General features: G+C 39.7%; 1 protein-coding gene across 5 annotated transcripts; it reads left to right on the forward strand.

The window, feature by feature from the left end:
• Nucleotides 1-24,539: 24,539 nt before the first annotated feature.
• Nucleotides 24,540-56,501, forward strand: SLC38A4 (solute carrier family 38 member 4). Of its 5 annotated transcripts, none has more exons than XM_042467242.1 (16): nucleotides 24,540-24,692; nucleotides 32,817-33,072; nucleotides 33,663-33,753; nucleotides 33,844-33,959; nucleotides 35,874-35,947; nucleotides 36,885-36,977; nucleotides 39,203-39,284; nucleotides 39,406-39,488; nucleotides 39,585-39,643; nucleotides 40,680-40,958; nucleotides 42,375-42,454; nucleotides 43,412-43,512; nucleotides 46,327-46,451; nucleotides 50,665-50,809; nucleotides 53,476-53,573; nucleotides 53,673-56,501. In XM_042467242.1, the coding sequence occupies exons 2-16, from the start codon at nucleotides 32,945-32,947 to the stop codon at nucleotides 53,772-53,774; spliced, it is 1,656 nt and encodes a 551-aa protein (XP_042323176.1). In that variant the 5' UTR covers nucleotides 24,540-24,692; nucleotides 32,817-32,944; the 3' UTR covers nucleotides 53,775-56,501. The 5 variants fall into 5 exon arrangements, with proteins under 5 accessions (XP_042323176.1, XP_042323180.1, XP_042323179.1 ...); XM_042467245.1 differs by lacking the exon at nucleotides 24,540-24,692 and adding an exon at nucleotides 28,999-29,045; XM_042467243.1 differs by lacking the exon at nucleotides 24,540-24,692 and adding an exon at nucleotides 29,303-29,483.
• Nucleotides 56,502-72,089: the final 15,588 nt, after the last annotated feature.

The raw sequence follows: 72,089 nt of genomic DNA on the forward strand, positions 1-72,089 counted from the left end.
ATATCTGAGACCCATGAAAACAACTTTCTTTCTTATAGTTACATTGGTTTAGCAATAGCAATAGCAAGTACATTTCTATAGCACTCATCAGTGAACTAGCACTCCCCTAAGCAGTTTACAAACGATGTGTAAGCCAGTTGCCCCCAACAAGCTTGATACTCATTTTACTGACCTATGAAAGGATGGAAGGCTGAATGGATCTTGGAGCCCTCCTCTAGGATCAAACTTACAACGTTTGGCTGCAGTATCAGCATTAAACACTGCACCACCAGGGCTATATTTATTATCATTAGATTTGAAAGGACACTGTACTGCTCTGGTGCTTAAAAGGGTTATAGCTAACAAAGCCAATCAGCAAATGGAAGGAATCTTTTTTAAATGCTCAAAGCACCTAAAGGTATAAGAATCTAAAAATTAGATTGATTTAATTGGTAACTGGGGACAGACAGTGGTTGCTAAATGTTTTCTTTCCTGTGTTGTTGAGTGCACAAATAACCCATATTTTGTATTTTTATATAAAATATTTTTATTTTTAAAATTAAACATATTTTTATATGGAATAGATTTTTATGTTTTTTAAATCTTTATATATTTTTCTATAAAATCCTTTTAAACTACATGCACAAATTCATGGATATTGTCCTTTTTTAAAATGAGTTGACAGAGTACTTGGATTTACAATAATTCTTTCCCACTGATTTAGGTCCAAAACACACTGCAGAAATAATCCAGTTTGAGACCGTTTTAACTTCCCTGACTCAGTGCTAGGGAATTCTGGGAATTGTAGTTTATTGTGGCACCAGAGCTCTCTGACAGAGAAGGTTAAATGTTTCACAAAACCACAGTTCCCAGAATTCCCTAGCACTGAGCCAGGGCAGTTAAAGCAGTCTCAGACAGGATTATTTCCACAGTGTGTTTTGGGCCTTTGTTATTTAGCTTCGCTATTCTGGCTCAAAATAGTAACTAAGACTCGAACAGTAATTACCCTTTCTTATTGCTCAGTGTGAACTAAAACAGATAATTTTAGCTATTTTTTTAAAGTAAAGAATACAAAGTTACAAGCTACTGGACTGTAGTATATAGCAGTGGTACAATATGTACCATACAATACATAATGGTATATCATAGTGAGCCATACACACACATTCATGCACACACACTCTAAATATGAAAGTAATTCAAAGAGTTACAAGTTAAAATTATGGAATAAAAGCAATAAAATTGAGTTATAATCTAGTTAAGCCTTAGTTACTGAGAAAATAACTAACTGCAAGCAACTCAGTGCTTCCAGCATGGTATTTTCAGCATGTTTGGGTAACTGTTATCTCACCTTTCAAAAAGTTTAAGGCAAGTAACAAAGAAATAGAAGTACAGTATAGATAACAGATAGATGATAGAGTAACAGATATTACAATTGAAATTCAATAAAGTACAAATCATGATCAGAAGAAAAAACAACAGAAAAATGTATTACAAAAATACTATTATGAATAAGAACAAAAAAAATCAAAGTTCACTAAGGCTAAAAAATGTATACCCACTTACCTTGGAGAAAGCACTATTGAACAGGTTTAAATTATAGAATTTTAAAAATCTAAATAATAAACATGCAATATTATTATTTATCATTTGAGTTGCATTGAAAACATTATTTAAAAAGAAACTATAGTTTTGGCAATATGTGTGTCCATTTTCTATTTGCTTGCTTTAAAATGCAGAAAAGCTGGGGGGGGGCGGTACCAGGGATTTGATATGTTGTATATTTTTAACTTGTTAGCCACCCCGATTGTTCTCAGAGGGGCAGAATACAAATAAATTTTATTATTATTATTTATTATTAATGGTGTCATAAACCTGGGAGATTTTTGGAAAAATACAAATAAAAGACCAATAAAAATTTGGAACATTTCCAATGCAGACAATGTTCTGTCTATGCAGAGGAATAAAAACAAACACAAACAGCTTAGATAGATAGATAGATAGATAGATAGATAGATAGATAGATAGATAGACAGATAGATAGATGAGGGAGTATAATGTTGTGATTTTTAGTTTGACAGTTGATGGAACAGAATATATTTTTAAAAGAAAGAGGAGAAAGTTAAACTGAACTAAAATGAGCACTTTATAACAATTATACTGAAACTGGCTAGGAAAAAAACAGAACCTGCTTTCCACACAGGACAAGAGCCATAAAGCAAATTAATGCTGCAAAACTTCCAAAGGAATTTAGACTTCCACAATGGTTTCAGTTTAAACATCTAAACAAACCTCTGCAAACAAAAATGAATTAGATGCAGGCTTGGGCAACCCCCAGCTTCCTGACACAGAGGCTGTGAGCAGTGAATCATTCTGTTCAATTACCAAGTGGGATTCCAGTGTGAGGTGGAAAAAAAACAAGGGCTGGATTGCTCTTGGACAAGCAGAAACTCAGAGGGGAAGGGAGAAATAGCAAGGAGTTCATATGGATACAGGCTTACATGCACTAAAATGGGTATTTTTCCCCATGTGGCATCAACTTCATGTAATATAGCTCCTGATGATTGTCAGTGGGGGAGACTGCTAAAATTGAGGAGCTGTCAAACCATTTTGCACAAGCAGAAGTAATTTTCCGAAGGAATATATGAGAATTTGTGTCAAGCAGAGTGACTGAAGGATAATGTTTACTGACTAGGAATTGAGATAAGTAGGAATCCCACACACAACTGATTATTACAGTGTTTGCTCCACAATAAATACCGGAAAGGACTAACTGAAATCTAATTAATTGTCCCCATTGTTCAAATTCATCATTTATCTACCATGTGTTAGAGATGGAATAATATTCAGAAATATTTTTAAATGACAAAAAAACAGATTCTTTGAGTGTTGAAAAACTCTCATAAAGATAATTCTAGACAACTTTAAAATTTTGCAGTTTAGAACTTGAACTGTGTGAAAAATGCACAATTTGTGTGCAGAAATCAGCATTTTCTGTGTTGAAAATCATATTAACATTTCTGGGCAAAATAACAATTCTGCACAAGAATATGTTTCCTGCACAGAAAGCAACATTTTCTGCCCATAGAATAGCTTTTCTGTGCAGCAAATGCTATTTTCTGTATTGGAAACTCATTTTCTGCAACTGTACTTTGTGTGTGTGTGTGTGTGCACATAACAAGTCCACAATGGCAAATAATCTTCAAAAACTCTACAGATTTAATTACTTCCTTGCACTGAAGAGAAATATTGAAAAAATTATTCATTCTTTCCTTGAAGAATGAAAAACATGAAAACATACATCCCAACTTTCCAGCTACTTATTCTTACAAGCAACGGTCACAATACATTAACCCAATTGCTCTTCATACTCTCCTGATAATACACAAAATAAGACTGCCCATTCACAAGTTCCATTTCTGTTGGGTTAACAGGCAGCCAGTAGTTTTCCTCATAATGCTGAGGCTACTGCCATGACCTGCTACATAAATGAAGATTTCTCAATCATGAGCATGTGAGATTCTATTTGGGGGGATTTCAGGGGAATGTTTGGTGAAAACAAAAAAACAACCATATGATTTTAACCAGTTTCAGAAACTTTGAGAATGGCTGGAGGTTCATTCTCAGTGACTGTATTCACTGGAGATGTACTCACTTCAAATATCAGCACATCATCAAGAATGGAAGAAACCTGGGAAAGAAAGCATAAAGCAGGGATCTTCAATACAGATGGTTGCAACTGCAAAACAGTTAGATCATCAGGGCAAGTATAAGTGGACTTGCATCTAAACTGTGTTCATAAAACAAAACAAAAATAATCTCATAGCTTTTACATAGAAGCATTTCAGATCTACTGGCTTCACACAGAACTAAAACTTGGAACTGCATGGAACTGAAACTTGGGTTTCATATGGTGGGAAGCTGCAACCAGCAAAATACTTCTGTTTCGACAACAAATGTCATGTTCTCCACCATCATTTCATGTTCACTCAGGTCTCAGCTTTAACAACTCCCCCTTTTCCATTCTAACAGGAAGACCACAATTATGCAGTATTCCAAAGATGGAAGGTTCTTAAGACTGTAGATGAGAACACCCTACACTGCTTGGTGGCATACTCTCCAAATGTCCCAGTTTTGCAGTGACAATCCCAAATAATCCTCTGCAAAGGGACCTTGTAGCACCTTCAAGACTAACTGAAAGAAAGAAGCTAGTAACATGAGTTTTCATAGACTTGAGATGAATGTTTCTGAGGAAGTAGGCTCAAGCCTATGAAAACTCATGCTACCAACTTCTTTCTTTCAATTAGTCTGAAAAGTACTACAAGATCACTTTGCATACTGGTTTTCCGGACTAACATGGCTATGTCTTTGAATTAATCTTCTGTCATCCCACTTTTTCTGTTGCATTTAAAATATCCCAGTTTCTTTCTCCACCTCTCACATTCCCCCTTCCTCCTCAGATTACTTCAATTGTTCCAAACTGAATTCAAAGTGTAAAAGTAGTTTGCACTCAATTAAGCAGGGGGTGAGGAGAGAAAGGACTGAATCTTTCCCTTCCCAGTTGGCTCAGGCAAATGCAAACTGCTGCAGCTTCTTCTAGCTTGTATGCTCTTCCTCAATAACTTTTGCTATCTTAACCACACTCTGATACTGCTTGGCCATACATATCCCAGTTTCCATCTATTTCAAAAGCTGCAGGGTATGCACCCTACAACCTGCAGGGGTTGGTATTATGAGACTGGTTGTGGTCTCTTTCTCTCCAGATATACAGATATAACCGTGTTAATCTGTAGGATCAGTATGCAGAGATCTTGTAGCACTTTTGAGACTAATTGAAAGAAAGAAGTTGGCAGCATGAGCTTTTATAGACACAAATGTATCTGAGGAAGTAGACTTTAGTCCAGAAAAGCTCATGCTGTCAACTTCTTTCTTTCAGTTAGTTTCAAAGGTGCTCTAGAAGATCTCTCTCCAGCTTGAAGCAGTAACAGCCAGCAAGTAGTTGTCTCAGTATTGTGCAGTAGATTAATTGTCAAAGAAACAAAGCAAAAGTTCTAGGGATGACAGTATGAACATGAAGCGATGATGAAGAGAAAAGGAATACTTTTCATGCCAAAGTGGGCTCATATTCCCTCTTCCTTCCGTAGATGTAGTCATGTATGCAACAGATAGCCATACAGTTGTTTTGGCATAGGGTCCCATTAGACCCTGGAAAGTTGAATAAGTTTGTTCTAGGAAGAGGAGGAAATGTTAGTAATACCATTTTACTTTTGTTTGACCGAGGAATGGATTTGTTCTTGCCTTCATTGTCTCATAGAATTGTTTTGCACTGTAAAACCATTCTGGTGGGCAAAGAGATAGAGACCTAGAAAGACAAGGCACAGGTAGAAAGAAAAGTGGTAATTATGATGTTCAAAAAATGTTTCAGCAACAGTGAATGCTATAGAAATAAAGGAATACTACCAGGCAGTATTTGGAGGGAATATATATAAACATCTGCTTACCATGTGAATCAAGAGCCAGTGTATTATAGGGGTTTTATGTTGGACTATGACTCTGGAAATCAGGGTTTGATTCTCAGCTTGGGCATCAAAACCCATGGGTGACCTTGGGTGAGTCACACACTCTCAGCCCCAGAAAACCCAGTGATAGGATCGCCATATGGCACAGATGACTTGAAGGCCCACAAGAAACCAATGTGAATCAGACTAGCATGCTTTTGTGAGGCCCTGGTGGGCAGAACAGTGATTAATACGTTGTTATGTGCCTTCAAGTCATTTCAGACATATGGCAACCCTAAAGCCCATCACAGAATTTTCTGGAGCTGAAAGTGTGTGAGTCGTCCAAGCTCATCCAATGGGTTTCCATGGTCAAGTGGGGAATCCAACCCTGATCTCCAGAGCCCTAGTCCTAGTCCAAAGCTCAAAGCAGTACACCACACAGACTCTCTGAGGAATAATACTTCTATAATGCATCCCACTGGGTGACCCTGGGCAAATCACACTCTCTCAGCCTCAGAGGCTGGCCATGGCAAACCTCCTCAGAAGAAACTTGCCAAGAAAACCCTGTAATAGGGTCACCCTAAGTTGGAAACTTGAAGGCACACAGCAACCACCAGGAATGATTCTAGCCATTTAGAACTTGAAAATCAAAACAACCACCCTCTCAACCTGTACATTCACCCTCAAGTGAGCCCCCAACCTGGGACAGGAGGAAGGCCTCGCCTTTTCTCTTTTCTTTCTTTCCTTTTCTCTCTCTCCTTTTATCCTTTGTTTGTTTACCTCCTAAATTGTGTCCCCCCCCCTTCAGAATGACCAGAGGCTCTCCTTTTCCAGGACACATCCTCCATTTCAGCCTTGTGTCTAGGAGGAATTCCAAAACATCTTCCATTTGGTTGTTTACCTCCTAAATTGGCCTTTTTCCCCCTCAGAGTGACCATAGGCCCTCCTTTTCCAGGACAGGTCCTCCATTTCAACCTTCTCTCCAGGAGGAATTCTAAAACCTCCTCCATTTTGAGCAGTCCTAAGCAACACGAATGTATCTTTTGAGCGAGGAGTTCAGGAGTTTATCCCATGAATATCCCTGGAAAAAATCGCGTACATATGCAAAACAATTTCACATCATGCGACGTCGCGCAAAACCCGCCATTAAAGTGTTCACAAAAGAAGCGTTAATGCACCCCTTTTTACGTCCAGGGTTTCGGCGACAACGCATTTCCAATCTCGCTTTATTTGCCCGATTGCGTGCGATAACCATTTGTGAAATTGCTCGCCATTTTTCATTTGCGGGATGCTTTAAACTGTGCTTTAATCTTTCTTTAATGCCGAAATGAGCCCCAGTGTGATAAACTTTGGAGCATTTGTTGGGCCACAGGCTTTTCCCTGGGAGGTCCTCCATTTTGAGGTGCCTGGTCCTCCTTTGCAGTCAGGGCCTCTGGTCACCCCCAGAGACCTTTGCCACTGGTGGAGGTTCCCTTGTTATATTTTATAACATAAGGGAAGTCTTGGTCAGGGAAAAGAGAGAGAGAGAGAGGAGGCTGGGGATGCTTCCCCCAGTCACATGATGGAAATTTCCACTCTTTCTTTCTTTCTTTCTTTTCCCTGCCCCTGAAAGGAGGAAAGGGAAGAGAGGAGGCAGAGGCAGTGGGCCCACACTTTCTCAGCTTTTCGCCAGAGCCACATCGAGCGCCTCATGTCTCGCCGCCAAGGCAGGAGCCCCAGCAGCAGCGCAAGGTGGGTAGCTGGGCACTTGGCGCCCTTTTGATTGGGCTCCCCTTCAGCTCTCTCCATTGGAGCACTGCTTCCCAAAGGAGGACTGCTGCTGACTCTCTGCCTCTTTCCACCTCTTTTCTTTTCGTGGCTCAGGTAAGGATGGGGCTTGGCTTTGATGGACAGGAGGAGAGGCCCAGAGAGAGAGAGAGGGACTCCCTCCCCAAAGAAGCCCCGCCGGACGCCCTCCTCTTCTTTCCTTAGCAGAGGATGCTTGGCTCAAGGGTTTGGGAGGCTTCTTTTTCTTTGGCTTTTAGGGAGAGAGCAGGTTGCAGAGCATGGTTTGTGCTGGCAAGGAAATGGGCACAAGGCAATGCAGTGGGCAGGCTGTTATACCCTTGGTATCCGCTGGGGTTTGGTTCCAGGACCTTCCCCCCCGTGGATACCAAAATCCGTGGATGCTCAAGCCCCATGAAATAATACAATGGCACAGCAAAACGGTGTCTCTTATAAAAAAAGGGCAATATCAACAGCATTTAAACTGTAAACAGCATTGGTTGCTATTATAATAGAAAGGTGGGATACAAGTAAAAGTTTTATTATTTATTTATCAAGGTTTGCCTTTGGGGATGTGTATATTGTTAAAGAATTTTCAAGCCGTGGATGCTGGAATCCATGGATAAAAAAACTGTGGATAAGGAGGGCTGGCTGTATATAACCGCAAAGGAGGACAAGGCAGTGCAAAAAACAGGGGGAAGGAATGTAGGGCCTGACAGAATATAAAGCTTAAAATATATAATTAAAAAATCCTCCTATAAAATCTAAATCCAGGCTTCTCAGGCCTGCTCAAAATGGAGGACATTCAGGGAAACAAGGGAGGAGATGGCCAAATACAGAACTAAAAATCCTTCATAAAAAATGTAAAATCCAGTCTTCTTTGCCCTGCTCAAAGTGGAGGACATTCAGGAAAACAAGGAAGCCAAATGGCCCAGCTGCAAAGGAGGACCAAGCACCTCAGGATGGAGGACATTTGGGGGAAAGTGAGGACATGGCTAAATACAAATTTAGAACCCTCATATACAGTGCAAAAGCCAGGCTTCTTCGTCCTGCTCCAAATGGAGGACTTTTTGGACATTCCTCCTGGGCGGAAGGTTGGAATAGAGGATACATCAGTGGAAAGGAGGGCACCTGGTCCTCTCTGTGTGGGGAGGAATACTTGGAAGACTGAATGTGGAAAAGGTTGGCCTCCTCATAAATGTATCTGAAAAGGCTGTGAGAGAGCCCTAGAGGACACCCATGGGCTGGAATGTTTAAATAAAAACTTGTCCATGGAGCTTATAACTTTTTGGACTGCAGTTCCTAGCATCCCCAGCCAGCTTGGTGCTAAAAAGTTCTTCTCACAGGGGTGAGGCTTGAGAGTAATCCTTCATACTCCTGAGGAGAACCCCTTAGCACCATGCTGGCTGGGGAGCTGTCAAAAGGCCTTTCCCTCTGAGCCCCAAACCCAACTTGTCCCCTTGGTTGCTGCTGGATACAAACCAGATCTATTTCAAAGCATAAGAACATCCTAAATCCACAAAACAGCGGATACCTTTGTTGGGGTAACCATAATGCACAACAGACATGTAGCCTGTGCCTTTTGATTGGCCTCCATAAGGGTATCGCTGTGCTGCAGACTTGGGATGTTTTTGTACTTTGCTGTATGGCCAGTGAGAGCCAATGTGGCTCAAACCAGTCCAGGATTCCATTCCCAGCTTGGATATGGAACCCACTATGGCTATGGGTGATTTGGGTCAAGTCACATGCTCTCAGCCTCAGAAGAAGGCAATGGCAAACCTCCTCTGAATAAGTCTTGCCAAGAAAACCCCATGATAGGTAACCTAGGCTGTATCAAGGGCACACAACAACAATACTGTGTCATGGATTTTGGATGGTATTGTACTTAGCTATATGTGAGAGACAGTGTGGTGTAGTGGTTTTATGGTTTGACTAAGACATGGAGACTAGGGTCCAATTCCCTGCCCAGCCATGAAAACCACTGGGTGACTTTTAAGATAAATATATATAATTTTAATATATAATTGTATACAGGCTTTTAATAAATATATAATTGTGTCAGGGGAGCTTTGATGTGGGCCGTGTGCTTCAGTTACATTTTTCACGTTTGTAATGTTCATATAATTTTATACTGTTTCTAGCTGGTTGGTTTTAAATTCACACACACACACACACACACATTTATAATTTTGATTGTAAAGTTTTTAAACGGTTTTATTTGTGAGCCACTTTGGGTCCCTGTCTGGGAGAAAGGCAGCATAGAAATAAAATAAATAAGGCAAGTCAGATGCTGTCAGCCTCAAGTGAAGACTCTGGCAAACCTCCTCTGAACAAATCTTGCCAAGAAAACCCTGTCATAGGTTCACCTTGGGGAGTCACCATAAATCAGAAATGACATGAAGGCACACAACAACAACAAATATGGCCAATGTTGCTACCCCTCAATATGTTTTCCAGCTCTATTTCAAGTGAACCCTGCTAGGCTGGCGGATTCATCCAGGTCAACCTTGGGTTGCCTCTTGCCCTGGTTTCATCATTAGCCTGACACCCAACATATGGAGGCTGGCAACTAGGACCAAGCAGCAGAAGGTGGTGGGTGCTTTCCTTGCAGCAGGTGGCCAAAAGGAAGAAAGGCCCTCTGACCCCTTTCCATTGTTTCCACTGGGGAGGCACTTGTGGGGAACAGCAAATGTGGCATTAATGAGTGGGTTTTTTAATCATGCTCAAAATGGAGGACGTTTTGGAAAGTTGATAGATAGAATGTTGAAATATAGGATGTGTCCTGGAAAAGGAGGACATCTGCTCACCTTGGCTGCTGGAAAAGCCAAGGAAAAAGATGTGTGGTGCACCTCCAAGTCTAATGCATTTGTTTCTAGCAGTAACGTTTCTTGCCTCTATAATCAGTTTCATCTATTGAGCTCCTCATGTGTTGCTTAATTAGTTGCTGTTAGCGCTGTTCACCTTATTCTGTGTGAGCAGTGAAGAGGATTGAGGAGATATTTCTGACTCACTTAGGTTCAATGGCTTTGGGATATTGAGGCTGTTGCCACACTTCAGAAACATTGCAGTTTGACACTGCTTTAACTGTCATGGCTCCATCCTATGGAATCCTGGGATTTGTACTTTGTTGTGGCACCCAAGCTCTCTGATTATCACTTGGAAGTGCATGCATTTGCATTCAATGAGATGTATTCTTATACATATGGAATAACTGCAATTTTCCTCTGCTTTTTCTGGAAATCCACTGGAAGTGGCGTTCACACCTTCTGCATGTGTCATGTTTCAGTAGGATTTCTGTTGGAATACTTTGCCTGGTTAACAGGAGGATTTTCTGTCTTCCTCTCCATCTTGTAAACAGAGGCATCCTGCATAGAAGTACACAGGAAGTTGTTATATACTGAGTCACACTATTGGCCAGTCTAGTATTGTATTGTCTGCTCTCCAATGGCTTTCCAGGTTTCAGACAGGAGTCTTTCTCATCTCAGCCCATTGACCTTTCCTTGGTCCATGGACGTGCAAAGCATGTGCTTTGCCCTTCAACCCAAACTCAATGAAGTGGTCACATTTAATTGGGCGATTGTGGAAGTTATGGTGCAAAACAATAACCTTTCTGAGTTCTGTACAGAGCTATGGATCTTCCTCCTTACAAGGGGCCTGTCCATTCCTTAATTTCTAGAATATGAGAAGCCAGGGATTTGTCAGGAAACAACAGTCTCTATTTGACAAGCCTTACCCTAAATTCTGATTTATGTTGACTCTGCAGCAAAGCTTCAGAGAAGTTAGAGCAAAAGGAGGGTGAAAAAGGAGCTTGTACTCAAGTTATTACTGTGTTCTTTTTTTAAAATCTTAAAAATACAGAAAGTGGCCCCATTTCCCCTAGATGGGTAACCCCTCTGAAAACATTTTTAAGTAATGAGTAAAAAAAGAACCCTAGCACTGCTGGTAATAGTTGTGTTATTAAGAAAACAAAAATAATGACCACAGAAGATTTACATAACTTTAACATAGGTGATAAAGACATCAGAATTGCTAAATATTTTCTATACATTGTCTCAGTCATAAACTAAAACAGAGACTATAGTCAAGTAGTCAAAAGAAGATGAAGACTTTGAAGCATAGCTATAAAAGAACTATATAAGAGTCTTGTGTGTAAGGCTATACCATTAAATAGTAAAGTCAGAATCATCTATGCCATAGTATTTATGAATTCTCTACATGATTGTGAAAGCTAGACAATGAAGAAAGCTAACAGAATAAACACAGTACTGGAGGAGAGTTCTACAGGTATCTTGGAGTGCCTAAAAGACAAAAGATGTCCAAGAGCAAATCAAGCTTGAACTCTCCCTAAAAGTTTAAATGACTAAACTGAGGCTGTTGTATTTTGGACATATCATGAGGTGACATGATTCATTGGCCAAGTGGAAGTCAGTAGGAAAAGAGTAAGACCACATTACATAAGTCAGGGGTAGGCAACCTGCGGCCCGCGGGCCAGATGCGGCCCGGCAAGGCCTTGGACCCCAGCCCGGTCCTGCTGCCGATTGCCGCTGGGGCCTTTGGCCTCTTGTGTGCAGGCGCAAGGGAGACAATTGTCTATAGACGCCTCAGAAACATGCATTTATATTAACATTTTTTAAAAAATCAGCAAAAATTTTTGCGTGTCCTCCACTTTTTTTAAAAAAAGTGTCCACCATTTGAAAATGTTGTCTTACATCTGTCCCGGTTTATTTAGTTATTTAAATTTTTAAAAAAATATATTTAATTATTTATTTTTTGGCTTCGGCCCCCCCAGTTGTCTGAAGGACAGCAACCCAGCCCCCGGCTCAAAAAGGTTGCCTACCCCTGACATAAGTGATTCAGTCAAGCCAGAATCCTGAGTTTGCAAGATCTAGCAGTTACTAATAGGCTCTCTTGGAGGCTTCTCATTCGTAGAGTCACCATATGTCAAAGCTGACTTGACATCACTTAACAATAACAACATTATTTTGTCCTTGTTACTGCCTCCCTGATACAAACAGTCTGTATAGCCCCTTTCAGAGCAACCAAAGGGAAAGTGAGATGGCAAAGGAAGGGATACAGAAGTTTGCAAGTTCCTGTAATATCCTGTCAGTATGCTTTGTGGACACAAATTGGGACAGGAGGGGGAAGAAAGAGGGGGAAAAATAAGGTTTTATTGTGTGCAGTGAGGATCCTTTGCACTGAAAAGAATTGTGACTTAGGGGAGAAAGCTGATTTTTAGTTTGTTGATCACTGTGATTTGCAGTCATATCATCAACATGAATGATTTTTTTCCTTATGCTATTACTCTTTGAAGTAAATGTTGTCGTCTTGGGTGGGGTGTGTGACACTTTAAAAACACTAGTTGACTTTTAAGAATGAGGAGTGGCTGGGTGCTTAGGAATATTCCATCTAGGTGTGCAGTAAACTTTTGTGGCAAAAAGCAATTGAAAATCCCTTTGGTTTCAACATCAGTTTGCCATATGACACACATGAGCATTGTCTTTGAGAATGTCCCACATCTCCCCTTCTCAGCCGAGTACACAAGATGAAATATATGTTCTTTGGATCTGAATTTAAAATGTTTTATATGATAGATAGTTAAGAGCATAGTGATATGATCCCTTACATAGTATTGCAAAGTCCATTGGAAAGCAGGAATTGCTGAGTTTTACAGTCCTTTGCTTCTGGGTATTGAGCCTGTCTTCACCATTAGGTTTCATCACTGCTATTAACACAGCCTTGTAAACAAAGTCTTCACATTTACAAGCCACCAACATTTTTATTAGCCTGCTCCTCATTGAAGGTTTACAAAAAAAATCCATTGGCACTCGGGTGTTCTTCCATTGTGCAAAAATACACTTCCTGGTTGACCAGAACAAATTATTATTGATATGCAACTCCTAAGAAAATATTAAGAAGATGTACAGATGAGGATGTTTTTCTGTTTTAAAGATTTGGAGGAATAAGAGACTTTTGAGGGGGGGAAACCCTACCTTGTTGCTCTCAGCTTTCCCAAACCTAGTGTCCTTTAGATACATTTTAACTTCCAGCCAACATACACATAATGTGTGTTTTGTTGTTATTATGACTCAACTGAAATAAAAAAGTGTTTTTAATTTAAAAAACCCTTTTTCATCTGTGATTTTGGTATACAAAAATGTTGGTCCAGGATTAAAAGAAGACAGGGATTAGAAATGGAATGACAGTAAATTCCACTTTACTCATATTATGTAGCTCTAGAAAGATCAGAACTTGAAAAAAATATTTTGGAACTACAACTCCCACAATCCCCCAGCCAAACTCTGAGAAAGAAAGAGAGTCAAGGGACAGATATTCATGAAGTATTCATTTATGTATTTTCAGAAAGGGTCGCTGTTTCTTAGGAGCAGCATGACAGCTATGTGATGCAGAGGTTGCTATGGTGAGTTCACATCCCTTATTTAATGCTGTACCAAAGTAAACAGCCAGGCCATCACAGCCATCTCTGTTAGGGCTGTTATTCAGGAAAGCTGTCAGCACTCCTGTCGCTCATTCTCTCTCTTCCCTTGTTTTGATGTGGAACAAGGCTTCTGGGAACGTCTGAGCAAAAGGTGAAAAACAGTAGTAGTGCTGACAATTAAAAAAGCAACACTTTTTCTGAAAGATACTGTTGTTTCATAGATACACTTTACATTGCCAGCAGCATCCATGGGCCCAAGTTAGGGGACCATTGACTTAAAATAATATACTTCACCTGGCATTCTTGCACAGCTTCTATTATATTCACAGCAGATTGTTCACGGATACTGTCAGTGTCCCATTCAGATCAAGGTAAGCAATATTGCTTGTTCTGATTACAAACATTTTTGAAATTAGGCTCATGCTTGTGTCACTCACTTATGGAGTTCTGCAGCTTTAACACAGATGAATTAGTTTGTGCAGTAAGGTTGCATCCACACTGCAGAAATAATCCAGTTTGACATCACTTTGGCTGCCATGGCTCAATGCTAGGGAATTCTGGGAATTGTGATTTTGTGAGACATTTAGCCTTATCTGCCAGAGAGCTCTGGGACCACAACAAACTACAAATCCCAGAACCCCATAGCATTGAATCATGACAGTTCAAATAGTGTCAAACTAGATTATTTCTGTAGTGTGGATGGAGCCCAAGAGGAGAAAATATGTATCACCATATATGGAAAGTTTTCACTGCAGAAAAGCTGGGAGATGAAGACCCAATATCCTTTCAGGGTGATCAAAATGACCCCAAAACAGACTCCAGCCATGAGAGATACTGATTGAAATATGGAACGTAAGAATGTAAGACAAGGGCTTTAGGAATGTTACTATCTTACCTCAAAGCTTTATTGTGAGGGTAAAGTGGGAGAGCCATAGATGCCACCTTGATTTCATTGTAGGAAAGGCAAAATATAAATATAGCTAATATATTAATAATAGTAATAAACACTTGACTGATCCTTCTTTAACCAAATCATGAGTCCACCCTTACCCAGCATGTCTGCCTTCTGCCTATTCTGTGCTAATCTGATTCATCCAGATAGGAATCTACTAGTGTTATAATACTGTACCCTCTTAACATATCCTCATTCACTGTTTCGCATAAAAGTTCTTAGGTGAGTTCTGCACTAATAAAGCAAACTTGACATTTCTTTACTATCCTATTATGATAAACTGATATCAAGACTAAGAGGCTGAACATATAGGCTAAAAGGCCTGTGTTCCTCCCCCTTCCCGGCCTGGCATCGTTCTGTATGGATGACTCAGGCCAATACCTGGGATTGGCCAGACCAGACACCGATCCATTGGTTCTAGCCCAACTCAGGCCCCAAAGGGCCTTAGCATGCTCTAAAAAGACTGGGAGTTTCCTAGATGCACCACCACAACAAACTGCACAGTCACACACACCCTTACTTGCTGCCATAGCTATGTTCTTTCTGAAGGCCCCAGTAATGGCCTGTGATATTGGAAGGGGGCACCTAGTCATGTGGGTGAAGCCAGGTCCCCTGTTTCTGCCTTTATGGGATGCAGCGAGGGGCTTCAGAAAGAATGCTGAAGTAGCAGGTAAGGAGTGCAAAGCAGTGGTAGCTCCATGGGGGCAGGGAAAGTCTGGAACTGTGGGCGGGATATCACAGGGATGGCCTGTGATATCCTGCCTGCATGTATAGGCCCTTCATGCCAAAAGTGGTCATATGCATTTTTTAAAAATCATGCTTTCTAAATTGTTTGGTTTTCCATGTTAAAAATGTACATTTTTTTACAACTTTTCAGTAGTGAATGTTACAACATAGAGCTTTTCTAATATTTTTCTTCAAAAATAATTGGCTAGAGTGAATGGATATATACATCCTTAATGGAGAACTTTAATGGAGAACTTTAAGGGGAGTCATGAAATGTTTGCTTTCTTCTGGGAGTTACATAAGACATGCCTGTTCATGAAGGAAAGCAGAATAATCATAAGTCCATCACAGAGAAATCTAGAATATGTCCAAATAATGTATTTAACAAACGATCCTGATCCGGTCAGACATCTCGAGTGGAATTTTTTGTTGTGTGCCTTCAAGTCATTTCCAATTTATGGTGACCTACCATCACGTTTTCTTTGCAAGATTTATTCAGAGGGGGTTTGCCTTTGCCTTCCTCTGAGACTGAGAGACTGTGACTTGCCCAAGGTTACCCAATGGGCTTCCATGGCCAAGTGGGGATTCAGACCATGGTCTCCAGAGTCAGAGTCCAGTGCTGAAACCACTACACTACATTGCCTCGCTTCAAATGGAATAGGTGTATGTACTGCTATTCCTAAACTCTCTTATCTCTGAGAAAGTACTTCAGACTGAGCTTCCCACCTTGAATGTTTTGATCATCTTTTTTGACACAGAACAGGACTGGGAGGATTCCCAATCACATTGCTCCCCTGCCTACCATGAGAAAGGCACATTGGATCTGGGATAACAATCTATGTGCAAGGTTAGAAGAACAGCTGCTCTATGGAGATCCATTTATGCATAGGCAAGATAACTGAAAGCACAATGAAGTGTTCATATTTCATCAGTTATGCCTCCAGGTTGACACAATGCCACTAACAGCAAACATTCCTGTCACTATATTAAGACAGCTATCTGGAAAGGGCTATCTAGATCAGACAGCTTTGAAATATCTTCCCCACTATCACCATTTCCATGCATTCTCATCTCATCTCATTCAGAAGCCTGTGCAATGTCTCATATTATGCTTTCATTTCAAGGTAGGGACATGGAACGTCAAAAATCTGAGCTGCAATAGTTCTGGCATTGTTATATCACAAGCTTGCTATAAAGAGTTCAAAACAGAAAGCTAAGGGAGTTAATATCAGCATCTCAAAAATAACAAACAGAAAGTGTATCCAACGTGCTAGTTTTAATGGAAATGTAACTCCCCATGGTCTGCTTCTTGCTGTTGATAAATTTATCACTGAAGTCCTTTTTTAATTAGTCACACATACTCAAAAATCCTATTCCAGCAGCTCAGCATTGGGAAGATGGCGAAGAAAGGCTGTAGGAATACAGGCTTGTGTTCAGTTTCAGGAGCTTGTCTATAATATACGATGTAATATACAAAGCTTGAGCTGAAAAAAGGGAGATTTGCTCTAGTCAATTGCAGCCATTTCTGCCTGCCTACAGCAGGCAAGGTAAACAGCAGCAACCTCCAGAATCTTTACTGAGCAGGAACAGCAAAACAGAGAGCAAATGGGAGTGCAGATAAGCCTACCTTACCAGTTATCTCCAGCATGATGATGATTAGATTTATTCTGAAAGAAGACTTGAAGTAGTCTCTAGAAAGTTTAAAATGTATTTGTTTACTTACGCAAAGCTTTTCTGACCTTGTTGCCTGATTTCATATCTGTACATTGCTAGTTTTGGATAAGAAGTTTGCTGAAACATGCTGAGCTACTCTTGTTTTTCATGGAGCAGTAAACTATAACTATTCTTTCCATATTATTTCTGATTCTGGTGCAAACTTTTCTGTTATAGAGGCAGTGCCCTGGAACACATTTGCTTCATTAAATGAAGTATAGCCATAGTGCCTTTGAGAAAGTTTTCAGGAACAAATATGTACCATAGTGCTGGGCAGTTGCACTTGTGAAGTTCAAGCTAAGCAAACATCTGTTGCAAAGTTATTTTCTGATCCCCCCACCCCGGATTATGGGCACACAACCTTGCGAATTTTGTTTTAGAGATTTTTGAAATTTTGTTAGCACACAATTACACAATAGTGTCATAAACAGTGCAAGGGTTTTCAGGGATAGGAAAATGCATTTGCTGCTGAAAGGTCTGGCTTTGTTTTCAGAGCTGGTCAGAATAAGTAATGTGTTTCTTGATCACCTAAATGACATATGCTTGAAAGCAATGCAATTATAGATCATAAACCTATTTTATAATAATTTAGTAAATATTCTTGTATCAAAATATAGAAGGTCCAATTTATGCAAGCTGCAGAATAAATTTTTGAACCTGTTTTCTGTACAGGATCATTGTATACCCTGTGGTATTGATGCTAGTAAAATGTGTGAAAATGTACTTTGAAGAAAGGTAGTAAAATGAAATCTCTCAACAGCAAAATAATTACTGTTTGGTAATAGTGACCCGCAAACGCACATTGTATTGCATGAGTATGTAACACATGGAACATTCCTTATGAAATTTCAAATTTTCAAATTCGTTACAACATCATAGAAAATGTAAATACAGAATATCTCCTGTACTGTCTTCTGATGTACAGTAGCCCCTCCCAAATCATGGGGATCTGTTCTGGACACACACACACACACGAAAATGGTGATTTGCAAATATTCTAGTCCCATTGAAAAATGGGTGCATGCCACCATTTTGTCCCTCCCTGCTTGTCCCTCCCACAAAGAGGAAGCCTGCGGACTTCAAGTCTGTGAAAAGGGAAAGACAAGTGTAGTGCTTTCCATAGTCAAGTCCAAGAAACCCTGAAATTCCCTTGAATCCTATCAAGCATTCCTCAATAAGACGTCTAGAAGTGGTGAAGATCCTCCTTGAAATACAGCATGCCAAGATGTTTAGCCACTGCCCTACAATATGAAGCTATAGTAATGGGTTTGTTTTAGGGCAAAAGCACAAAATGGAGAAGTAGTGCTTTTAAGACCAGAGCTCAGAAATGTTGATTTATTGTGACATATCAAGTGCCTGACATCTTTACAAAATATTCTTCTTTGAGGATAGAAGAATATTTTTAAATCTTATTCTGATCGCAACAGCAACAGAAATCATATATATGCTATATCCCCGAGTCCTAGACTCTTCTGTCCTGAGGAAAACTGTGTTCAGAAGATATTGGTCATATCATATGTTTTCGTAAATTGGCATTTGGGACAGTTTTTCAGCTTCCTTTTCTTCTGCCTATATTCTATGAGTCATTCTCAGCAATAGTTGGGGTTCAGGACTAATTCTTTTGTAAAAGATGCTTTGGTGCTTTCTGCAGTCATTAGAAAGAATCAGGAATGATTTAGTTTCCAGTGTTACTGGCCTCCAGCTCCCATCAGCCTCACCAGCATGGTCAAGGATTGTGGGGAATGGAAATGGACCTATCAATATCAGCAGAGAGTACCATTTAACTTCGACTTACACTCTTTTCCTTCCTCCTTAGGTGATAATATGGAATTTCGCCATTTTGATCTTGTGTTGTAACCAGGTGTGCAATATCATGACCACTTCCATTTGTGACATTGCTGGGAAAGCATTTCTCAGCTCATAATGAAGCCAAACATTTTTACCCACTGTTTTGATAATATAAGAAAGCATGTGTGTGAAAACATAACACAGTTTATGTTTCTTTGAACCACTGAATTGTATGGCAATTCTGCACAATTTTGTAAGAGCTATTTTAAAAATAATAATAACTGAAAGCAAAATTAGTTATGACAATAGCAAATGTTTGTTCACAGTGATGACTCAGAAATGGAAAAAGTAGCCACAAGGGAAGGCCATTTCCACACCAAATCTATTCTACCCCTGCAGGGATGCAGCCTTGCCAAATTAGGCCTTCTCTAATCTGCAGTTTATTGCATAACCAGTGTTACTTCACAGAGTTTACATCACTTTTGAACTGACCGCGTACCTTTTTAACTGTTGATGACTAAAGGCAAAGCTCATGCTTTATTGTTTATACACCCATGGGCTGTTCTGTACTCAAGAGGCTACCCACAGACTTTCTCGTTGTAGTTTTCTTCCCGCTGCTTATTGTGGCCAGGGCATTATTATCCTTCTACATGTTAAATTAGTGTTTTGGACATGGCCTGGAGAACCATGGAATCTCTGCAGCTCAGCCTTGAACCTTCTGGATAGGCATGTCACAGACTTGTTATCAACATGGTCTCTTGGCAGCATGCAAACTTGGCTAGATATTTTTATTCCCTGAGCCACATTAGTCAGCATATCAATTAAGGATTAACTTTTTGTCTAGGACTTCCCATTAATTCAGAATGTCAGGTCATGCTCAAGTATCAAAGAACGTTGCATTATGCAGTAAATCTGTGTGGCATGCTTGGTATTACTTGCTGGAAAGTAACTCCTTTTGTTTAAGAAATAGTGCATATATTTATACTGTGAAATAGGACAGGTTAAGGGTGTGACAGGCCCAGGGCTATCCATTGAATTTCATGATTCTCAGTAGGGATTTAATAAACCTGAATTACCCAAGTTCTAATCTAGCATTTTAACCACTGTGTTCCCCCTTGCAGGACTGGCTCAAGACACTTTTTTTCCTAAGAGAGAATAGCAGATAGCACTCACTAAACTATGTCAAGGTGCATAGTATCTAATGCTAATCAAGTTACTTGAGCATGTGAGACAGAAATCCCATAAATGTATTTCACTCTCTTAGTAAAATAATTATAACAAATACCTAACAATTTGCTGCTTTTCCATGACACCCAAAACCTGTAGTTTAAGGCAATGACCTTAGTGTTACTGGTCTCGCAGAATTGTGAATCTATATGTTCTTACATAGTGTTGCAGGCAGTGCTTAGAATGTTACCTACAATAAATATGTGTTGGCCACCTTTTCTGTGCAGCTGTCACCACAGCCAATTTGTTTATCCCCTCAGTTGCCTAGAGGGAAAAAGAAAGGCCATACTGCTCCATCTCCCCAACTCTTGGTCCTATTCACTTATTGACTAAAATCAATCCCAAGGTCAACTGAAGACCAAGCAGCAGCTATTACTAAAGAAAAAATAGAGGTTGAAAAGGTTATTGGAGGGTGTCTGGGAGTTGGGAGACCAACAAGAAAATCCAGACTCTAACCGGAAGTCAATGTGCTGGATAAAGCAGAAACCAAAATTATGCTTACAGAGTTTCTGAAGAATTCCTGATGCTAGGTTTGGTTTGGTTTGGTTTGGTTTTTAATGGGGGTAGTTTGCCTAACACATTCTGTTTCTTTTGCTTCTGATAATGGAATCATGGAATTTTAGAGCTGACTTAAGTCTACGAAAGTCTGCTGTCAACTTCTTTCTTAAGTTAGACTCAAAGGTGCTACAAGATCTTGCTACATACTGATTCTACAGACTAATGTGGCTATATCTTTGCATTCTAACAAATATTAGGTCAACCAAGGGATCCATAGGGCTGGACTCTGAATATGAATCTTCACTGAATTTAATCACAAAACATTTTCATTGAATACTTGCTTGGTTTCTTTTTCCTTAGCTCCATAAGCATACTTGGAGATGAGAAAATATTTTTGTTTTAAGGGAGTTGAGGTATCTTGCTGTTCTCCTGCATTCCAAAGAGATCTGGTATTGTTTTTATTTGTCATTGTTGGAATAATAGGCAACAGGGAAATCTTATCTTTCAAAATTGTCATTTATCATACTTTCCATGTTAACAGAGCTTCACTTTCATCTCAGTATGTCAGGACTTGCTTGGCTTTTGCATTTTGTCCTTCAGTTTCTCTTCAGGCAAACATCTCTGTGCAGATGCTTCTATTCCTCCTCCAACAGCCCTCACACAATATATGTTTTGCTAGTTTATCAGCTCCTTGTTAGGACAGGCCCTACCACTAGACAAAGTACGATGGCAGCCTCAGGCAGCAGATTTGGGATATCATAAAAGGACAGCAAATGGTCAGTTTCCAACTTCGTTATTATTGTATTTTAATGTCAGAGTGGAGTGATGGGATGGGATTTTTCTGTCTCGCATGCCAAAACATCTTGTTTGGGTTTGGTTGCTCTGCAACTTGATTGCAGCATATGAGGCAGAGAGGATGCTATTTGCTGCTCTATGTCAGACAGAAAAATGTCATTGGCCAGCCCTGCTGTTCACAATTGGATAAGGGTTATCTATTACAGATACAGTTTCTTAATAACTGATGTTTGAAAAGCAGTAATGGAAGATAACAGAGCCAGGGTGGCGTTGGCGTATGAGTATTGGACTGGAAGCCCAGAGTTTAAATCCCTGGTCGATCATCACCCACTTGGTGACCCCTGGACAAATTAAGCCCTCGCAACCTTAGAGGAAACTAATGACAAACCTCTGAATAAATCTTGCCAAGAAAATTCTAGGATAGAGTTTTCATGATAGGATATCTTGAAATATCCTGATAGGATAGGATATTCTGAAATAGGATAGAATAGGGTTTTCAGAGTTAATTTAAGTCAAGAGTTAACTGAAAGGCAATGTAACAACAATGTAAGTTACTGTATATACTCATGTATAAATCTAGAAATTTAGGTCAAAAATTGACCAAAAAACCCTGAGTCAACTTATCCACAGGTCCATGTAAGTACTGAATCTAACACTTATTGAAAAGAAGGAACCATCCCCTGGTGAAAATCAGGAGTATAATCTGTCCTAGAAGCACCGTGCCCCTCTACTTTCTTATCCATCCAGTCTTAAGAGTAAGCACAAAGAGTTATGTGTGCTGGAATTTTGTAAGTTATTTGACATGGTCTTGCTTTGCTTCATCCTTTAGATCCTTTGCTATATGCCCCTACATTTTACCCTTGACTTATCCATGGGTCATATCAAAATCCATTGGCCCCAAACTTGCCCTCAATTTACACATGAAGTCGACTTATAGTTGAGTATATACAGTAGGTGGCCCCTACAAGACTAAACCACCTAATCCATACCTTACTCTTATTTGTATCAAGTACACATTCAGGGGGCGGGGCAGATGACAAGTTACACTCTGGGTTGAAAGTGAGGGAAAGATTATTTCAATGTCCGAGCATATAAAAACCATATAAAAATACCCTCACTAGAAAGGGGAAAGTAACATGGAATAGCCTAATGTCTTGAGTATTCTCTCCTATACTTTCTGTTGTTGTTGCTGTGTTCAGGTGGGTGATTTGCTCTTTTGCAATCTGAAATCTGAAAAAAAAAACAGAATGGCTACATTATCAGATCTTTCTGAAAGCATAGATTACAAATCAGAGCTTGGATAAGATACACTTTTAATGGTCATGATGGCTGAGTGATTGAACGAGTTATAATTTAAAAATTCAGTGACCTGCAGAGAATCGAAGCCAAGGGATTCTGTGCCTGGAATTCAAAAATCACTGTGTTCCAATGGAACTGATTGGTAACAGTAGTGCATTATAGACATTAGAGTGATTTCTTATAGATTTGTTTTTACTAGTGTATATCATTTTTGGTAGACATCTGAATTCCAACATATTCTGGAGACACCCAGTTGGATCCAAAGGAGTGTTGTGCCCCTCTACTCCCCATTTCTACTCCTCCTCCTCCAGTCCTCTTCATGCATCTCCTATTATTCTGGTGGATGCCCTGATTCTAACAGGCTTGTATTAAGGGAATGCTTGGCATTTTAAATTGGCTCCAGCCTCCCATGCTGCAGCTGGGACATGGAATGGAGGTGGGAATTATCACACACTAAATCACCACCAAATCACCAGCCACTGTTAGTCCTTGTCCCAGCCAGGTCCAAGCTGCGCTCCACCAGCACTTTTTAGAAGTCAGAAAGCAATTCGGTGCTGATTTAGTGGACAATAATCCCTCCCTCTATCTCTCATTCTGGCTGCACCTAGGAGGCTGGAGCCAATTTAAAATGTCAAACTATAACTTCCATAGTGAGGAGTGGATGCTCCACTGTACAAAAAGATAGTACTTATACTGGTTACACTCTGACCCACTATATCACATTGGCTTTGACTGAAATAGATAGTAGATTGCAGAGATTGTAAAAACAACAGGAACTGAAACCTCAAAGAATCACCTCTGTTGTGCATTTTGAAATGGAAAATTCCTATACTGAGATAGATAAATAATTCATCTAATTCAAAATTCTGATTCCAAGATGAGTGCAACCACTGGAAGATTTAAACAGGACTTGGGGGGAGGGCAGAATATGTTTTTGTATTGCAACTTTGAGATTCCAACAGACAACATAATCAAAAAGTAATGTACAAGCTCTGGATTAACATGTAAAACTGGAGAACAGTATAAATCCCCTCCTCGCTATTTTCTGTTGTTATTTGTGCCTGTAAGTCATTTCTAAGTTATGGCAACCCTAAGGTGCACCTGTTGTGGTGTTTTCTTGGCAGGAATTGTTCAGGGGGAGTTTGCCTTCATCTTCCTCTGAGGCTAAGGGAGTGTGACTTGTCCAAGGTCACCAGTGGATTTCCATAGTACAGCAGAATTTGAACCCTGATCTCCAGAGTTGTAGTCCAGTACAGAAGCCACTACATCACATTGGCTGTCAACTAGCCTCTAGTGACTGATAATTAGAGGTATATTGTCATTAAATGTAAAAGTTCCCTCAGAGTATTTTATCATTATTACCTTATTTAACTTGGGTCGGTTCTTTTCAGAGACTTTTTGATTAGTGGTTTCCCATTGTGAGATATCCCATAATTCTCTGTTACGTGTGTCCTTCTGCCTAACTAAACAATCTGTTTAGAAGGGAATATTTTGGAACTCCTAATGGAAGATCATGATTTATTTATTTTTTTCAAATCGGGGTAGGGGTTAAGAGCAATGGATTTAAAAAATAACATAGTTATTGCTTCTAAACCCATCTACTTGGCTGATACAACAGAAAAAATTAAATTTAGGGGCAGGCTCTCTCCTGTGTCCTGACAGCATGACAGAAGTTTCAGTCAGACCTTTTACAGATGTGCAATCTGTCGTATTGCCAGGTTCAAAAAGCAAATAGCTCTGGTAACAGTGATGTTTGCTCTGAATGTGCATGAGAAAATTTTATCTTTTTTTCTTCTCCCTTTTTTAAAAGAGCTGACGCAAGCCTGACAAAGGGAGGTGTTGAGTTGTCTTCATTGATGATTGGTTTATCTGATACACTCCCATTTGCCTTTAAATCAATGTCTAGATGTATAAGGTCTTCTTACACGAGGAAACTCTGAAAGGCAGCTGCCATTTTAAAATTAACATTATAACTTAATGTGGAGAGAGAGAACAAAAAAACATCTGCCACACAAAGGTAATTCTATTTTGCTCTTAAGTAAGAGATTGAACAATTATGAATTATGAATTCATATTTAACTGTTAAAATCAATAATAGTTAAGGTTCTGTCTGGTGATCTTCATTGCTAAATTTCTTTAATAGCTGGATTTGATTCTTTTTGTGGAAATTCAATATGTGAAGAGATCATTTAGCTGGGTTTCTCAAGGTCAGATTTACTGATTAATTACTGCTTTAGTAGCTGGCACGTGAATATTGCACGTGAATTTTGTATATGGAATAAGTCATAGAGTTTTTTATGTTGAAAGATGCTAGCATCATGATTCCCTAGAATCGATTGTCTCTGTAATTTCTTTAAAAAAATTTTTTTTGTCTGGGATTGCCAAACGGAGAGCTTGGGAACATTACTTTTTTTTTTATCCCAATCCCATGGGCAGGATGGACATTCTTGGAGTTGTAGTTTAAAAAAAAAGTTAGCTTTTAAAGCTTTGGCAAATTTGTACAGTTCCAGTTCAACTCCTGTTGATCTAGAATTAAAGAGAATTTAATTCATTTACTCCCTTATTTCATTAATATCTTGAAATTCAGCAAGTCCAGTTCAAATCTCACTTAATGGGGGACTACCCAGGGTATTCTACATGGACCCCAAGATAGAATGCAGAATACCTTGGGTAGTCTTGCTTTAAGGGAAATTTGAACTGGACTTGTGGAATTTCAGTGAAATTGCGTATCGTGTCTTGCAACTATACCCGAGAACATGGAATATAAAGCAGTGAAAATCCATGGCTAATTTAGGGTTAAGTTATAAGAGTATATAAGATCTGCATCTTGAAAACAAGAAGGTTGAGTTCATGGTCTTGAAGACTGTGTTCATTCTTCAGAGCATAAGGAACCAGCTCTTGCTTCTCTCTCTCTCTATCTATCTAGCTATCTTGAGAAATGTACTATTAATATGGATGGGGATGCTATTAACTACAGTTTCACAATATGTGGTTCCAACAAGATCCTGGCTCTGGTGCCTTCTCAAATGTTTTGGTTTGCAGCTCCCACATCTCCATGGTTATGCTTTGGTTAACGGAGCTGAAGTTCAAGATATTTGGAAATTACTTGTTTGGGCAACCTGTCTTAGAATATATAGTACAATATGGGTTTGCACTATCCTTCTATCTTCTTTGAAACGGAAAGAATCACACCTCTGCAAACCAGAGATGCCAGGACTTCTCTCCTAAGAGGCAAAACTGTGTTCCATGCTGTCATTGCTTACTACAGTAATAATATCTACATATCTGTAACAGTTAATACACCTCTGTGCATGCACAGAGGTATCTCTAATGTATATCTACATCACTGGGATATACATCCCAGTACATATATGTAACATGGATTTAATATATTTTAATTGTTTTTAAATCACAGTTTTAATTGAACTGATGATTTAATGTTTTTTACAACTTTTTGCACCATATAGTGGTTCAAATCCTGTTGGTTGTCCTGACTAGAGTAAATCCATTGAATCAGTGGGGTTTGCCTAAAAATAAATAATAATTACATTTTTATTTATATTTTCCTGCCTCTTCCATGTGGATCAAGGTGGGATTACAACCTAGTATAAAAATACAAGTAGAAGCACAACAATAAAATGTATAAAGAATTAGCAATTAAAAATAAAGTATCAAAAAGTGACTGTGAAGTAAGATATTCCAATCCTGTTCAAAGGAGGTGGATCAGTGTGTCTTGTACAAGATTGGGTGGGTATGCTTGCTGGAAGAGATCTATCTTAACTGCCCTCTACTTATGTGTTGACTTACCAGTAAACAATTGATTGAATGGGTCTGCTCTAGTTGAAAATAACCAACAGGATGTCAGCTACTTTTTTGGTAATGCTGTTTGAACTTACATTGAAAGCTGCTTTGTGAGTCCTATATTGGGAGAAAGATGGGATATAAATCAGATAAATAAATAAAATCTTACTGTGGTAACAATACCAATGGCACTACTAGGGTAGATGGTGGACCACCGCCATGAGGACAGCAAATCCACTCTTCATTTTGCTGCCACTCCTCCCATAACTGTTCCAAGATAAACAGCAGCACTGGTAATGGCCCAGGACCACACTAGATCAGCTCCAGTAATTGAGCTTTCCCTTTCAGCTCAGAGCAATTGAGGGAGGAACAGCAGTAAAATCAGGAATGAATTCACTATCCCATGGCAGCAGATCCAGGGGGCAGCATCATGGCCAATACCCTCAAATAATCCTATAGACATTGATATTGTAATGCTCCATTCAGACAGGTTCAAGGTTTGTATGCATCATTAGTTAATGAAGGGTACTAGCTCAGATTTGCTTTGAACCTAGTTATCTAACTAGGGAATCCTTCTGAATTCATACTGACATAAAAGTTAGCCTTAGTCATGCCATTTACTCACCTTTATTCAGCCTCACATTATTGTGTACACTTGCTATGAAATTTGAACTTTGCCACATGTCTTACAGAGCCAAAGTACTGGCCTTAGTTATGTTTGTCAGGGTCATATATTATGTGAGGAACAGAGGACAGCCAAGTGAACATGATCCAAAGAAACATGTGGCAGTAGCACACTGGTTTTTGGCTGCAAGGTTTGTCATGGGCAGCAGCAGCTTCAAATCAGGACAATGGAGACTTCAGAAATGGCTGGGGAAAGGGCTCACACAGTCCACACATTAATTCTTTGTTGTCCTACTTTTTAAGCTGCTTTTAAAATGAATTAGTTTCTCTCTCCTGCTTCTGCTTTCCCACTTTGTTCTTGGGGTACTTTAGTTACTGCAAACAGAGTTCAAAGTGCAAATGTAGGTTGCACAAAACTTGATGAGAGCAGATGCCAGGAGAGGAGAAAATCTTACCCTTCTCTGTAGATTCAGGCAAAAGCCTATCCTAGTTTTTGTGATCTGCAGACCACACTCTGATGTTGCTTGGCAATACTTGTCCCAGTTTTCATCTATGAAATGTCAGAGGGTATGAAGGTGTTGGTTTTTCCCTTTCAAGCAATAGATCACTTTGAGGCTGGCTAAGAGACCACCTGTTTCATTATAAACCTGTCCAAATGTTAAGATCTTCAGAGAAGACCCTCTTGAGAATACTATCACCTGCAGAGACACACAGAGAAATTCACTGCACTGATCAGTTCCCATTCTCACTGCTTCAAACTAGCCTTCTCAGAAGGATGGGTGAAATGTTGCAGAATGAAAACCAGTAACAGAATCTTGCATAGTAGTTGTACTCTCACCCTCTTTTTTTAGCTCTATGTTTTGTTTGTTTGATAAGTATTTTGTTTCGATATTTACTGTTTACTGATTATTTTCAAGAATTTAATTGTTCTGTTTAGCAATGTTGTCAACCACCTGGAGGTTTTTGTTTTTAGTGGTGGTTCTTCTCAGCACCTTGAGTAGGCAAATCCCCTCCAAAACTTCCCCCCACTCCAGCTTTGGATTTATTCATCTAGTCACAGACAGCAAGAACTGGTTCCTGACAGGTTCCACAATTACCTCTGCACTGAAAAATGTACTGCATCCCACACAAAGAGCTAGTGGGTATATAGTGGGTTGAGTGTTAGATTAGTAGTGTGGAAGATCATGGTTTGAATCCCCATTTCAGCCTTATAGGAAGACAGTGGCAACCTTCTACTGAAAAAAATCTTGCCAAGATAAACCCAACAAGAGGGTTATAGTAAGTCAAGAAGGTCACAATAAGTCAGAGTCAAAGTGAAGACATATAAAAACAACCTACATGGACACTGAGATGCTGCTGTATATCCAGGCATATGTTTGTGTAGGAATGACTATGCAGTGCAAGGATTTCCCTTACTGGATCATGGTGATTTTGTCTTTATCCTAATATGTTTTCTAAGCCAAAGCCATAACTGAAAATAAATACTAACAGGAAACAGAAATTATAAATCTTACAGTCACAGACAATTATATGTTATCCAAAATCAAAGAAGTGGGGGGAGATGCATACACATCCTGAATTTTTTTTTTCTGGGTTGGAAGGAGGAGGTTTAGTTACGTTTCCCAGTCGACTTTTAAACTTTTTTCCAGGTAGCATTTAACTTTCAGTTATGCTTACTATCTTTTTTAGTTTAGGTGTGTGTGTGTGTGTGTGTGTGTGTACAGTATCATTCAGCTTGACAGAAGAGAAAATATCTGTTATTATACCCACTAGCACAACAAAAGCAATACAGTCTTGTGTTCCTTTAACTACAGCCTGTTATATACAAGGTCCCTGCAGTGTAAGTGTAACTAGCTTTCTCTGACCTAATGACAGATTAGGAAATCACTCTCAGTCGTGAGACCAGAATAATCACAGAGAAGAATATGCAGTTTGGCGATCTCTGGTAGGAAACCCTATCAAACAGCTTGCTATTTTTTAATTTTAAAACATTTTAGGCTACAGAGTTTAAGGGATAGCTTTGGCTATCTGGATTTCCACCCAAAGTCTTCTTTAACTTCTTGCTGTTGTGCTAGTACTGAAGACTAGTTTAATATTTTATGTACATCCACATCAGTGCTCTCATGCTATAAATAAAGATATGACTGAATGTTTGTTGGGAACGGCATGTTTGCACCCAGCTGAACGATGACGGTTTTGTGGTCATCTTGAGATTAATTAATTCCCCTGTGCTAAACAGTTACAAACTATTTATCAAACAAACAAAACATGGAGCTAAAGAATGAGGAAGAAATTACAACTGTACTATGGGAGTTTCTGTTATTAGATTTAACTCTGCAACATTTCAGCTATCCTTCTGAATACTACCAGGAATTGATCTCTGGTAAGTGTATGTAGGATTGCAGTTTAAATGTACATATTTTTTTTTCCAAGATGAATTTTCTGTTAAGTTGCAAGATAGTGGCAGATATTGAATTAAATGTCATGTGCTGATAATATTTTGGCTTACTACTATATGAGTCAGTTTCCTGTCCTATGAAAATTGCCTCTTCTAGTCTTGGTTATAAAGACTGGAATCATTCCTGAGCCACTAAAATATGCTATTCAGCTTTTAGCATTTCGTGTATTTTGTAGGAATGAGAAAGGAATTTAGCATGTATCTGTACATTTGGGTCATAGATTTGAACTGCTGTTAATGCTAATATGCTACTTAAATGATAATTAAAGTGGTTGTGCCATTTATGAAATTCATCAGGGTTTTATTTCATCCAACAGAAAACAAAAAGGTATTTCACACATCTTTAACTGATGAATTTGTAATACTTTTAAGAGAGTGAGACCCAGTCTTGTGGCCATGTTGTCTGTCATTGCATACCAGTGTAAATGGGTTAATATTCAGCCCAGGAAAAGTGAGAGGTTTTACATGCTGTGTCGTTTATCCAGTAAAGAAGATAATACCCATTAGTCAGATATGTTTGTATCTGTGGCCATCTGACCAACTGATAATGAATACAAAATGTCATTATTCCCCTCAGTCTGTGTAGCAGTATAGAACCTGCAGCTCTCCTGATGTTGTTGTACTATAACTCCTATCACCAGTATGCAAAGGGATCTTTTAGCACCTTTGAAATTGACTGTGTGGAAGAAATTGTAGCGTAAGCTTTCATAGACTTGGTCTACTTCTTCAGACTCATGTCTACAAAAGCATATGGTATAACTCTTTCACATAGTATTGAGATTATTGCACTGCCTTTCCTCCCAGCCTCAGCTCGGGCTGAAACTTTTGAAAACTTTTTAGAAACAAGTGTTACTGCACTACTCCGTGCCCAGTCCGGAGACATCGCATACCCCATCTTTGGCATCCCATATCCAATCTGTACTTTCCCAACACTTCTTAAAAGAACGGGAGTTTCCCATTTTTTGCAAAATACAGGAAAAGTACAGATTGGGGATGGGATGCCAAGATCAGGTACACAATGCTTCCAGACTGGAAATGGAGGTGTACAATAACAGTCGTTTTTGAAAAGTTTTCATGTGTCACCCCATGCTGAGGCTGGGAGGAAAGGCAGTGTGATAATCTCCTTAGTCTCAAAGTTGCTACAAAATCTCTTTGCACACTGATACTCCAGACTAACATGGCTGCACCTCTGAATCCTGGAACAATTGGCCTAACAGCATCTGGGGAGTCACATGTTCCACAGCCTGCGGTATAGATCGATGACAAAAATGCTGCTAAGAGGAGACTGTAGACTTCAGTTCTCAATCAGAGAAAAGTGCCAGAAGCTGCAGAGACATTGTGAAAGCATGAGACAGTGAATCAGTGTAAGAGCTCGACAATAGAAACTGTATCTTTGAAGGTTTCCACAAGCCCAGTATTCTCCTCTTCTCCCCACCTTCTCCTCCATATGCTCCTCCCCCTCTTTCCTTCACCCTCTATTAGTGTAGTAAAGTAAATAGCACCATAGAACTATTGATAATTCTGAAGATGGACTAGAATGCTCTAGGATTCTATATGAAAGGAAGATGGCAAATATCCAAAGGGAATAATGATGGGAAGGAGCAAGAATTAATGTACAAGCCGATAGTTGGTGGTGTCCTTGGCTAGAAAAGCAATTTCTGTTTATATCAAGGAAAGAACTGTTGAAGTGGTCACACTTCAACACTAAGGAAGCCTGCCTAAAGTGGAACAGCTCTTGGGAATCTCTGAGGTGGGAGGGCCATTCATTGGGGATTTACAGTTTGATGTGTCTTGAAAGGGCAACAGAGATTAAAGATAAAGAGATAGGATATCCATATGAAGAAAAAGTGCAGGGGCTGGTCTTCTTTGAGGTCTTCTCCCTGAAGTCAATTGATGCTTAGGTATTTGAGAGAGAAAAGGAAATAAATAGACCTGTAAACTAATTGAAATAGGGAAGGGCATGCACCCCCCCCCAAGACTAGACAGGGATTGGCATCCTCAAAATGATTTGGAAAATTGGACCACCTATGTGGCTGAACACCCCCTCATGAATCATCAGTCAGAACTGTACTAAATAATCAAGCACTACAACATACTTTCCTAATATAGCCATTGCATTGAGCAATCCCAGGAATAAGAAAGGCTGGCAGCAATCTTTTCTGTGCATGCTTAACTTAAGAGCCAGCCACACTGAACACAAATGTTTCAGTGATCATGGATGGGAGAAGTAAATTGCAAACCCCAGGATTCCATACGTGGTTGCCATGACAGTTGAAATCAAATAATAGCATTAATGTGTAATGTGATAGAGGATTTAGTCTGCAGTGTACCACCAAGTAAGTAGAATCTGTAGGTTAAATACATTTGGCACATGTTAGACTGGCATCTTCTAACATTCACTGTATTTCTTTTCTAAGAACATTTTTACAAGTGATCCATGTCAGCCTGAAGGAGAAAGCATAATAAGGAATACTCCAGTCTTGTACCAAATGTACATGCTATTGAGTGTATCCTCTACATCTAATTTAAGGCAGATTTCAAGAGAATATGGGTTGCCATAAGTCAGAAATAAGTTGAAGGCACACACCAACAAGAAGTAGATGTCATTCAACTCTGGCTTTACTTAACTCTGTATTTCAAGTGAGTGGAAAAGTGACACTAATAGAGGTTTCCGATCATCTTTGTTTGTCTATCCATTAAACTGGAATACTTGTTTAACTGCAGTGTTGCCTTTGAATTGTAAACACCATTACCTGAATAATATCATAGAATTGTCTATTTATAATACTGTAAGACCTTTTATTTCTATTTTAGACAGGAGTTTATGGTTTTGCTTTCATTTAGAGATTCAATTTCATAACAGTCTATAGAGTGTTTTGAATAATAATTGTTGCTAAAGCTACCTTTTATACATTTACTTGTGCTAAATTGTTTTATTTCTCATTGTCATTCAATTCCTTTTTGTCTTCATCTGTATTCTCATTCTTGAAAGTTTTGACTCCGTTTTGTAAAGAACAGTTGCGTGTAAATAAACAAATAAATATGATTAATTATGTTGGGGGAAAACAGCTTGATTATTGCACAGTAGAAATAGTTTTCTTAATCTCTGTTGGAGAAGAATATCAGCAGCATTTTTAATTTTACCCGGGGCGGGGGGGGGGGGATCTAGTATGAGAAAATAACAAACTGAGTGATGTTCACACATCCACTGACTTTTGAGGATATTTTTAATAGAGGCCTTTTCTGTTCTGTTTATAGAACAAAGTGTTCCGAGAGTCAACATATTTTGTCGGTAGGCCCTTTAATGCAGAAGGTACAGTTCTGTTGACACTGAAGACGCCTCGGAGTGTGCCCGTCTGTGTGTGTGCGCGCACTGGAAATTGCTGATGGCTCAAATGGATCGCATGGAACTGAAAAAAGTCAACATAGAACTTGATGAGGAGAGCAACAGTGGTGAAAGTACTGAAGACAACTACACCGACATGGGAGATCCGGAGAAAGCCACCATTAGCAGGTACAAAAGGATTGTCATTGCAGGAACACTAAAACCAAAGAAATGTAAGAAAAACAAGATGATTTCCCAAGATAAGGAAACTCCAAGATAGGTTCACTTTATAGTTGCCATAAGTTGGAAACAACTTAAAGGTACACAACAACAAAAAACATGGTACACAACAACAAACCATAACAGCATGCTTCAGGACCTATGGAGGATTTCTGAAAGGTCCTGGGGGATGATTTTGTTATGTGTCCAGCTATAGAGACATCCAGACAGCCCCTGGGGCTCTATGGAGGAAGGTGAGGCCTTGTGTTGGGGTGGGATGTGGGTGAAAGGAGACAGAATGAAATCCTGCCTGGCTGGAACTTTACATTCTGTCTCCCTGTGCAAGATTTCAGCCATAAAGTGGTCAAATCATACTAGTGGAAGCTGTGTTCATTTTCAATTGATTGGTTTCATTTTCAATTCATTTCAGTTTTCCCCAAACTCTTTACATTGATTTGACTGGTACCATAATATTTCAAAGCATAAAGACTGACCAAAATGGTCTATTAGAGCACAGTGGCATTTATTTCTTTTCTTTCTGCCCCCCCTCCCCATTTCAGTCAGTTTGTTGGTGATGATGCAGAGAGTCAGAAGTTCCTTACTAATGGCTTCCTGAGTAAAAAGAAACTGGAAAACTACACAGATGAATATGTAAGTTTATTAGCAATGGGTGAGTTGTACAGCTGTCATTGTACATACACAGGTAATTAATGACCCACTTTCTTTGTTGTTTTCCAACAGCATCCGGGAAATATTTCATTTGGGATATCAGCATTTAACCTGAGCAATGCCATCATGGGCAGTGGCATCTTAGGGTTGTCATATGCCATGGCCAACACTGGAATTGTACTTTTCATGTAGGTATCCAAGATGTAGTATAGAAAAATAAATGACTTAGATAAATGGGGGAAATAAGTTTGGTGCTAAACTATCTGGTGCTAAACTATCTCATTCTATACTGTGCAGAGACCAGAAAGGTTAATTTTTTGAACTTAAGCTCCCAGAATCCTATAGGAATAGCAGATCTCTCTGACTCCCATTATATAACATGAACAGAACCACTGTTGTTCCAGCTGGGAGGAATCTTCCAAAGGATGAAGTAACCCCATCTAATTATGTGCCTGTGTAACAAGAGCAATACCACTCCTCCTGCAGAGGAGAATGTTTTCTGTCCATATGGCACTAAATCTGAAACTGTAACTACAAATGTGGCTGCAGACTTTCTGTCCCTCTAACATCTGACCGTGCCAAATGTTCTTGCCAAATGTTCTTGCACTGCTGATAGTAATGACATGTAGCTGATATACACTATCCATACAGCATATGCTTTGACAGGCAACGGCAGATGCTATAACTACTTCCATTCGTTCTGGAGACAGCTTTTTAAAACAAATGATTTTAGAACTTCAAATCTGGAATAATGTTTCCACTTCTGAGAAAAGTTGCAATGAAATATACATTTTGCATTGTTAAAAGAAAATAAAGAAAATAAAACTTCAGTATTCTTCAAAGAATCTACTTTCCCACTGAGAAATAAAGAACTAAACTGAATGTTTAGTTGCTTGGGAGGGGGGATGTTTTGACCAAATGCTAGTGCCAATTTGAATAAACCGGCTGAAGCAATGAGAAAAGTACCCTTCCCCTATTATATCCTTCTGCAACTGATTGGTGGGTCTACTCCAGTTGAAATGAGCAATTGCATTTAGGCCACAATAGGAATTGTGTTATGCTACAGGTGTTATTAGACTGCAACTCCCAGCATTCCTCATCTTAGACAATATTAGCTAGAGATCATGGGACTTCCAGTCCAACTTCTGGAAAGCTGCTCAATTCCCACTCCAGATTGTGAGAAGCATAGGTCCATTATGTCACATGCATAAAATCATGCCATTCAATTTGAGGCTTTCCTTAAGTGTTTTCTGAAAATTGTTCACTCAGTAATATGATAACATCCTTTTCCTATTTAAAAAAATATCTTTCCAGTCTGCAGCCAGGACAGTTAAAGTGGTCTCAAACTGGATTATTTCTGTAGTGTGTTTTGGACCTTTCTTTCCGAACATACTTATTTATTTCTTGGTATGTCTTATCTGGAGCTTCGAAGGATTACTTGGCTGACTGGGGATTCTGGGATTTACTCTAATAAAATAAATTTCCCAAACTGTGGTCTTATTTCAAGTTATTATAAGATGTCAAGGTAACCATAGCAAATGCTCTTAAAATGCTTAGAAAGTGGGTTTGTGGGACTTTAAAACCCCAGAATAGACTTCCCAAAAAGGGCAGGGGGCTGTCTCGGAGCTGGTCGCCCCAGAGCCGCATCAAACACATACTGCAGACACAATCTGCCCCGATGCCATCCCAAATAGGAGCAGAAAAGATCCACTCCTATTTGGGCCAGTAAAAAGCTGCCTAAAGTGGCCCTGCTGCAGACCCAAGCTGGATTCTGTGCACTCCGGCATCATGTGGTGTCTAAGCATTGCATCCCTGGAGCGGTTTGAAGCTGGCCCCACGTAATCACCTAACACAACCTCCGGGCTTCTTGAAGGTGTGCATCATCTAAATGGCATGGCCCCATGTCACGAGGAAGCCTGCTTTTCAGGCTGGTCTGTTCCAGTCGAAGAGAATCTTTGTATTCTTCCTATAGAAATTTCTCTGCTGCTGAAGCTTAAAATGACACTGCTATATTGAAATCTGTATATAGGGATAGATAACTTAGATGTCTAACCCAATTTTATTCCCTAGCACACATTTCTAATGTCTGTTCTCCCTTTCAGAATCTTGATGCTCAGTGTAGCCATAATGTCTCTCTATTCAGTTCACCTACTACTGAAGACGTCCAAAGAAGGAGGTATGATATATTTCTTAACTTGGAGGTGGCATGTTCATTTTCCAGGCTGCCCCACATTTTCATGCATGAGTTGTATTCCCAAAAATTAACTTTTGCAGGCTCTAACAATAATAAATGAATAACTCACATTCCACTACACTTTCATGACATACTCAAAAACTACTGCCTGAGGAGGTCACCCTGCTTTGCCTAATGGTGGGTTTAGCCCTGTCATTTTGGATGGGCACATCTAAAATATGCAGACAAAAATGAAGGGCTAAGTTTCACAGTTTGTAACAGGAGGCAGGAAGGAAAACCAGAAGCAGCAAAACCCCACTGCTGAATTCTCCCTGATAGTAGTAGTTTCCTTCACATCACGCCATGGTCACAATCCAGCCAAAATTAAACCATTTCCCTTCTAGGGGATAGGTTCAGGAATATGCCTAACTTTTCTGTTGGAGTCAATCCATTTTAAAAATCAGTAGATTTTAGCTTGGTTGAGACCAGTTGTAGTGTAAACATACTCTGTGGGCCACATGTGGTCCCCAAGGCTGTCTTTGTGGCTCCCAAGTAACACGTGGATCCATTTTTTTAAAAATGCCCGCAAAGATGGTGTGGAGAAACATGTTATGGGGTCCTGGGCCATTTTAGGCCAGGGGAGGCTTTTTTTTTTTCCTAACAAGAGGTGATGCAAAAGTTATTTAAAAGGCCTCTAATATGCCTAAAATGGCCTGGTGTGAAAATATGAAACAAAATATTTAGAGGCAAAAAACTTGTTTATAATTTTGTGGGGGGGGGTGCAATGGGATGGTGTGGCTCTCTGAGGTCTGCTAGGGGGCCAGTAGCCAATATTTGCCCAACCCTGGTCTCTTCTGAAGATGTCGTGTTAAAGGATCTTGTCAACTTGTATCAATTAAATACTTTTTTAGTTGACTGTTTTATTTTATTTTGTTCCTAGGCTCACTAATATATGAAAAATTGGGTGAGAAAGCATTTGGATGGCCTGGAAAAATTAGTGCTTTCATTTCTCTTACGATGCAGAACATTGGAGGTAAGTAGGAAATGTCAGGATTTTAAATCAGAATAATTTGTCTCAGAATAATGACAGGATAAATTATGTTCCTGGATACAGTACAGTACATATGTATGTGCCTTCAGGTCGCCAGTTGACTTGTGGTACCCCATGTCGCTGGTCATAATTATGTTGCTCAATACTGTACATGAGTAGTTGAATGAAATGGATGACATTTCTAACACTGAAAGCTAATTTTTATTGTTCTGTGCCTTCAAGTCATTTTTGACTTATAGTGACTCTAAGGCAAACCTGTCAGACGGTTTTCATGGCAAATTTTTTCAAAGGCAGTTTGCCATAAAAACCTAAACAGGATATATAATGTGCAATCTGTTGTCATGTGACATTTTTCAGTTGTACATTGTTGCTGTCTATGATATTTTATATTTTGTCTACTTTTACTCTATACATGTTTGATGTTAAGAAGCAAGGTTAGGTCCACACTAAGGTGCACTGAGCTTCCATTGAAATCAGTGGTGAAAATATAACTAGTGTGCTTTGTAATCTTGTGCATGCCTATTGAGAAATAAACCTGACTAGATTCAATGGGTGTTGTTCCCAGGTAAGTGTGTATCGCTTTGAATCCACTGATGGCAGTCCTGAACACACTTATTAGAAGGTGAATTCAATTCAGTTTCAAGAAATTACATCCAAATAAACATGCTTACTGTTTCAGTGTTAATTCTACAGAATATGTAAGGCATAAATAGGATAATAAAATGAAATTAGACATACCAAACATTAAAAAGGAAATACTTTACCTGTTGGGTGTTGTTGGTTTCTCAGTGAGACATACAGGATGCAATAATAAATTACGTTGGGCTCTCGGTCTCCGCAGGGATCCGTTCCAGACCCCCCCCCCCCACGGATACCAAAATCTGCAGATGCTCAATTCCCATTGTCCTTAATGGCGGCACGGCCTTGTGGCCACACCAACATTAAGAACAATGAGACAAAGGTCCCTCACTCCCCCATCCCTCCCTACATCATTCTCCCTCCCTCCCTCCCTCCCTCCCTCCTTCCTTCCCCTCACCCCCTGCCCCTGTTCCTTACCTGCTTTTTTCTTCCTCCCTCTCTGTCCCGGCCTGACTTTGGGGACAGAGTCTGGCTCCCATTCAGCCAGGGCTAGGGCCAGGGCCAGGGCTTCAGTCTCAGAACCTCTATCCCTGGGCCCAGCACACATGACGGCGTCTTTGGGCCCCAAGGTCCAAACCCCAGGCCAGGCCCAGCTCCTTCGAGCCAATGGGGCTCTGAGAAAGCCAAGGCTGGGTCTTGGGGCCCAGAGGCTCTGTAGTGGGTGCTGGGTCTGGGGACAGGGGCTCCAAGACTCCAGCCCCCACTCTGGGCCTAGACCCCTGCCCTTGGCCCCGGCTGACAAGGAGCCAGACTCTGCTCCCAAAGCCCAGATGGAGCAGTGAGGAAAGAAGGAAACAGGTAAGGAACAAGGGCAGGGGGACAGGGGAGGGAGGGAGAACAGTGGGGAGGGGAGGGGATCAAGGGACTTTTTCTTCCCAATGCTGGCGCAGCTGCATCTGTACCACCATTGAGGACAATACAGGCTTGCCATCCGCAGATGCTCAGATCCACAGATGGCAAATCAGCAGGTAAGGAGGGCCCACTGTATTCACTTTTAAGCACAAAGTAAAGCTAATTGGGGTGGGGGGGCAGAGGTGAATATAATGGATAGAAATTAGATGCAGGTCCCTAGAAACAACAAGGTATGGTGATTTGATCCACATTTGTTATACTAAGACTGAATCCGCATTGCAGAAATAATCCAGTCTGACACTGCTTTAACTGGCATAGCGCAATGCTGTGAAATTCTGGAAATTGTAATTTGTTGTGGCACCAGAGCTCTCTGACACAAAAGGCTAAATGTCTCACAAAACTACAATTCCCAGAATTCCATAGAATTGAGCTATGGCAGTTGAAATTGTGTCACACTGGATTTGCAGCCTTAGACTAAACCAGTTTCCTTAGTTCCTGAGCTTGGATGTCAGTGTATTGATTGATTTATATCTGAGTTTGTTTTTAATCAATTCTGAATTGCTGGTTTCCCCATCTACATGAATAGAATTTCCATGTAATAGAACATTCAGAAAATTCCATTTCTTTGAATATGTAATTTAATGCTTTTGGATACCCCTTTTCAAGTAATGTGATCATATTCTATTTATCCTGATTTACTGTATTTGTCATTTCAGCAATGTCAAGCTACCTCTTTATCATTAAGTATGAACTCCCAGAAGTTATCAGAGCATTTCTAGGCCTTGAAGAGAATTCTGGGTATGATTTTGTTTATATATATAAATATATATATCTTTTAAAAAATCAATAAATTTCATCCACCAAGTAATAAACGTAATAGAAGTGATTAATGTATGGTTATTTTATTTTTGCATTCTAGGGAATGGTATCTTAATGGCAACTACCTCGTAATATTTGTTAGCATTGGAGTTATCCTTCCACTCTCCCTTCTAAAGAACTTAGGTAAAAAAATACTTTCTAATAAAATGCATTATCGTTAATCACTACTACGCATTTTTGCCTGTTGATTAATTGTGTATTCTCTTACTGTTTTTGAAGGCTATCTTGGCTATACAAGTGGATTTTCACTAATGTGTATGGTGTTCTTTCTGAGTGTGGTAAGTAATACTAACATATGCATAATCTTCACCTTGTTAATGCACAGTGCACTTGATTTGTATGGGCAGCAGTTATATCCTCTGGCAGAGGCTGCTCATATTTGTCCATTTCTCTGCCATTTTCATGTGTCCTCTCAGAGTCTGTTCAATCTACACTAGGTTTCTTTTGATGTTAACAAAAATGTTTACGTGTCTGTATTGCAGCAGAGGAACATAACAGGTTCTCTTATAATTTTTTAAAAAGCTGATATGCTACCGAGATAAAAATAAAAATTGTCTGTTGATAAGTAACTGAGCAATCCTATCAGGCTTAAGCTAAAGTAAAACAAGTCATCATGTGTGCCATAACAGAAGAAGCATGAGGTCAGGTAGCAGGACATTATTACTGCACATCAAAATAGCAAAGCAATGGTTAATGGGTGTACTCAGTGACTCCAGTCTTAGACAAAATGACAAAATAGGAATTGCTCCTGTTCCTAGCTCACCTTTAGTGGAATATCGTACAACTCTTATATCCTATGGCTGTGCCATGAGTAAGCATAAAAGAATGGAAAAGTAGCTTAAATATGTATTTATTTACAAACACTTTATCTATATGCCACCTTTCTCCCAGAATGGGGCCCAACATGGCTTCCACAACAACAAATAAAAACATTTACAAAAAGCTTAAAATCAATTTTAAAATATCACATTAAAACATTCAAATTTATAGGAAAGTTATAACAGAGAAAACAATACATCTGTATTAAAAACTTTTCCTGCTTAAGCATTAAAAGCTTGCTTAAATAAGATTGTTCTTGCTTGCAAGCAAATGGAAAACAGGGAGGAGGTCAACCTAGCTTCCCATGGAAGAGAGTTCCAGTGGGTGGGAGCTGTGGTCAGAACAATATTAACTGCAATGCAGAGCATCACCAATATCCTAATTAGATAGATCATTTGGGATGAATGGTAACAATGCCCTATAGAGAGGTTGAAAGTTTCATCCATTGACTTAGCCTTTGCAATCTCTTGATGTATATTTGTAATCTTATTTTAGGTGATCTACAAGAAATCCCAGATACCTTGTCCACTCCCAGTCTTGGGCAATGGCATTGGCAACTGGTCCTCCAATGGTACCACAGCCCCGTTACATGTAGTAATGCTACCCAATGACTCTGCTAATTCAGGCCTCAATTTAATGTTGGACAGCACCCACAAGCAATATTCAAGTTTTGAAGAAACCAATGACAAGCTCCATCAAAGTGCAGTCAAATATGAAGCCCATGAAGAAGACAACGACATGTGCCGACCCAAGTATTTTGTATTTAACTCACGGGTAAGGTTCTACTTTTGCCTAGCAGAAAATTGCCAATTTGATGCCTGTCAGTCCCCTTTGACTAGGAGTTACTGTACATGTGTGATCAATTTATCCCAACCACTGTTACAGCTTGAAACATATAGTTGGGTCCACTTAAGACAAAATCTTGTTGGATAGCTGCCCCAGGGTCCCCAGGTATTCTCCAAGGTCACTGGGACATTCTACATTTGTGGGCTTAAAGTTCTGTCTGATATTGGGGACTTACAGGATGCCCCAAATCCCATATCCCTTGATGTGTTGAGAACAGATAATAGATGTACTCCCAACAGACAAACTCCAGAGCATTTGATACACAGTAATCAGGCCTTACATACTAAATGCCAGTAGCCTGCCTGCTGGGATCATGATAGCATGGTATTGCTCTTCCTTCTCCTCTCTGGCCAACCTTATTATTCTATTTGGTGTGAGTGAGAAGAGTAGGTGCCAACCGCACTCACAACAGACCAACCCCAGAATATTTGACACACATCAAAATGATCCCAAATTATTTACCAGCTATTAAGGACAGGATCCATTTGTTGTAAGCGTGGCTAGCACCCGCTCTCTAACTTGTAATTCTCCAGGCCCAAGCAATAGAAGTGAGTGTTAAGTGAGGCAGGTCTCTCTAACTCCTGCCTCAAATGGTCTCTTTCAACTCTATGATTCTATGATATCTCGCAAGAAGACCTTCTCATGTGACACTTGAGACAGAGCTTATAGAGAACTGCATCATGTATATCAGCTAGTGTTGAGCTGGTTTATCAACAGAAAGGGCTCTCTTGTATTGCTGTTTGGGACATCTGACAATCCTAAGCCTTCATGGGGTTGTATGCCTCCACTTTTTCATCTCTGTATAATTATTAGCTGTTTGCAAAAACTGCAGTATGCTGTGGCTATGCCTGGTGGCTTATTTCTTCACTGAGGCCTGAAACAGACAGGCAGATGGGGGCAACTTCCAGCAGCTCTGTGGGCATGGTGTTTAGATGACACATGCCCCTGGAGCACCCAGGAGCCGCCTATGGCAGCCCAAAGCCATCTCAAAGGGAGCAAATATTTTCCACTTCTTTCCATAGTCCATTTGGGACCACAGCAGGAGCATCCTTGGGCCTATGGCATGTGGTCACCATGGTCCTGGGACAATAGGGCCAGGACTGGCTTCTAGTTGCTCCTTCCTGCCAATCTGTTTTGCCCCTAAGTCTTCTGCTATGAAAGAAGACAATAATGCATTGTTAGTTATTTGCATAGCCCTTTTCAATCAGTACTTCTGTCTTAGCCAAAACTTCACTTGAACTAATTGCATCATTGAACCATTCATGTTGCCCAATAAATAGAATTGACACTCTCTACTCCGAAATAAAAATATTAACCACATCTGGCATCCTTGTTTTATTTTAGACTGCCTATACTATACCAATTTTGGCATTCGCATTTGTGTGCCACCCTGAAGTATTACCCATATACAGTGAGCTGAAAAAGTAAGTCTGTTTCTCATATTTTTACTTGATTTCATTGCTTGGAAATGTTGCTGTTTTGGACAACAACGCCCAAAATCTCTAGGTAACATGACATGGGGCCATTCCAGCTCAGGGATTCTGAGAGTTGTAGTCCAGAACAAAAACAAAATTCAAACTTTGTTGTGGACATAAGTCAGGATCATTACTGGATTCCTTTCTTCAGTTTTCTGACATTAGTGCATAGAGCATAAATGAATTTCCTGTTAGTAAATCAATTATTTCTATTCAAGTAATCATATTTATTGATTACATTTCAAATCCTCTTTATATTTTTATATGATTTTGATGTTTCTATTTTATAGTATGTACCTTTTTCTAGGAATTCAAAGTATGTACCAGCTGATTTTTCTTCTTCTTCTTCTTTTGCTTGATTTGTTCTTTTAAGAGAAAATAAGATTATATATGCTCTGAGCATGAGGTGGGGGACAGCAAAAGAGAGAACAGCTTTGGTGTGGATAATAATCATACTCTCATTTTTCCTTGCCCCTTTCTTTAGCTATATGCCACACTGTAAGACAAGCACCATCTTTGTTTTTGATAATGAATAAATAAATATCTGACTCCACCAAAAAGACAGTTTTTGTACATCTAGGAACCGTCATTTTGTCAGGGACAAACCATTCTCTTCCACCTCATAGAATTACAGTTCCCAGAATTCTTTGCAGACATATTAGGCTTTTTGAAAACTGTTAATAGGTACATAATGAAGAGGTAGCTACTGGGCCACGACTTAAACTAAAAATATCTATGAACGCTGAAATATGTACACAGAGAAAAAAGGATCAGGAATGTGTCCCCTATAAAGCCATTTGAATCCCATGAAGCTTATTCATTGTTTAGAAAATATCCTGGATTCTTTATTCGTGTCACAAAAACAGGTAATAGCAACTATACTGTCTTTTGTGTTTTACTTCTCAGCCGATCTCGAAAACGGATGCAAAACGTTTCCAATGTCTCCATCACTGGGATGCTTATCATGTATCTGCTTGCTGCCCTGTTTGGTTATCTTACTTTCTACGGTGAGTCAAAGTTGATCTCCACAATCCTAGCTTAGCATCCTTGTATTCCATTCCATTCCTATGTTAACCTGTCCCTCATTTTTGCTCAATGTGGTTACTGACTATGAGGTTTCAGAGATTCAGAAAACAACCTGATATGGCTCTGGTGAGAGCACCCAGTTTGACTCGGGTCCAGATCAGAATTACAATTCAGCCATTCCAATCCTCATGGCCATCAGTGAAAAATCAACAGATGACTAGAACTTTTCCCCCTGTACATCAGAACTGAATTTGATCTCCAGCTGTTGCAATTTCTTATGAAATGACTATGCCAGCCAAATTTCAAACATTAACTAATGGGTTATGTTTGGTGCTTTATCCTCCCCCCCCCCCTCCCCCCCGGTGGAGTGCTGGTAACTTTTTATTTCTTGGCAGAGCTGGATTACATTTAACGGGCCTGTCGCGTTACAAAAGGGGGCTTGATGGGGACGGGAGGCGGCATAGAACACATCTTACCACACAGGAGAACGCCTCCGCCGCCACAGGACATTCCCATCGCATTCCACATCCATCCCAGAGGAGGCGATTTTTGGGAACTGTTCAAAAGCGTTCTCAAAAATCGCCCCCTCTGGGACTTATCTGGAACACAATGGGAATGTCCGGCGGCGGCATTCTCCTGTGCAGTAAGATGCATTCTATGCCACCTCCTGTCCCCATCACATTCCCTTTTCTAACATGATAGGCCCATTCTAGGGCCTGTGCAATAAGCTTATGTATTTAATGGGATGTGAACATCTATGGGGTTTTTTATCCACAAGAGGTCATGGAACCAAACCCCACCAGTAACTTCTGGTGGGGCTCACTTTTCCCACTCTTGATCTCTAGTAGTGAAAACCTAAATCTGACTTCCAGCAAATTTTTATTCTTCCCTGATCTCTTTGTCCCTGGCATTTTTCTGATAGTGGACTCTTGGTATCTGCTGAGGTTTGGTACCAGGACCTCCCATGGATACCAAAATCCATGGATGCTCAAATCCTATTATATATAATGGCATAGTAAAATGGTTTCCCTTATGTAAAATGGGAAAATCAAGGTTTGCTTTTTGGAATTTATTATTTTTTAAATACTTTCAAGTTGTAGATGGTTGAATTCATGGATAAAAAACCAGTGGATATGGAGGGCTGACTGTCTGTACTAGCTATTAAAAATACAGAGCTCTGGAGGAAAAAAATATTCAATTTTTGAAGATTCACTGCCTGGTTATCTGAAATGTGATTATTAAAAAAAAGATATAGAAGGCTCCACATTTGCTTTCGGTCCTGTTCTTTGGTTTGTCAACATCCTATATATCTGAGACTCAGTTCAGTACAGGACATAACACCCCTAATTTTCACATATTTCCCATTCAAATGCATTTGCCTCCTCAGAATTTTAAGTTTCAATTTTGATTTGACTTTATTCCTCTAAAAGGCACAGTATAGTCAAGCAATCCGACATGTCTCTACAGGTTTTCCTATTATACATATTATGCAAAACTTGTTTCCTTATACTGTACTACTTATTTCACTTTGCTACCCTCTCTTCTTTTTCTCTTTTGCTTAGCATAATTATTTGCTGTCTTACATTGCAAGAAAGAAATATTTTACATATCCATGGAGAAATTTCTCTTGCAGGGAGGAAGTACAGTTGCGATATGAAGACATTATGCATAATTATGGTTTTATTTCCCTGTTGAAGTTTGTTAGCATGTCTGAATACCTAAACAGTGGTTTAGGATAACCAATTCTCCAGCCTCTATGCTTCCATAATGGGAAGCAGATCTTGTGTTATCCTTATACATGCCCTCCAGGGCTGACCCAAAGCATTTTGCTGCCTCTTCTGAGAGCAACAGGCTAGCTTAAAGGTACCCTTCATCATCTCATTGCCATTTCCCATCCTTCAGCATCTGATGCTTGAGTCAGCTGATCCATTCTCTGTAATGGCAGGAAGTAACCTGCACCCACCATGACCTAGGCTTAACTCAGAAAGTTTCACAATATGGTGGCAGTGTGACAGGATAAAGAAATACTGGATAAACATACATAAGGAGATGCAAGATGTTTTAAAAATAAATATCCCTCTTCTTCCAGAATTATTCTTACTAAACACAGTAGACCTGATTCAAGTAAAAATGACTAGTGCACATACAGAACTAGCTAAATGCTGGAGATCCAGGATAATCCCTTCCATGGATGATTGGAAAATAAGGGTATACGATCTCTACATTATGGATAGTCTGACCATGTACTCAGCAGGGAAAACCACTCAAGATTACAAAAATAAATGGGAAAATTTTTAAAAGACTATGGCAACAGATATGACACAGTAGAGAAAGATTAGACCAAACAAGGAGACAAAGAAGAAAACGTTGGTATATATGTACGGGAATATATACGTATTCTCACAATTATCTTTATTAATGGTTAGGAATTCTTATGTTAAAGCTCATAACATAAACAATAATGTATACATATTTTTCTCTTTTTTCTTTAATGTATTATATGTAATAAAATCTAATTAAATTTTTTTAAAAAGTTTCACAATGATTTCCCTTGCCTCAATCAACGCTATGGCAAGTTATGCAACAAAACATTGCTGGCTGTGGTCAAACGTTTTTTTTAAACGGGGTCTAACCCCCTTAATATAGCTGAATAGTGCTGCTGAATTATCCACCTGGTTAAACTAGAATGTATTTATTATGTATTTATTATTATAAGTGTGTTATTATGACTGTAAGAATAAGTGAATATGAGATTGCCTGAAAAGCCTTATTTTGAACTTTTCTATTTGGTACAGGTGAGGTAGAAGATGAATTGCTTCACACATACACCAGAGTGTACACGTTTGATACTCTGCTTCTGATGGTCCGCCTTGCAGTACTTGTAGCTGTAACCCTGACTGTACCCATAGTCCTATTCCCAGTAAGTTGAAAGACAATTTATTAAGTCATTTTCAGGCAAATCATATTTGAGAATCCTCGGAAAAAGGGGGGGGGACAAGATAAGAGTAATAAGGACTGTAACTAGACCACATATAGAAGTCTGAATGTCATGTTTTGGAATCACTCCATTTTTTAATCTGTTTTAAAATAGAATTTTAAAAGTTCAATGTTATTAAAATATGTATTATATAATATATATTTTAATAAAGGGTAACTGATGTTAGTTATGCATTTTCGCATCTCTTTTGATGTCCTTCTATTTATCAACCATGTTCTGGGATAGATGGGTAATTTATTTTAGTCTAATAACAAGGACATCTGTCCACTCTCCAGTACTGAAGCAGCTCAGAAGTATGGACCCAACAGCTGGCCAGACACCAGTACATGGCACTTATTTCTAGTCCCAAAGTAGCAAGTACATGTATACTTTCTTCACAGAAGTGCTAAGTAGAAACCCTGAATTGTTGACAGACCCCCAACAATCCATGTCAGTGTGTCTTGCTTTATATCATCTTTCAGCAGCCCCGAGTTTCTCAAATTACACTTAACATAAAGTCCCTAATGGAATATTTCATTACAATTATGACAAAAGGCTTGTTTTTGTTTCACACTCTTAGCATGCAGCTCTATTATGTAATCCGGCAGGCCTTCCCAGAATAAAATAATCGGCCACAAATAAGACTTCCCATCTATTGAACTCTGCCCATGATGATTTTATTTGGATGAGTTGAATTTTAATATGTAGTTTTAATCTTATACTGTTTAATCTTGTTTTATGGGGGGGATTATGTATATATGGATGCATTTTAACTTGTTGTATGCCGCTTTGATTGCCTGGCAAAAAGCGGAATAGAAATTTAAAAATTATTTATTATTATTTATTTATTATCCTCCATCCAAACAGTGAAGAAAATGATATATCCCAACAGATCTGTGTATCACATAATGCCTGCATACACCATCATTCTGATATTCATCCTGAATTGTCAGATTCCCTCCTGGTTAGATCCTGCAACAAAGGTTTGCAGTAGAGAGGAGTGATAAATCCTACACCTTTAACTGTTGTGTAGAAGAGGAAAGAAGCTATGCCTAGTAAAATCCCTACCTCTATACAATTTGGAAAAGTACAGGAACCCACTCCTCTTATGCATCTGGCCACCTTTCTTGCACTGTCATTGACTTCTGTTAATTGTGCAATGGTAATTGGAGGCTTCCATGGCAATAGGGCAGTGAATTTGCTATGAGCTTTAGTCTGAACTTTAGAGAAGATATGCAACATCCCCAAATAGATTCAGCATTCTGGATAGCTCCTTTAATGTTTGGTGAAAATCCAGAGCCAATTTCCTATCTTGCTAGAATGGGAGCCACCGAGTCTGCATTATACCCCAGCCTCCAATATTTGTTAAGTATTTTGATGCCACTGAAATGTTCCATCCTTCTTGAGTAGTGTTGCTGGGTTTGCGCGCGCGCACACACACACGCTATTACTCTTTTTACTAGTCCTGCGAACATTGAGGTTCCTTTGAAAAGGCTGAGGCTTTTATGTTGTGGATGAACTCAGTTGTTGTCAGGCCTAACCCTACCAAGAAGAGAGATAACCACTTCAGGAAGGTGACTTGGATTATCATTAAAAGACAGCAAAATGTTAATTATTTAATCTGTTATTGTTATATACTTTTTCCACTGAAAGGAGAAGTGTTTCTAGGATTTCCTGCCCTGGTACCACAATATATTGGCATGGGTATTGTGTATTACATTTGGGAGAGGGGGTTATGGCATCACTTATTTTATGCTTAAATACAGGAAGAAAGAATTGCTGGTTAAGATTATGGCTGTTTCTACCTATATTTGATTGCCATTAATTAGGGGGGGATTTGACCCTATTTGGCAAAAAATTGTGGAAAATTATTGGTGGGTATGCTGTTCAGCAATTATGAAGTCATAACTTATGGCTGATTGGAATTATTCTATCTTATATTTATGGTCATTTCACGATTGCAACAACTAAAATTTCCCCCCATATCCTACCTCCTAAGCCTCAACCCTGGTTCAGCACAGCCATTTCTGATGCACTGGAGAGGAGTTTGAGGGGAAATGACATATCCAGCCCTTCCCATTTCTGGAGTGCACTGAGAAAGGCACCTGTGACAAGATAAAGACAGAACATGTAGGGGTTTCTGCAGCTGTCTGTCTCAGTGCAGTCCACGACCAGAAGAGAGCTGAATAGTCAGTCCCTCATATCCATGGGTTCTTTATCCATAGATTCAAGTATCCAGAGCTTGAAAAAAATTCCAAAAAAGTATAAATTTCAAATAACAAACCTTGATTTTACCATTTTATATAACAGACATCATTTTACAATGCCACTGTATTTAATAGGACTTAAGCATCCAGAGATTTTGGTATCCGAAGGGAGGTCCTGGAACCAAACCTCAGCAGATAACAAAAGCCCACTGTACATCTTTACTCACTGCCCTGTTCTCCAGTACCTCCGTATTGGCTACGTGGGGGTGGGGGAGTGGGCTGCAAACCTTCAAAGGTTGGTGCTGCATCTCTGTAGTATATCTCCTGATGCAGGATGTTAACCATTGTTTTGCACAAAACCCAATGTTTTTTACACAAAGAAAAAATTCTTCTGCTCCAAAAGATATGCTGTTTTCTGTGGGGAGAAATGTTTTGTTGGGGAGGTTGCGCAAATGAAATGCTCTCAGAAAAGTCTCCAATGCAAAAAGGTCTCAAGTCAGAACATTCTTTGTCAACAAGGTTGAGAAAATATCCAAGTATAGTCGGCCCTTTCCTTACACAGGGGTCCGTTGAAAACCATGGAGCTGTGCCATGACTTCAGTGTAAGCTGAAAGCTGCATGTGGTGCACCTACATATGGTGCAGGCACACTATATTCTTTATCTCCTTACTCAACAGCTTACGGGAGAGTGAGGTTGATCTGCCTGAGATAGCAATAAGTCTTTGGTTAGCTCTCAGCATGTTGGCTATTTCAGGATCGTCTTCGCTACAAACATTGCAACAGATCTGACTTAGGGCAATCCCACTTTTGGAGAGCAGCTCCCAGAATCCCAGAAACTGGAATGCTGGCTAGTGGATTTTGGAAGTGGCTACATTCCCAAGCTATAGTCCTAATGGAAAAGACTGTGGGAAATATTTGAAGCAGAGAGGTGCAGTGTCAAAATTCTCACTGATATTTGAAAGCTCTGACCCGTCCCTGACACACTAGCAAAGGTGCCATTTTTTCTGTTTGCCTTCTGCACTTCAACATTTTTCTTTAGCTCCTCAGAGGCCTTTCGTGTAACACTATCCACTGTTGCCTAGTGGAGCTGCTGTTGACCTTTTACCTACTTATCTCTGCAAGTAAAAAAGCTGGAGAAATGCTGTTCAAGTTTGGGATGTTTGCACGAGCTGAGCAAATAGACTTGAGTATCTCCACGTTTTTTCTGATGTCATTTGTAGATCAAGTGACTGAGTGAAATTTACACTCTCCTTTTCTTAACATTGAAAGCAAACGTATCTCCTTTTTAATAACGTATGAGCATTTTCCAAAAATAAATATATCTATTTATTTATTGCTGAATATATATATATATAGCTGCCACATAAGAGAAGTTTCCTTCTTCTCTTGTACAATTACAATATTAATTTTTAAAAAATATGGAAGATGGCTAGTGCACTTCACTGTTACCAGTCTAGATTTGTCAATATTTTTCTAGGTGTTATTTCCTTTTTACTAGTATTCCAAAAATACCTAAATTAAATCCATCCGATATAATTTTTCCCCCACTACTGATTTCTATTTCTAAAAGTATTTTTCTCTATTTGCTTCCTCTCCTCCCTCCCTCACTTTTTCTACATTGATAGGAACATTTACTACCCCATTTCAAAATATACATCCAAAGTCATGGTTATAAAAAAGAAATGTTGATATAGATTTGTAGGTGGGCAACTTTTGACCTTGCAGATATTGTTGGATAGCTACCTCCATCATACTAGATAGAGCAGGTGGAAGATGCAATCCAGCAATGACTGGAGGGCCACAAGTTGTCTACTGCTGATATATACCTGATTTTTATATTTCTAGATTTATATATTGTCTATTATAGTAATGTATTTATTTGCGGCAAGAATTTAAATAACAAAAAAAATGCTAAGATATATTTTTGTTCTTTTGTTGTTGTTTTACAGATTCGTACATCAGTTACTGCCCTTTTGTTCCCTGGAAGGCCTTTCAGTTGGATAAGACACTTTCTGATTGCAGCTGTTATACTTATATTCAATAATATCCTAGTCATCTTTGTCCCTACTATTAGGGACATCTTTGGATTCATAGGTATGTGTTATGGGTGGGAAGTCACCATTTATTTTCTTGTTTCTGTGTTGGAAAAAAAATGTTTATCTGAAACACCTGGTTTAGTTACTTACAGAGGCACAATTTGTATTGAGAATGCAGTGCTCAGTGAAAAAAAGCTTCATTCCCCAACTCCTGCCCAGTTCTTGACAAAGACCATCCTCACCCTTGGCACCAGTTGGTGCTTTTCCCCCTGGCTCTAAGTCAGTGATTCCCAAAGTGGGCAGTGGAAAGATGGGGGGGGGGGGTGAGGTGGAAAGGTGACACAAGCAAGAAGCTTCTTGATCACTGCTTGGTTGCTGCTTTTTGGTCACTGCTCAGTCAGCATTCTTGGCTGAGTACAAAGGGAGCAGAAACCAAGTTTCATTGTTTTGAATTTGCAGTAGAACAATAGACCTAATATTAAAAAAAAATGTGCTGGGAAGGGTGCTAGGGTTCTCACCCAAGAGGAAAGAGGTCGGTAGCCCAAAAAAGTTTAGGGAACACTGTTCTAAGTTGTCTTCATGAAAGCCATGGTGCCCTCATTTGCCTTCAATAAGAATTCTACCATCCCCATGAAATTTTCCTTCATTCCCCAAATTTCTAGCATTATAGTAACTTAAAACTTCAGTTTACATATATATTTTAGGCATCCAAAGAAAAGATGCAGGTAAAGTTTTCAAGAGAATGTAAATACAGCAAATATAAAAGTTCTAGGTGTGAAGAATTTTCAATGTCTCATTCTCTGCAGTGCTAGATATTTGGGGACTGCAGAAAAATGTCATGGGAGCAAAATTCTTATTTGGGGGGAGGGGGCAGTGCCCTCATTTGGCCCTCCCCACAACAGGTACACCCCTAATGGGAGAGAGATGGGAAGGGGAATAATGGGAAAATCAATCTTCCCCTGCTTTCTGCAGTCCCAATCTAATCTGGGCCTCTACACTCTTAGTTTTAAGTTTTTAAAAAGTATCTGTTAGACTGTATGCTATTTATTCAGTGTTTGACCCTTCAGCCAGTTTCAAATATGATCAGTTTTAGATTCCAGCCTTGTTCTCAGAATCAGCAGATAAGGTAGTAAACCTGTTTCTCCTCTTGTACTTGCTTCACTTACAATAACAAAGCAAGCCCTACACATGCAAAATAGGATGTTAAAGGAAGCCATTGAGCTTTGTCCCTGACATCACAGCAAGAATATTGCTGGTGGCATCCATGCATATAACTTTGGGTTATACGTGTGGACAGTGCATAAGGAGTTATTCACTACTCCTTGTGCACCATTCAAAAGTTGCCCCCTAATGCAGTTGTCAAGCCTAAGCACGTCATTCTGCAGCCATTTGTGGATGGGGAGAACAGGGAAAATGAATCAAGAGAGCCAGAAGTACTAGTTCTCAGCTACAGTTGCAGCTAAGAAAAAGAGAAATAAGGAGACTAACCTTGGTTTTCTTCCTCTTGCAACCAAGATGGACAGCATAGCTTAAACTTAAAGTTCAAAGTGGTACAGTCCAGGCACATGTTAATTTACAGGAAGTAGGTTTCAAATGGTTGCAGGATTAGAAAGAAATTGCTAATCTCGGGATAAATTTGCTTGATCCCTTGTGGTTGTAGGTACCAGATGGCAATTCGCCCTGTCTCAACTTGTCTGAATCCATATAACCACAGGATGTTTAAAACATTATATCAGCCCTTATTATGCTGATAATTTGTGACAAGTTAAGGTATTTGTCCATCTATATGAGTCTCTGAAATACAAAGAGACATAAATAACATGCATACATAGATAGTGGCATAATTTAGATCCAAATTCATCCAGACCAACTGGACCTTAGGATCTAGTGATGAACATTTCTCAGCAACTATAAACACTTCTGGTCTCATGCAGCACTCATACTTGAGACAATTGGAATTCTAGTCCAACACAACTGGAAGGCAGCAAGTGAAGAAAAAAGCTGGTATAATTTTGTGCAGTCTTCCCCATTTGGTGCCTTCTTAATGCATTCTACATCAAACCACATCAACCTCATCCAGCAGTGATTATGGATAATGGGGGTTGTACTTCAATAAAAATCTGAAATAATGTTTTTTCTTTCCCGCTCCCTTACACTGGGAAAGATTGGTTTGCTAGAAGTCTAAAATTACATTGTGCGATAGAAGAGGAAAAAATTGAGGACTAGTGTTCTAGATCAGCTACTTAGCTAAATAACTACCCACTCCAGTCCTAATTTACCAAGCATCAGTCACTGAAAGTAGTGGGTCTGTTCTCTTGCTGATCAGGATGCAGCAGAATGACATTCCCATCCCATTCCCTCCAGTGATCTCCACTGTGACAGTCAAAGCAGGTTCGCTGTCACAATTCTTTGTCACACCAGAGATTGCTCACAGGAGAAGGTAGAAATGTTAGTCTGCTGTGTCTCAATAGAGAGGAAAACAGATCCCCATTATTTGCTCTGTTTGCCCAGTAAATTGGGACTGGGGACCTTTTGTGATCCCTACTTATTCCATACACTACTGAATATAGATCATGAATATGTACCAGTCACAAATGTGTAACTCTGCTATACGCATTCATAACTGCAATTGTGAGTTCCAGCAAACAACTGTAATCCACAGCTTCTTTTTCCTAAACCTGCCCTCTTTTACCAAGGACTATCAATTTGTCTTTCTTCTGTTAGGTGCCTCTGCTGCCACAATGCTGATCTTTATTCTTCCTGCTGCCTTTTATCTCCGAATTGTCAAAAAAGAGCCTTTCAGATCACCTCAGAAGATTGGAGTAAGTAGACCAGAAGCAATAAGAATTGCCGATTCAGTATTGCGGTATCTTAAACTCTCTTCACTACTAAATGGTTTTGTTGTGCTTTCTCAATTTCAGGCCCTGGCTTTCCTCATTGTTGGCATCATCTTCATGATTGGGAGCATGACTCTAATTGTCCTGGACTGGATTTATAACTCTCCTGGTTCCAATCAGCATTAATCTGAAAGGAAATAGATACTGCGTCTTTCCTCATGGAAATGGTTGAATGCCATCATCCCAAAAAAAAAAAAATCTACAAAAACTTTTTGACATACAGAAGAGGACATTACTTCTAGTCAACATTTCCAAGATTCCAAAGACTTTGTTAGTAATACCACTAAGAGGAACCTATGGAATATTCAAACACCCTTTAATAAGGGAGACTTATTTATGTATCGAAGCCTGAGCCAAACCTTTCTGGACCAGGTTAGGATAAAAATGTGTGCTAGCAGATGCACAAAATGAATTATGTATATAATCCTCAGAAAATACTGTTCCTGTTACTGTTTTTCTGATAACCACAATTCATAGAATCTTTTGGAAGACAACATAGCTTCTTGAAAGTTAGCTTAGTGCCTTTTTAACTTGCCACTGGGTAGGGTTTATTATGTAATATTTTGTACCCTGTTTTGAGAAAGAAGCTGGGGTATTTATGAGTTGTTCAGAAGTGGAGATCCTCAAAATCCTAAGCCCAGTTGCCAAAATGTATATATATGTATGCATAGTGTATATACATAGATACAGAAGGGAAGAGAAAATAAATGAAATAATTGTTCTTTAAGTGGTTGTTCATGAGGTTAATGGGTACAATTGTGCTAGAATATCTAGCCCTAAATCCCGTTGTTAGTCCCAAGTACTATAGTCCTGGAATTCACATTAATGTTGACCTCTCAAGTTCACATTATAACTGAGTCTATTGTAGTTGAGACTAATAATTGGTTTTAGGCCATAAACATTATGTGGACTTACCTTTCTAATTTACTTCTCAAGGGTGGTAACAGGAATGCCTACCATTAAGGGAGTACCACTATACTAAATTAGTTATCATACTCATTTTCAGAAATCTTTCCAATACAAATTTTGTCACATAGATTAGTCATAATTGGTTTGGGGAAAACGTAACAGTCCATCTGACCAATCATGCTTCAGATTTATAAAACCTGCCGCGCCAAATAAAATTGTTTCTTGCCATTTCAGAACCTCACCAGTTGATGGAGCAGTGCTTACAAGTGAAAAATGAATCTTGGCCAATCACTTAGTAAAGCTGTTCATGCTCTTTAATGTATTCATAGTTATAAAGCTAGCACTTGGGATCACTTTGTGGGTGGATGCACATGTTGTTCTGTTGCAAACAGTCTATTCAGAAGTAATCTCTATCCTAGTGATAAGATTTACAAAAGCTCAGAATGTGGAAAGTTAAATTTAAAAAGCATTTCATTCTAGTTCCATCTGGATATTTCTCATTCAGCAGCATGAGGCACAGAGCAAACCAGCACTTAAATCATGTGATATTCCTACTCTTAATATTTAGTGAGACCACACACCCCATATAACTGATAGTAACTAAAATATGATTATGCAGCAAAAAGACTCAGGCTATCCCTCATTAAATTACAATAATCATGTTATGTAGCTACACTACTTTTACTGGGGACAGGAATCAATTACAAGTAACTTATTTCTTGTAAATATTTACTGTCAAGGTGTGGAAGCACTTATGTAGTAGCTGTGAACAATATATTGGTAACCTCCGTGCCTCTATAAAATCTTCCTGGTGGTAACTGGATGAGAACCTAAATTGACTACAATGATGAGAATCCCATGATAAGCACATCTCATCATGTCAGCTTTCCTTTAAAAAGATCCCTCCAGATACTTTGGACTTAAATTACTTTGATTGGCCACACCCAAATTACATGGGGCTGATGGGAGCTGCAGCCCAAAACATCTGGAAATCACAATGCTGGGGAAGCCTGAACCATGACACTTGTGGAATTTTTTAGTGAGCAAAGCCAAAGCTTGGAAAGTTACTTTACAAAGCATACCCACATATAACCCCCACCGAGTTAGCTCCTTTTTATTATTTTTAAAATCGGAATTCTACAAGCCCTGGGCCTGTGGTACAAAACACAGTTTTCTCCCATCAATCTTGACATCAGAGCACTCACAACAAAACACGTCACAACTCAAGCCAGCACTTAAATTATACGATATTCTTTTTCCACCACCAAGTACTGTTACTGAACCACATAACTATAAGAATAATATTTAAAATATATAGTTCCATTGCAAAAAGAGTAAAATTAATCTTTATGAAGCTATGATCAGAATGTAATGTAGTTATACCACAATTTGGGGTAAATGAATTAATTTCAAAAAACTAGTTGTTTGAACTAGTTATTTCCAAGCTCTGAGCAAAATATATACACCCAAAGGCAATTCCATTTTGATTTAAAATACTGATTATGATGAATCTCTGTTTATAGTTTGTCTTCCACTGTAACTCAGATGGATGGTAGAGGATCACAAGGAATGTGAAAGCACATTAACCAGTATTGTTTAATGCATTTTTCTTTGATAGAAAGGTCAGTGCAGGAAACTGCGATCATTGCTATGTATGTACTATATAAATATTTATGTATATAATCTTATTCTATCAAATGTTCTTGTATGATACAGTGTTTTAATTTTTATATATCTATTTGTGTAGCTGTTTTCTCAGCCATAAGGTTTATAACATTTTGAAGAAAAAAGACATTGTTCTGGTGGGCTCAGAAAAGTTAACTTTAACATACATGTGTTTGAAATTTCATCTGTGAAAATCCAAAAGCTTATCCTAGCAGAACAAGATGGCCGAATGTGTTGCTAAAAAGAGTTACAACAATAAATTTCAAGAATTCAGGGTTATTAACTGTATTTGTCAGTCCATTGTACCAGATGTTAGTTCCTTTTAGTTCAATATCAGTAGTAAATATTGTAGTAAATATATTAATGAAATTTAAATGTTTTAAAGTTCATTTATATAAAAACATAAGCTAATCCAATATAAATGTCAATGTGAGCCAGGGTGGTGTAGTGGTTTGAGAGCTGGACTAGGACTTTGCAAGACCAGGCTCTGAATCCCTGCACAGACCTGGTAACCCATTCTCAACAAATTTTCCAAGAAACCTCTATGATAGGCTTACCATCAATCAGAGTCAATTTGAAGGAACCAGGGACATCACTAGGATGGTGTGAGGGGTTCAGACTACACCAGGTGACACTAAGGAGGGGTGACAATACTGATCCCCACAAACATATCCCTTTGGGCAGAAATTGGCTGAATAGATTATGTGAGTGAGGAGAGGCTCAGTGGGGGGGAGGGGGGAAGGAGGTCCCAGGTTTAATGTATATTAACATTTTATTATTATTATTCTTTTGCAATTTTATTTAAAAACATCACCTCTTACCAAATTTTAACTTTAACCCACATGAAACTATGTACATGTAAATATATTTAGGCTGTGCATATGATATTGTAATTTGCAGGTATAATTTTAATTTTGCTGTTTTTTCTATGTCACAACTACTACCGTTATATTCAGTGATATACAGGAATTATAATTTATTAGTTCCATTGGTACAAAAATATCACTAAGGATTCTGTATTGTGTGGTATGGTAGGAGGTCAGCTGGGACAGGTGACACCATGAGCTACTGCACAGGGTGAAGCCAACCCTATTGATGCCATTGGAAGGAACACAAGAATAATAAGATCCTTCATCAGTTGATGTAGCTATTGAGATAGAGCTATGTCTCTGTAATTATGGGGCTATACAGATTAGCACGAAGAGGTGGCGATGCAGTGCCAGAGTGGCATCACACACCATGTAAACAGGCATGCGTCAAAATGGCACCATGGGGGCAGGATCATGGCATCAAGCGCGCAGATGCTAAGCTGTGACTCCACCCACAGGCCGGCTTTTAGAGCCAGTCTGTAGGGGCTCTTTGTCTCCCAGTGCTACATCCCAAAACTTTTAGATAGTAGAGCCCTCCCCAGTATGACACTTTCCAAGTTGGAGAGAGGAAAGATGGGCAAGGACATGTCTGGTTCTTCTCCTGCAGCTGTTTGTGCTGCAACAGGCAATTGCAGGGGTTTAGATTCCTGTTGCAGCACATCCAGCTACAGGTAAAGAGCTGGACACATCTCCACTCATCTATCCACTCTGACAGTGTGGAAATGGCTGCATCAATGGTTACACTGAAACACAGGAAGAACTAAGTATTTATGTTTTTTAAAAAAAAACATAGGCCCGTTACAAACGGGCACAAAGTACGTCCCCAGGACGTATTAGGGTTAGGAAGGGGCATCACTTCCTGACACCCCTAACCCTAATACGGACTGGGTCCGTACAAAATGACGGCACCCGTTCCACACGGGGCCGCCATCTTTACATAGCGGATACGCTGCGTCCGCACATCGCACGGCACATATGATGCTGCGAGTGTGCCATTGGCGCCTTGCAACGTCATAGCCGCGATGCATAGAGAAGCACCATTTTGGCGTTTCTTTTTAGCTGCGCCAGGAAGCCTCGCGGTTTGGCTGCTGGGGCTTCTTGGCGCAGCGAATGACGGTGCAGGCAGAGCGCTGCTTTTTGTCGCTCTGTAACGCGCCATAGATGCTGTGCTTACAATCTTGGGGCCCTTTTGTACGATGTAGTTATAGTCCTTTAACTGCTGTATGATTCCACTTTAATTGCTTGTATCCTATGGACTCCTGGGATTTGCAGTCGGGCATTAGAGCAATCTGGCTAAGAATTGTATATATCCTTCCTTAAACTATAAACCCCATGATTCCATAAGATGTTGTCAAAGGAGTTCTGGAATAATACTGCTGTATTTGTATGGTGTGAAAGGGGGTTTGGTCTGCATTTTTACTCTTTTTGTTTCTTCTGGTTTTGTAAACAACATGTATAAAATTGGTATCATCTGTTTTGGTCAACTTAAGTGGGTAGTATCCACATCTGCCTTTTACTGTACGAAAACCTGGTTAGTGTAGAATCATTCCATCATGCCAGTACCAGTTTTTTGACTGAGACAATGAAACAAGGAGGTATAGATAGTTTCTATTTGGGTTGGCCTATCAGAGGATCTCACTTGAAGCAACTGAGAGTCCAGAATATCCCAGTCTACAAAAAAATTATAGAGAAGCAGGTCCAATAAATACATTCAGTTGAACCAGACATTTGTCTTTTGTCTCGATGAGTGTAGGAGTGTTTTTCAATACACATAATTGTTCACATGCTGCTTCATCCTTTCTAGTAGATTTCCATGCCTATTGTTTCCCCCTGCAATTACAACGCATGACTTAGAGACAGACTGTATTGTATTAGAACTTCCTACTGTTTTGTGTGACTTAGGAAGTAATTGCTAGTTGGCAATTCACTCAGATGGATTGAAATCCTGAATACACAACACACACAAGGATGTACCTTACTACAAACCAGTTCAGTGAGGGCAGTAATTTCAAGAAAATGAAATATGCAGTGAACAAACTCATGAGAATAAAGTTTGGCTAGAGGTACAGATATTTGCTATTTAAAACCTTCCTTTTGTCTTAAAATGATCATTGACGTCCTCTTGCCTAACCTTACAAGGCAAATCACAAAACATATAATGAGGGGCTTTCTCAGGAAAACTCACAGAATTAAACAGATAGGGAAAATTTCACCCTCCTTTTGCTTTGAATGATAGTACCCAGAATCCTTCACAATTGTCCATGGTGGCATGGGCTTCTGGAAGTTGAAGACCAAAACATTTGGATGGCCAAATCATCCTGGTCTTGTTCATAATATTCTGTTTCTCTCAGTGGTGATGGGTAAAAGTGGGGATTTTGGGAGAGTCTGGGAGATGCACCAATCCCCCTTGTAGGGTTATACGATTATAGGGTTCCACCAATCCTGCTCCCACCAACCCACTTTTTCACGATGTTTAGCCCCAGATTAACTGCTCATGCCACTCACAAGCCATTCAGATCATGTACATTTGGGGGAGAAGAGAAAGAAAAAGACATTTCATGCCTAAAACAGGACAGAATGTCAACTCACTACCTAGAGACCTCTGGGAGCCTAAATGGCTAATTTTTGTTTTTAAAAAAATAGAGAGTGGGAACATGAAAGGGCTAAAACTGACTTTCAGGTTCATGTGGCTCATAGGCCACATTCTCCCACCCAATAGTATCCCTGGGGTTAGTGTCACCTGGTGCAAGAGGGTAGCAGGTGGGACAGACTGCCCTAGCCTCCAGATAGCCATTTGAGGCCTTGCATGGCTGCCCCTGTGCCAGAGTCCAAACAGAAGGCAGAGATACAGCCTCCGGAGAGCCATTAGGGATCCTAATGGCTGCTAGGCAAGTGGAAAAGGAACACAAAAGCCCTGGTAGAGCAGTAAAGAGCCCTGGTGGTGCAGTGGTTAAATGCTTGTACTGCAGCCACTCACTTACAAACCACAGGACTCTGAGTTCAATACCAGCCAGGGACTCAGGGTCGACTCAGCCTTGCATCCTTCCAAGGTTGCTAAAATGAGTACCCAGCTTGTTGGAGGCAATTAGCTTACACATTGTAAACTGCTTAGGGAGTGCTTAAGTGCACTGATATGAGGTATAGAAATGTACATGCTTTTGCTATTTTTTGTTCACCCAGCAGCTATGCCAATCCCACTGGATGTACTCCCCTCTCTGGATTGTCACCCAGTGTAGTTCACACCCCCTAGTCACATCCCTGCCCCCACACCTGCCCAACAGCCACACAAACATCTGAAATGAGCAGTGCCAAAACCAATGCAGAAGCCAAAACGTGACCAGGATGAAGCCTTTAAGACTGAATTTTAAACAGCAATTACACCCAGTTTTAAGGATACATGGCATACTAGAAGTTTAAATAAATCCGCAATTCTGTTTTACATGGCAGTAATCCCCATTGGACTTAACAGGATTCTGAACAGAAATCCATTTGAGTCTGCAGTAAATTAAGAAATCTCATCATTATACAACTCTAGATAGCTCATGAGCAAAAGCTTCAGTATATTAACTTGTTCACCGGTGTCCTTTGAACAAAACAATCAGGATAATAAAAGAAAAGTAATGGGGGAATATACAGGCAATCAGCCTGCTTGGGAATATCAGGGGGGATAGTGAGGGGAAAGAGACACTGACACCATGTGACTACCAATATCACAACTGTCCCAGCAGTGACATTTCACACCTGGGGACTTGTGCAGTTGCTAGCTCACTGACGGGTTTCTCCCATCACTTAAAAGCGACACAGCAGCTATGGATCAGAGGTGGCAACATATGATAAGTGTCACCAAGCTACTTTTTTCCAGGTCCAACTGGAGTTTAAAAGCCACATACAGTAATCTCCTCAGAAAGGTATACAAAAATAAACATACTTGGGCCTAAATCCTGTTGTTGGTCCTGATCAGAGTACACACACTCAGTCAATTGGATTAACTTAAATGCTGACGCACCATTCAGCAATTGATTGAATAGGTCTATTCTAGTTGAGACTAACCAATTTGGTGCCAGCCATAGCATGATTGTTTTTGGTAACAACCATCAAGTCAACTTTGACTTATGGAGACCCTGTGAATGAGAGAACACCAAACCACCCTACCATTAACCATCCTGCTCAGGTCTGGCAAATTCAGGGCCCTGGCTTTGTTGACTGAGATTATCCATCTGAAATGCAGTCTTCCTCTTTTCCTACTGCCTTCTGTCATAGAACCATAGAATCATAGTTGGAAGAGACCACAAGGGCCATCCAGTCCAACCCTCCTGCCATGCAGGAACTCACAATCAAAGCACCCCCAACAGATGGCCATTCAGCCTCTGCTTAAAGACCTCCAAAGAAGGAGACTCCACTACACTCCAAGGGGGTGTGTTCCACTATCAGACAGCTCTTACTGTCAGGAAAATCCTTCTAGAGTTGAGGTGGAATCTCTTTTCCTGTAGCTTGCATCCATTATTCCAGGTCCTAGTCTCTGGAAAAGCAGAAAACAAGCTTGCTCCATCGTCAGTATGATGTCCTTCCAAATATTTAAACAAGGCTATCATATTACCAAGCATTAGTGTGTTTTCTAGTGAGTCATTTCTTCTTATGATATAGCCAAAGTGGGGCAGTGTAGTCATCTTGGCTTCTAGCGATAGTTCTGGCTTGATTTGCTCTAGGACCCATTTATTTGTTTAGTAGTCCATAGTGCATGTAGAACTCTTGTCTAGCACCACAGGCTTTTCTTCTGACAAACTGTCTTTTCAGCATCCTGAGACATCCCCACTCACCCAGTGATTCTCCAACACCACAGAAATGGCCATATTGGAAGGGCTGTACTGCTTATACAGTAAGTTTTAGAGGGATCGCATTGAGATTCTATTTTGACCACACACACAAAAAAAATATAGAGATGTAGGCTGAATCCACACCACAGAAATGATCCAGCCTAGCACTGCTTTAACTGCCATGGCTCAATGCAATGCAATTCTGGGATCTGTACTTCTGTGAGATATTTAGCCTTCTCTGTCAGAGAGCTCTGGTGCCATAAGAAACTACCAATCCCAGGATTCCATAGTATTGAACCTTTGCTGTTAAAGTGGTGTCAAACTGCATTATTTTTGCAGTGCATTTGGAGCCATAGTTATGTAATTCATGCTGATATCCCAGTGCAGCATCTCAGCTATCATGAGAAGCCACAACTGAGGACACCTTTGTAGTGTTTGTACACATACTGAAAACTTGATCATCTACACATAGCTTGCAGTTTATTTTTCCTGTACTTTCTGTTCTTTATTGCTTGCAACAGTTTGCCATCTTTTTCTTGTAAGTAACCTGATGAAACCTTGGAATGATGATGAATTCTGCTGTTGCAATGCTGCCCTCTGCTGGAAATTCTTGCTCATTTGTGGGAAAATATTTGTTGCAGAATATGCCAGAAACATGTTTATATCCCTGTTTAATAATGATGGATGGATGCAACTCAAAATCTCTTCCATTGTTTATAATCATACAGTTGATCCCAACAAACCTAATAATTAAAATGCATACAGTATTAGCTGTGATGAGTCAGTTTATAAACAATTGGAGTTGTTACTTAGGCTAAATCCAATTTTAAGTCCCAAGTAGATACAATCAATCAATGGAACTTATGTAATACAGTAGCTGACATACAATGTTCCCATTCATTCATTGAATCTACTCCACTTGGGACTACCAATCAGATTTAGGCCTTAACATTTATGTGTATGAGTTTTTGAGAATCTCAGAGAACAGATATAGAGTCTTGTGGCTCCATGCCTCTGCTCTAATCCAGTTCAGGATCCTGTGAGATCATAACTTCCGACTGTTCCAATTTGACAGGATAGTCTGGATTGTTACTCTGGCATCCCAGTTTTTCATCTGCTTTTTAAATGTATTAATTTCTCTCTCCTCCTCACACTTTCTGCCTTTATCCAGTTCCATCAGGGCTAGCCTGAAGAAGAAGAGCCCTCCCTCCAGTCCATCTGCCGTTGGTCCAGGCCTCAGAGGGAGAGAAGAACCACTGGACCTCATTCTCTTTCCCATGACCATTCCCTTCTCCTTTTGTGTCATGTCATTTAGATTGTAAACCTGAGGGCAGGGAACCGTCTAATTAAAAATAATAATTGTAAGCCACTCTGATAGCCTTTAGGGCTGAAGGGCGGGGTATAAATACCATAAATAAATAATAAATAAATCCTTGGTTTACTTCAACTGCTGCAAACTGAGTTCAAAATGAAACAGTAGTTTGTGCTCCATTAACTCATCCAGAGGGAGGGGAGAGGAGAGGAGAGGAGAGGAGAGGAGAGGAGAGGAGAGGAGAGGAGAGGAGAGGCAAAATCTTGCCCTTCCCTGTAAAATCAGGCAGAAGCAAACTGCTGCAGCCTCTCTTAGCTTATCTGTTCTTCCTCAGTAACAACTTGTTCCATCTTGACCACAGTCTGACGTTGCTTGCCACACATGTCACACTTTTCATATGAAATGTTGAAAGGATTGTGAATGGTTCACAGCATATTTCTGTTCAGTTGGAAAGGAGATGATGATGATGATGATGATGATGATGGTGATGGTGATGGTGATGGTGATGGTGATGGTGATGGTGATGATGATCCAAAACACACTGCAGTAATAATCCAGTTTGAGACCACTTTAACTGCCCTGGCTCAGTGCTAGGGAACCCTGGGAATTGTAGTTTGATGTGGCACCAGAGCTTTCTGACAGAGAAGGCTAAATGACTCATCAAGCTATAATTCCTAGTTTTGTACCTTAGATCCCCCTTCCCTCCCAACAATGGGACTCAAGGTGCTTAGTAACATATCTAAAACAATACAGATTAAAATATATGCAAAACTTTTGATACAAGTATAAATAGAATTTTAAAAACAATTACACATTTTATCAGATTAAAATATTAAACATTAAAAACATTAACAGTCATTCAAAGATTATACAGACCATAAAATATTTTTAAAACACAGCATATCATTAAAATCCCACCCCATTCAGTTTCCAGAAGCCTGGTGGCACAAGAATGTTTTCAGGGCCAGAGGGAAGGAGAGTAGGGAGGGAGCCATTCTGATCTTCCAAGGAAGGGAGTTCCATACACTGGGAGCAGCCACTGGAGACTGCAGGGAGCCAACAACCTCTTTACTTCACTGCTCTTTCTCTGTTCTGCTGTTTTTCATGACCTTGGGTGTCCAGTCCAGGCCAATGTGAGGCATTGTGTGCCTTGTCCAGGCCACCACAATGCCTTGGGCATCCTGTCTAGGCCGCCATGAGGCTTTGGGCACCAAGTCTGGGCTGCTGCAAAGCCTTGCATGCTCTATCCAGGCTGCCACAAGGCATTGCACATCCTGCCCAGGCCACTGTGGGGCCACGCACGCAATTCACTTGTGTGTGTGTGCATGCTCCTATGCATGCATGCTTCTGTGCAGTGCGCAGCACCAGAAGTCCCACCCCCAGAGGCCCCGCCCATGCACCAGGTGTCACCAAGTCAGGTGATGCCAATGTCTCTAAGGAAATTTGTATAGGAAACAAATGCACAAATATACAGTGCGTGACTCCTGGCTTGAAAGCAGAACATGTGAAAAGGATTTAGGTATCGTAGGGGTTGCCAACTATGCATGTGTCAAAAAGGGGCTCCAAAATGGAGCTCTTTTCTGCACCACTAGTAAGGCGCCATAAGTGCCTTCCAGCATTGCAGTGACGTGTCCTGTGCGACATACCATTTGGATGCGTCGCACAGGACATGTCATGGATACGCACCCCGTGTGGGCAGGGCTGTGTAATCATGGCAGTGCCCACACATAGTAGGGTTATGGAGCGTATGGTTGCTGCTCAAGAGAAACTATGGAAAGTGGAGAGTGGTTCAGATGGTATCTGAGGGTGACACAGTGAGTAGAAGAAGCTCTCTGTGCACACACAAGTCTAGAGCTGGGGCTGTTATCTATATATGTTATCCTAGCCTTGAGGGGTGCTAGATGCTATCTTCCAATGTTACAAAGACCTGATGGTCTTCCAAAGGAATCAATAATGGGATTCTGGAATGTCTGATGTTTTTAACTTCAGCGTAACAAAAACATTATTTAGATTAAGAACAAAACAGAAGGATAGGGACGTTGGCTGGGAACACAGCAGGGAGTAGGTAGGAAGTGTTGGCTTACTCACCTTCACCTTTGTCTCCAGTGTGAGAGATATGAGAAAAGTCAGCGAGGGAAGGACAGAGCGATCAGCAAATCCATTTAGCTTTTATCTTGGTATTGCCTGGGTCCTTCACATGTCTTTGGGTCTATGTGTCCTTCCCATGAGAAAGTCTCCTAGTGTTCCAAAGATCATCGCAACCTCTTAAGAATATGGCTCCAGATATGAAAATATGGAAATCCAATATACAGCCCTGGAGGTGTCAGGTATGCTAGCAATGACTCATTCTCTCCACCTGATTTCTTCTTCTTGTTGGTTTTTTTCCTAACCACTGTTGGGTTCTTGTACTGTTGGCTCATTTCCCCCTGTGTCATTAAGGCCGTTGTCTTCCATACCACCCTGCTGTCTGGAATATGGTCTTCCTCCCCCATATAACTTAGGGCCTGAACAGACAGGCCAAAATAAAGGTTCTTCGGGTCACTTTGGAGATATGTTGCTTAAATGCTGCATGCGTACTAAAAGGCTGGAAGCCATGCCAAAGCCACGCCATGCCAAAACAAGTGCTGAGAACTGGAGCGCAGTTTTGGTGCAGCTTCTGGCCGCATACCTCCGAAGCAGCTTTATTTTGGCCTGTCTGTTCAGGCCCTTAGTTTAAAGCCCTCCTGAACAGACATGGAACCTAAGAATTCTTTATACCTCATGGGAGTGCTGGTTTTGTAAGACAGTTATATAAAGGGTTGATAAACTCATGCTCTTTCACATTTTAGAAAGCTGTCAGAAATTGCTAGTACATTTTTTATTTTCTCTGCATAATCATGAATGCATTTAGATGTGAAGTTATAAATAACGATCATTACATGCTACATTCAGTTCTGGGGTTTGCACCTTTGAAGAAAAGACAGGACAGAATTTCCTGTGAACTTTAAGAGCAGGTTATGTTCTCACTAGTATCTGTGAGATAATAATCTGAGGCTAAGGTTTCTTCAGGTAATAAGCTCTTTGCAGTACAATTCCCCAAAAAACTTTTGAAAGCTGATCTACCTGTAACTTTTATATTTCACACATGCCATCCTTTGATTAATGAATCTCTTTACTCATCAGGAGTCTGAAATTACATGTATAATTTCCAATAAATTAACAAGTGAGTCTCTACTGAAAGAACATTGGCTGCCCTGATGGACCAATTTGTCACAAATCGAGTAAAAACATAGGTAAAATTCCATTTTTTGGTTGTACCCATTAAATACTACACATACCATGTTTAAAATGTGTGACATGTATGTTGCAAAAAATCATGTTAGTAAACTGAAAAACTTTTATGGCATGAATATTCCAATAACTTACAAGGATTTCTTTTGATGAGGAGCAGAAGCCTTTTAGGCCTGTAAGAACCTCACAACGTGTGTGAGAGAAGCGAATGTAGTCTCCCAAAGAAATCACTCATTTTTTGCAAGCAGCTGTACATAAAAAGCCAAGTGCAAAGATTTCCTGGCCCAACTAAAATGTTGTCTAATGAAAATGTTATCCTGTTATAAAGAATTCATAGTCCAGCTGAACACAATGAAATAGTCCAAGTCCTTAACTGCTGCACACTGCTAATGAATTCATGAAGAGGAAATGATATTTCTGAAATGCTATGCCAAATAAAAGCTCCCTTCTAAGAGAGTTACATTATAGACATAAAACATAAATTGTCAAGTGGAACCTGCAGTGCAGTATCAAAGTGGGTGGCCTCTTACATATTGCCAAAAAAAAGAGGACAAAAGAGCTGTAGATTTCCATGCAATTTCCATATATGTATGGGTACAAACCTACCAGTAATATTATTGGATAATTACTGGCTCCTCAAAAAGATCCATCAGGCTGATGCACTGAAGAGGTTGGATCTTCTCTGAAGAGGCCCAATTGTTATATAATTTCCACTCATTCCTTTTCAATGGGTTCAAAGACCCACTGAAAACCTGGGACTTTTATCTGAAGTGCTGGCTGAGATTTCCTCATCTGTCATCTTCCTGAATAAGTAAGGTGAGATTTAATCCTATTGTATGCTCTGCTGACATATGAAGGAACCTCTCCACTAGGTGCCAACTGGCCCCACTCCACTCTTCTCTTGCTACTGGAGTGCCTGGTGAGGATCATTCATACTACAAAATTATAGTACTATGATTCCACATTAACAGCCGTAGTTCCAGCCTATGGAATTCTGGGATTTGCAGAAGTATGGACATTCTTTGCCATACTGCTCAAGCACTTCACCAAACTACAAATCCCAGGATTTGATAGGATGGAATCATGTTAGTTAAAGTGGAATCATAGTCCTATAATTCTGTAGTGTGAATGTGCCCACACAGGAATGTTGGGAGAAATTGCTCTGCTTTGTGTATTCCTTTCTCCATGTAGAAGGAGACATGATGACAGTGATCCCTCCATCCTTTCCCACAGAGAAATGGAATGCATTACTAATCATATTTTTAAAATATCTCATATGGGGGTGTAATTAACAATGGGTTTGAACCATTATTTGTGGGGAAGGAACTTTCACTATCTGGCATTGTTGTTGTTACAGGCAAACATCAGTTAACAAAGCCTCTGACAAAGAAGCTTCTTTTTACAAAGTCATTTCAGGAGAGCCCAGCCCAGCCCTCTTCTTGTCTTCTGTCAGCTGAAAGATTTTTGCAACTGTGGCATTGTAAGGATGGTGAAGGAGGGCTGGGAAAACAAAGATTTTAAGTGTTGGGTTGCAGCAGCATATCTGCAATAGACAATGCAATAAGACTTGACCTGGCAAAGAATGGGATCCTGTGCTAGGTGTGATAGTTCTGTAGCTGTGTGTGCTTATGTGCCACAGGCAAGGTAAACAGCTGCCTCCAAAATCACTTTCTGAGCATGTGTGGAGAGTAAAACTTAAAGAAAAAGCTAAAGCAGGTCAGACTATCTCACCAGCTAACCTGGCATGCTGATAAAACATAGATCTATAGGTTTTGGCACCAAATTTTGGATCATAAGAAAAGTGGAAGTTAGTGAAAGAAAAAAAATCATTCCGAGATGTATTTTGGAAGAAGTGTTCATATAATCTTCAGAAGATTCCAAATGTTTTTGTTTACTTATGCAAGGCTTACCTGATCTGGTTGTTTCATTTCTCATGTGCATAGTGTTAGTTTTGAATAAAATGTTTGCTGAAACATGTTGAGCTGCTTTTTTTTATGGTGTGGGAACTTATCCCTATTGTTTCCATATTAGTTTTACCTATGGTACCAAAATTTCTGTTACAGAGGTTAACTTAAAGTTTATGTTTAAAAAGTTAAAGAAGTAAAGCCCAGGAACCTATCTACTTTGTTAACCGAGATATACCTGTATTATTATTACTAGCCTGCATGCAAATAGAACAAAGGATAAATGTCAGAGCTAGCCTGGGCTACAGTCTTTCTGACTTGCAGTTAGCTTAGCTTAGTTTAGCACAAGCTGCAGTCCAGCAACTACATATAGTCTACAGCTGTTCCCTGTGTGGCCCCTGTAGTCAATGGGACCCCATTCATTTTACCTCATTGATCTGGACTGTAGAGCAGATTGATGTTCTCTTGCTTCTGGGATTGGCATATACAGTGGTACCTCGGGATACGAAATACCCAGCTTACAAAATTTTCGGGATACGAAAAAATTCTCACCATGAATAAAAGCAGAGAAACGGCTATCTTGGTGGAGATCGCTGGGAAATGGGAGTTTTCACCCACATCAATAATCCCTCCATGCTAAGATGTGTGTGGCGATACTTGTATGTGTGTGTAAGATTGTGTCTATATGTTATGTGGGAGTAGATTTCGCTCGCTCTCTCCCTCACTCTGTATGTGTTTATGTGTGAGTGTATGCAGAACATAAAAATGAGGAATAGATATGTGCACATTTGTGAGAAATCACATGAGTATAGTCTCCCCCGCCCACCAAATATCACAATGGGTCTCTCTCTCTCTCTCTCTAAAGTCAAATACAATGAATATTCTATTGGTCTGAAAGTTTCTCTCAGGCTAGTCTAGTGTTTTTAATGTATCTTTTGTTTAAGTTACTAAGAAAATACAGTCTTGCATACCTAAGGAATCCCCCAAGTATATGAAAACCTCTGCCTTGTTTTTGGGTGGTCCCATTTCACTTTCCAACCCAATCATCATTCGAACCCCTGATCCAACTGTTAGAGATAATGGTTTCATTAGAAGAGTTGGCAGAAGGAATGTGGCAGTTTCATTAGACTAAAGCTGGCGGTTTTTATAAAAGATAAATGTTCATTTTACTTGACATCAAAGAGAATTATCAATGCCGTCCTCCTGTCTAGTTTATAAAACTTGAGAAATGCTTTTGCATACCAAGCTATCCCACCTATTTCAGCCCAACCACTGGGCCTCTTTTGATGGTGAAACTGGCAGAAATCCAAACAGCATGGGTCAGACTCTTGTCATCTGGCAAATCCACTGATCTGATGCCCATTTCATGACATGTGAAAGTATTGTAAAGTCTCCCTCCTATCCAGTTTCATAACCTTGAGAATTCACCTCTTACCATGTGACTGCATTGTGTCTTTAAGGGGTGTTATTATTAAAGACTTTTGGAAATGGCACAGTCACAAGACATAAGTTCTGCCAATCTTATTGTAAGAGGAGCAGACTGCTGAAACCCAAGTCTCCTTTCAGGGAAAACTGTACAAAAGAACTTTAATATCATTTTTCTTAAGGCGTCTTTTGATTCTTTATTTTGGAATATAGTAAAGATCACTTGCTCTTTACCAACCCAGTTTAAAACAACAGAACTTTATTTAAATATTTTAAAGTAAATGTTTACACTCTGTATAGATGAAGATGTTCTTTTTTGTACCTCCAGTAGATATTTCATTTCATGATTCATCTCATTTATATTTAAAATTACCTCAAAGTAAGGTAGAAAAAACATAACACTGGAACATTTTAAGCGTAATCCTCTATAATTGCACATCTTTTATACCACATATAAACCTTCCTATAGACTCAACCTCAAATTATAATACTGGATTGCCATTATGTATTCTTGGATGAGATGAGGATTCTATGACCGCATCTACATTATACTGGTATAGCTATTTGCTGCCACTTTAATTATTATGGCTACATCCTATGAGATCCTGGGATTTGTAATTTGGTACAGAACTTAGAATGCTCTGCTGGAGTCTCTAATGCCAAACAGGGCCAGTCTAAAACATTTTACTTGCAGAGGTGAAGCACATAAGTCAAGCCAAAGCACATAATACTCAAGTCAGGCTAGGTTATCTGAAGTAGAGGATCATAGGAGATTATTATATGGAGGCTTACCGTGGCTAAAACGTGACTAAATCTTTCATAAAGCACAACAGTGTGATCACCAGTTGCACTTGTTTTCCATTCTTAAATCATAATGGAGGCGTCCCACTCCTCATCCATCATCAAAGTGTTCACAAAGCCGTCATTTCTTCAATAATGGGAACTTCTGTTATTGAAGAAATGGCTGCCCTGTGAATGCTGTGATGACAGGAGAGGAGCGGGACGCCTCCATTACAATTTAATAATGGGAAACAAGTGCGACTGGCGATCACATTGTTGTGCTTTATTAATGATTTAGCCACATTTTAGCCACAGTAAGCCTCTCTGTGATAATCTCCTTACAAGTGTCTCCTCCCCACCTTGGCAACAGCAATACGATGATACAGTTAGTCCTCCACATCCACAGTTTTGTTATCCACAGATTCAGGCATCCATGGACTGAAAATATTCCCAAAAGATATAAATTCCAAATATCAAACCATGATTTTGCTATTTTATATAAGGGACACCAATTCACTACAGTGGACCCTTGTTATACGCTGGGGTTTGGTTCCAAGATCCTCCGTGGATAACAAAATCTGTGGATGCTCAAGTCCCATTAAATATAATGATATAGCAAAATGGTGTCCAAAATTGGAAAGTCAAGGTTTGATATTTGAAATATATACTTTTTTGAACATTTTCAAACTGTGGATGATTGAATCCGTCTATAAAAAAAAACGTGTATAAGAAGGGCTGACTGTATTTCATTGTATTTATGGGGATTTGAACATCCACTGATTTTGGTATCCATGAGGGGTCCTGGACTCAAACCACAGTGGATACCAAGGGCCCACTGTAATGAAGGAAAGCCAGCATGGTGTAGTGGTGTAAGCATTGAACTACAACTCTGGAGATCAGGGTCCAATTCCCCACTTGGCCATGGAAACTCACTTGGTGATGTTGGGTGAGGCATACACTCCCAGCCCCAGAAAACTCTGTGATAGGGTAGCCTTAGAGTCACCATAAGTCAGAAATGACTTGAGGGCACACAACAACAAACAATACAATAATGAATAAATTAAGTATCTAAATATGTAGATGGAGCCATGTTTGTCAAAAACGTGTTCCAGTCTTCTCATTCACATAATAAGGGTTGGACAATAGATAATTGGGCTTCTACAGATCTAACTGTCATTATTGGAAGAAGAGATGGTAAATCTTGATTGTTCCAGTTCCCAATGGATGTCAAGCCTAATGAAATACGTTTTCTGTCATTGAATTGTGTGTAGTTGAATGAAATATGATTATTCCTTCCACTATTTTGCCTATGGTTTTAATCTCCTGAGATTAAGGAGAGTAGTCCTCTACATCTCATTCAAACATCTTCAACAATGATAATATTTCATGCGTGTTTTAACTTTGGAATTCCTTAAAGATCTATGTTTAGGCTTTATCCGCTTGCCATATAGCTTTAAGAAAATCCTGGCTCCTAGAAGCCTCATTCCAGTTAA

Source organism: Sceloporus undulatus, chromosome 5 (assembly GCF_019175285.1).
Source record: "Sceloporus undulatus isolate JIND9_A2432 ecotype Alabama chromosome 5, SceUnd_v1.1, whole genome shotgun sequence".
NCBI lineage: Eukaryota > Metazoa > Chordata > Lepidosauria > Squamata > Phrynosomatidae > Sceloporus > Sceloporus undulatus.

Coding starts and splice junctions, on each gene's coding strand:
- SLC38A4 (XM_042467242.1), top strand. CDS start 32,945: ATGGCTCAAATGGATCGCATGGAACTGAAAAAAGTCAACATAGAACTT. Junction 36,978..39,202: donor TACGATGCAGAACATTGGAG/GTAAGTAGGAAA, acceptor TTGTCATTTCAG/CAATGTCAAGCTACCTCTTT. Junction 50,810..53,475: donor GGACATCTTTGGATTCATAG/GTATGTGTTATG, acceptor TTCTTCTGTTAG/GTGCCTCTGCTGCCACAATG.